Raw genomic sequence first — 71,107 nt, forward strand, 5'->3', positions numbered from 1 at the left:
AACTTTTATTCAGATTTAGAAAATGAGTAAAATAAAAACAAATCAATGGCAATTGTTTTAGTGTTCATGTAGCATAACCATATGCAAAGCACAAAATATCAGGCTTGGTAAAGGATTTAAAACAGTCTCATTCCTGTCAAGCATGCAGGTTTTAAGTTTAGACAATCTCATAACTGCATATTGTTGTTTTAATAATCAGCTGTTAGTTTGGTGACACCAGCATACCAAGTAATGGGAAGTCTAATGATTTGAATCCCTGTAACTAATGAAAAGCACTAACTGGATTGATATAATAGCACAATTCAACCGTGTTTATTTTAACAACTGTCCTTAAAGTTATTTAAGACTTCTGAACAGAAAAATATACCACAAACATATTTGTACTTAAATTAATTGTTGGAATGTCCTTGTTTATACATACAACTAAAGGCATTTAAACTATATTTATGGTTAGAAAGCATTTTAGTATTTTCAGTATTTTGAAAATACTGAAATACAGTATTGAAATGTCAAATTAAATCAAATAAATGAGGGAATAGCATAAATGTGTAAATGTGTAAAATATGAGCGATATGATTACAGATATATATTGATTTCATGTAATACTTTAAAATATCATTGATAACATTCAATTATTTGATTTTCATTGGGGGTTATTTTTTTTCTTACAATATCTACTATGACCATTATCTTTAAACTATAAATAAATAAAAGAATGATAAATGTAAATACAGGATAATTGCGTTTCCTTTAACAGAAAACCTTCTCGCTGAGTAGTGTATGTCCTTTAGATAGATGCTTGTTTCTGCTGCATGTCAACACAGACTATAGGCATGCAGCAAGGACCAGCGACAGTCAAACTGTCAAAACCACAACTGAAGCCATGGAAAAGTGCACTGTGCTCGACTCCAAACCATCACAAGGAGCCGACACGGAGACACAGGCAAACCTTTTAAACCCAAGGCGTGTCGTTTTGTGTCAAAAGACAACACTGCGTTGTCAGCTGCAGACAAAAGCTTGTGGGTGGTGAACCCAGTAAGAAAAGATTCAAGGTAGTTTCCCACAGTTCTGGATGACCCAGCTGGTGGCGTTGACATCCAGCTTGAGCAGGTTCATGACCCATTCATCCTTCTGAGCGCCCTCCATGAACTCAGTCAGGGATATCTGGCCTGTGGGGCACAACACACACATTTAAATAAGAGAAAACACATGCCACTTTCAAATTAGATCTATTTCTCAAGTGACTCTACATTGATGACTTTGCATGTGACAAAAAGGGAGAGGAAAATGATAATCACAACTGTAAAATGAGCTTGTTCTTCAAAATAAACAGAGTGATTTCTAGAACTTAGATAATAATTACTCAAAATTTCATTATATTTCTGTGGGCAAGTCAATTTTTGTCAAGTCAATATGAGATGATATAAAATTGCTTGTCACCTGAAATCTCCCTGCCAACCTATGAAAATGTTTTTTTTTTTTAACCCTTCTGCTCATGACAAATAAAAAAATAGTGATGGTGATTTTTGATTTATAACTTATGATCAGTGGAAGGATGATGAGCGCTGTCAGCTAGTAAACACTAAACAACTGTTAAAGATGATAATCTAGGACCTTATGTAAGACTCCAGTGACCTACAGCTGAGTTTTGACCTACAGTGTTCCCCAGTGGACCAACACAGTCTAATAAAATTTTGTGAAAAGAGCATGAATTCTTCATAATATGTGGGCACAAATTATGTGAAGATTACGTTCCTCCACCTTGACTTGGATTATATGACAATAGCACAAACTGGACACGCCATTTTCACCTGTTCATCATGTGAAAAGGTTAGCTAACAGTTAAATTAGTCAAGTAAAACAACTTTGGTTAAGGTTTGGGTTAAGTTTTAGGCATCTAACACTTTGGTTAAGGGTTAGGGTTAGTTTTAGGCTTATCCATTAACAGTGGATCATTTGTTTTCTGATGGTTGAGTAGATATTACAAAAAAAACAAAAACAAATAACTAATTAAATATTACTTCCAAAACACACAGAAATTACCATTGCAAAAATACCAATGCAACATAACATTAACGTTCCCATACCTATCAAATTAGACAAAACTTTACTTTCTAGCAATTTTCTGTCGTTGGAAACATCATCACAAAAGGACAAAGCATTTTATATTCCATTATATTTTGTGTAACTTCTGTGGTTTGCCAACAGACTTACCATCGCTATTCCGGTCAACCAGCTCAAAGATTCTGTCACAGGCTTCATTAGGTGTCATAGTAATGTCACTCCGCTGGAGCTTGATTTTGTAAATTATCTGTTGGGGAATACATGAAATTTATCTGTATTGCATAAATGTAGACAGTTGTAGGAAAATAAGTCTGAACTTCTTCAATAAGACATTAGCAGGATTAAATTTTGTTTTAAACTTTTTAGATGACAAAGACGTCACAGTAAATCAGCATCGGTTCAATTTACCCTTACACTACATACTTGAAACCGTCTTTGACTGTTGGGCACAATTACACAATACCATGGGATATTGATATTAAAATGTTTTAATTATAGTATGGAGGAAAGACTCCAAGCTTATATGAAAGACAGTAATGGGTTACCAAAATTATGGAGACTCTGGAACAAAGTTTTAAGCGGAGTAGGTATTAGTGAAAACAACTGCATAATGATAGTAACCCACTGAACTATTTTATGTTGATGTCTAAATGGTTATAGACGTCTAGGTTAAAATTTGGCTACATATAAGACCAAAATAAAGCATTATGTTGTACATAAGGACTTCTCTTTTTGATGTTTACAGCTGTTTATGCATTGTCAATGCATGGCAATAATGTATTTACTGCTTGGTCTAAAACTGGGCTATACATAGCGAAAAAAAGATCCTGGGCTATATAAAGCATACTGTAGATGCAATGTTGAAATGGCGTCTAGTGCTCAGGGTTTGGGTTAGTTGAGTGAGTGGGCTAATTTTAGGTTTCTAAAGTTAGAGGCTTAGGGTGAAGATGTTCTTATTTCAAGAATAACACACAGACCATTGACTCTTCATCCAATAACGTGCAAGCCTCCTATACGTGACCCCTGCCCTTAAGCCAGTCGCTGGGACAGTAATAGCTACCCTCATATAATCTGGCTTGAGAGCATCTGTGTTATGAAACCTAGTGCCCTTAAAAAGTTCACATGTAACTTGATTATATTCTGCCCAGTTCAAATGGGTCCTATTTCCTACAAAACTGCTGCTTTCTACTCCATGAGTGATAAATTACAAAAGGAATTCACAAAAAAATAAATGTCTCCAAATAAATGAAACCTGAAACAAAAATCTGAACCAGGTCCTTCTTACCCTTATGAGATTTTTCACCTCCTGCCTGTCCAACTTGCCGTTTCCGTCCTTGTCATATATCTTGAAGGACCATTTCAGTCTATCTTCAAGATTCCCCCGCAGCACCAAATGAAGTGCAGCCACATACTCCAGGAAATCCAGTGTATTATCCTACAAACAATGACCCATCTCGTTATTCAATTAATTTCCAATTTTAACAATTAATAACAATTTAATTCTATTCTGAGATATTGCAATAGTGGCTTCATTTACCTGATTTGTGTCAAAGGAGCGGAATATTTTTTCAATGTAGAGGGTCTCCTCCTCCGAGCTGCTTGGTACTCCGAAGATCCTCTTGAACTCGTGTAAGTGCAGAGCACCGCTCGGACACTCCTTCATGAAAATGATGCACAGATCCTGAATTTGTGCTAAATCCATCTCCTCGCTGTGGCTTTCTTCCTGCCCCATGGCCTCTGACAAAAAATCCTTTGAAGATGTATTAAATTGGTGAATCAGAAAGTTTGGCTACTGTGTGCGGGCTACCGAAGCATCCGCTCACACAGTCCCATCAAACTGAACTAAACAGCTTTGCACTTCTGTCCAGTGTGGCTGACTTAGTGGGCAGAGTGAACACGGCACCTTATTAAGAAGTCAATCTTATTAACTTGTTAATCACTTGATCTTTCTCAAGTCCAGGCAGGTCTGATAATCTGGCATCGCTGCCCTCAGATCAGTGCCAAAACAGTAGAAATACCTAGCACCTGTTTGTAGGAGGCTATTTTAACAGAAAATTACAGATTACAGATTAAATTACAGAAATCATTCAATATTAATATTTGTAAATTATGACAGTTAAAATAGCCAGCATCAATATTATGTGGTTAATCAATCCATTTTCATTTGAAGATACATTATTCTATAAATACAAAACAAGTCTAAATTTGGGGTGCGTTTACCTTAGAAGACCTGACCTGCCTAAATTGAGGCAAGTGGAAGTAAATAGCTCATTTCTATTATTATCCCCCTCCCCCCTCCCCCTCCCCCTCACACACACACACACACCATGGTAATGCGGGGAATTATGTCACCATGGTGGTGTCTGTCTGTCTGTGTGTCTGTGTGTCTGTCTGTATGTCTGTCTGTGTGTCTGTCTGTCTGTGTGTCTGTGTGTCTGTATGTCTGTCTATGTGTCGACCCATTCTTGTGGACACAATAACTCAAGAGCACCTTGTTGCATAGATTTGCATATTAATGAGGGAAACCTGCTTTTCTTGAAACAACTATAACTCTTTAATGCTTAAAGACACAGACTTCACATTCATACCGCCCATGTGTTATGTGAAGACAAGGATGTTGACATAGAAATATTTGCTAATTAACACATTCATTAACTTAATTAATGAACTCATTAGCATAACTGGTCATGTGTAATTTATCATGGTGATTATAGTAGGACATTAGGCAGCTCAGATTCCTCTTGTTTAAAGAATGTGGCCTAGCTACAAGGCTAGGTGCTGATGGCTTGCTCCTCAGTGCAATATAGCATCCGTTGTAATTCTTTCATCTGAAGAGGGGAGTTTTTACTGCACACGCTGGATAAGAGGAGACATGTCTTTTATGGAGGATTTTTATGGAGAGAGAGGCTGAAAATCACCTCTACCCTTTAGCTAAATGCTTACTGTTCACAGATGGAAGATCAAGGAGAGGTAACTAGCTGATGGGTCTGCTGTGCACTATGCTATTGCTGTATTGCAACCTGCCAATTTACAGCTAATGCTCAATCTATAATTCATATTACACATATTTCTTTATGTAGATTTCATTACATTGGGTGCCGGTGACTTTGGAAATATTTTTCATAATTTTACATGAGTAATTTTGTATATAATGTAATGATTTGTTGATCTTCATCATGGAGAGCAGTTTTTCACACAAATGTTACCCTAAACGGCCTCAAGATGTTGTTATTAATTTATATTTACTTGCATCTTGAGTCTGAACGGAGACAATGTAAAACCTTGGGGAGATTCTTAAATACTGTGCAGCACAAAGCAGCTGCTCAAAAACAGGCTCTTATGCAAGACCTTCCTCCTCCATTGGTATCGTTATTGAAACATGGACGAACCTGAGACAGGCCAAAGGAATGAGAACTGAAAACCTAGACAGGTAAGTGCAATTTATGTTATCTAACATTTGTTAACTAGATCTAACACCTCATTTCCATTACTCAGAGCCAAGCCGAGCGGAGCTCTGCAGGGACGAGCCTGATAAAGCTCAGTTGGTTCATACTGTGGCATTTCTCCTGACTAATTGTCCCCCACAATTAATTGCTCAATATCTTGTACTCCATTGATCGGATTTTCATGAAACTCAGGGGAATAATGTGCCTCATTGCAACATTCTGGCATTTTTATAATTGCACTGTTTGGATTAAGTGTTTGTTTACATGTTGGATTTTGCTGAAACTTGGGGAAATGATGCAGCTCACATTCCAACATTCAAAATTACACTGATTGGCCCAAGGGGAAACCACAGTTACAGCTCAAAACAAGGTGACACATTTGTTACTGAGTGGACCAGACAGGGACTTCATCATTCATGGGGAATGACATGTTTCGTGTGTGTGTATGTGTGTGTGTGTGTGTGTGTGTGTATGTGTGTGTGTGTGTGTGTATGTATGTTCTTAAATAGTGGGAGGTGATTTTACATTATTTTTTATCACACCAACATTTGCAAAAAGTCAAGGGGTACATATCTTTGAAAAGGACTGTAACCTACTGACAAGTGAAAAATCACAAGAAACCAAATGGGGCAAGGAAAATAACTTTAATACAAATGAGCACATAAATACTGAAATTTATTCTAATATTATTATTAATTATATGTTGACTAAACAAAACATATATATGGGGTTCAATTTTGTAAGTATTTTTTTAATTTAGTTTATACCAGTTTATGGATAATCAATCACTCCATCGTCACACATGAATGACAGACCAAGAATAGGAAAAGCGGGAGTCGGGTACATTTTTCCTCATCAATGTTTCCAGTAAATATGACATAATCAAGAGGAAAATGTAGGTATCATAGATTTAACCACAGACTAGAAAATACAGAAAATACTTAAAGTATAAAGAGGTAGTGAATTTCAGATTTGCATAGCGGACAGAGGCAGGATTTTTCTCTACTGGGATGAGAAGGGTTTGGGTGTGTCCCTAACCATGGGACTGTAGAGATCTGTTGCACGGTGCTTTCTGTGTTGCACCATAACTTGATGAAATCAATCCTCCAGCGTAGAGCACGCTCCTGTCTTCGACACCGGTCAGAGCAGAGAAACACTGTGACATCACAACCCTGCAGCACCAGGGTGGGAGACCCCGTCTAACAGGTCTAGACAATGCCAAACTGGGCCAGGTCACTCAGCTCCATGTCACCAAACGCCTCCCAGGGGCAGACGACCGCAGAGTCTGGAGGGGAGAAAGATAGAGGAATGAGTTAGGACTGAACATCTATCTGACATGAAAGCTGCTTACTGTGACAATTCACCCTCACCTCCAAGACCCTCCATCCCTGGGACGTCATTGTCAAACCTATGAAAAAAAGAAGAAACTGAAGTGAAATTGTATATTCTGTTCAGTATGGTTTGGGAATATGGCGATGGGTGTACAGTTGTTGGACGAATAGCATGATGTGTGTGTGAGAGAGAGAGATGTTTGCCAGGCTCACCCCTTCTGTCCAGCTTTGGGAGCCTTGCTCTTGAACTGCCTGGCCTCCTTCTGCTTGAACTTGGGAGGAGCGGGCTTGACGCCTTCTGCTGCTGCTGCGTTCATCTTTGAGACTTTTTGTTACAAAGAAAGAAACATGTTTTTGTCACTCATTATGAACGTCTCAACCTGGATAATCTATTGAAACTGGAGATGGACAACACAACCCCCCCACCCCCACCTCCACCCAGCCCTCTTTGAGCTCCTGTCACTCACACTTTATCCTCTTAGGGGTTTGCAGACTTCTTTCTTTATGCAATTGCAATTTTTAACCAGGTCAGTCACCTATCCTGATCTAACCAGTCTTCTCATCTTCTCACTTATCATAAACAGTCACCATGGTAATCCTGTTTGTGTTAATCCTGAAATCATTGGTCGGCCCTAGGAGTCACAAGGTGAGTCTTAGGTGAGTCAAGGATCAGTGTGCATCACTTGAGGATCAAAATCTACACCAAAACAAGGTCTCAGTGATCCATCTCATGTTCTGGGATGAGGCCGGATTATAACAAGGATTATGTTCTATTTTTCAGTGTTAATATTATGCAAATTTAGCTGCTGAACATCCCTGTTGGGTCAGAAATAAACTGAACTAGGTCCTTCTGTGTGGACAGGTCACAGGGTGAAAATTCAAAGATGATTTTTACAGCATTTCTTCTCCATTGCACAGGAGACATAGAAAACAAAGGGGGGGAAAGGAGATGACATCTGACAAAGACCAAAAGCTGGAATGGATAACCTAACTTTAAATTGATTCTGAATCACATACTCATCAGTAACAGTTTGTTCTAAAATGTTATTTGTTGTAAATATTGCAAAATATATTATGTACAGTCATTAAAAGTATTACATCTTCAACTTTTGACTTCACATTTGATGTATACGAAAGCCATACCTGCAGCAAATTAAGCATTACAATAACATGGAGGCAAAATTGTTTGTTGACACTTAGCTAGCAGGAAATACAATATGTGGTTGGTAGAGATGCTCCAGTTAGAGACACCAGATACTGTTTTGGTTTCTCGAACATTTCTCTTACAAAGTGATGAGAATGAGCCATCCCACCAACTGCTCTCATGTGTCGTGTGAGTTTAAATAGATCAGACAGAAGATGCAAGCAAAGTATAAACCATGGAAACCAGGTACTTCAGAGTGCCATAGATATAGATTTTCTAGAAACAGGTGATTATTGACCAAAAAGAGTATGGTAATATTTAAAGCTCCATCGAGGACTTTTATGGCTACAAACTAATCTAGATTAAAAGACACCAAAGGTGCTATTTCTTTGCTATTATATTATTATCTGGACCTTTTAACTGCAGACTGGTGTTGAGACTCACATTCACAAATTGTATTTAAATACAATGAAGCTATGCAAATAACTTCAATGAGACAAAGTGAATTGGCAAATGTACAGATACAAAAGAAATAATATTAACAAAAGCTTTCTTCCCTGTCCTTACACTTGCTGTAGGACAATTCCAAAAAGTAACTAAGTGCAAAATTGAGCTCACCTATCTCTATCAGAAAAATGTACTCACTTGTTTTCTCGAAGTGCTGGATGTCAAAGAAAATAAAATTTTGAAGAAAGAGATGCAAAACAAAGATGGAGTCCTCCTCTTTCTTTTTGCAGTCTCTCTATTCTCTGTCTCACTCGTCCCATCACCCCTCCTTTATAGCCTTGGCTTAACCACCTCCCACTCACTGCCTGTTCATAACAAAGTGGTCAGGGAACCACGAGGCCCGAGGGCTATTTTGAGTGTAGGCCAATTAGTAAGCCTCATAAGTCAAAGATAATTACAGCTATTTGTTTTAGGCGAGGGGCTTAATTTACCACCCAGTTATGAGACATGTGCATCTAATTTTACACAATTATGTAAATAAACACAAGCAGTGGCTAAACATGTCCTACAGTAATGACTTCAGCACTGCTTCAACTGATGATATACATGTATGTTGATTTGAGGTGATACCTGGAGCTGCTCCAGAATGTGTTCTCCGTCTGCGTCAACTGTTAACGGCCAGAGGGTCAAACTGCGACTGAAATTCAAATACTGAGATAATTCAAGTCTCAAGCATTCTTCCCTATAGCAACACTTCCTTCAAACATCTTAGAAAAACAACTGACAAAAGAGTGAATCAAAGCAACAATTTCATTAAAAACAAGCAAACACATCACAAAAATAAATGTTTAGCAAAGTTACATCCTACTACTGGGGATTTGTTTTCTCCTGATTTTAACACAAATATATAGATGTCCAAAAGGATTCTTGGCTTAAGTAATGTGAGTTTCTGACATGTGAAACAGTAGTAGTAGTAGTAGCAGAGATGCAACCTTAAAAGTTCAGAGATCCATCAGAGAAGGCAGGTGAAGCACTCTCTCTATTAATTGGAATTGAATGTTAATTGTTTATCTCCTTCCATCGTTCATACCAATATCACAGAATCCATAGTAGCCCAATTCCTGTTGAATGGAACATCCTAAGGGCCCAGTTCAGATCTTGACTTAAGGGCCATGCAGTGATGCTGATGCAGTTGTTTTGTGGCCTCTGGCAAATACACACTTGAAGTGATGAATATATAAATCAAGGAGTGTTCATCTTCACATCATGATATTGTTATGACCCTGGGTCATAATTTGTATTTGAGTGTGTGTTTTTGTTGTTTATCCCTCCCTGCCTGAGGGTGGTGGTGTTCACCCCGTTTGTGTGTTCTCCAGTTTGTTGAGTTGCAGGTGCCGGCTGGTGATTGGACGGGAGACTGATGGCGCCTATTTTAAAAAGGGCGTCTGTCCGATGCCGGCTCACTCCTTCTCCTTCCTGGCTCCCAACCGGACCGTGCTGTGCTTTGCCACATGAATACTGTGTTGACCTAGTGGTGTAGATTGACTTTGTTATTAAGAATGTAAATAACTTTTGGAAGAGCAGTCCCGGTAGCCATAGGGGTGAGAAGCCTTTTTTCTTTGTTTTCTTTTCTCTTGTTTCTGATAGGGAGGCAGGGAAGCTGATTGTACTTTTGTTTTCGTTTGCTTAAGTTAGGTAAGTTAGTTACCTTTTTTTTCATAGATCGTTTTGTTTGTTATTTTGGCTGTGCTCCCCCGACGTTTTGCTACCGTATTGAAGAGTGATTAAATAAATCAATTTTGTTTGGACTGCACCTGCTGTGGCACTGGTCATCTTTGGGAGCTGGGAAAGAGGGGAGTCACTTTTATGCTATGCTCGGTTTTCCCCTAGGCCGGGCGTAACAATATGCAAATTCTGTACATTCTTTCCAAATTATACACTCCTTTCTTTACACATTTGAACATCTACAAAATGTCCAGCATTACCATTAGTTCCCTGATGCACAACAAGAAATCTGCATCTGAAGATACGTCAAATACATCAAATACGACATTGAACATTCAGCAGTTGAAATTGATGATCAAATGACAAAAGAAAGTCAAACCAAAATGAGAAATGTGATCATGAATTTGATGAAAAAACAACTTGGGGTTCATACAAGGAGACCACAGTGAGTTAATGAGGGATTACAGGTAATAATCTCACACATTGCGCCTGCTGTGAAGTCAAGGGATCATGAGACCAAGGTAACAAGATAACAAGGAACTGTGTTGTGATCTGCTGCCAAGAAGTATTTTCAGAACATCAATATCAAAGATTATATCAAATTGCAGGCTTCACTATATTCAGTGTTACACAATCCAATGGTAATTGATACACAATTGTATTCCATTTTAATTAAATTAAATCAAATTAAATTAAGTCAAATTTAATTTAATGTCCTCTTCAGTTACTGAATTGTCCCAGTAGAAAAATCATTGTCTTCCCTTGGACAAACAAATAATAAATTCATTATCCATTGACTAGATTAGAATCAATCTAGAAATCTGCATTGTTCACAGGAAGACGCTATTTGACCACATAATGAATGGTTGTTTCATGACACATTTAACCTGTTTCAGTGTTAACCTGTCATGGTGCAAAACTTCAACTGTTCATTATGTGATAACATAGTAACACAGTATCTGCCTGGCTACCAATAGCATCCATTCTTGACAACATTACACACCTTTAATGTTTTGTTCTGTACAGTATGTGAAAACTGAACAGACGTAAACCAAACAATACAAAGTTAGCGTTAGTTAATAATGATGATTATGTGTTTAGATGGGTGGATGGGGTCATGCCACAGACCATGTTATATTTTTACTGACCGCACTCAGACGTAAACCTACTTACGTGCTTGAGAATACGCATGTACACAGTCTGAAAACTAAGACCATCTTTGGGTGGGACTGTCAAAACAAACACACATTTGCATTCACCTGATGAGGCTTACTCATAAGACTGTCCCAAAATACTCTTCTCCCCTCCCCAGACCAGGCCAGGAATTATGAATGATTGGATTATAAACAAGATTTAGGAGTATATAAAGAAGGGATGGTGGGAGAGGAAACTTTTAGAAACTATACATTCTTCACTGGACGAGTCAACAGACTGACATTTACGGTAAGAGAAACACTTTTATTTTAATCATGTTGTGATGTAACACTGACTGTATGGATGACAGTATACTTTTGGACAACTGATTATCAACATGACTTGGGTACATTTATACATTAAGGAAAGACAATATTGAGGTACGTTTCCCTCTCCATGAAGTGTGTTTCTGGATGAAACTGCTCTTGCAGCACAAACGTTTCTAAAAGGTAACGTAAGATTAGACGACTTCTAACTCAGCACGGACAGTGACGGACACTTCTGAAATGGGTACTGCAGTCAAGTTCCACCTATTTAATGGAACCAAGCCACTTTCTGACACTTCAACAGTGTGTCACATCTTTTCTGATTATAAAAAATAAGGAATCTTACCTAAGGAAGAGTCTAAACATGTCTTTTTTACTATTTTACTTAATGAATAACTGATTGACTTACCAACAATCAAATGTCACGGTAAAAGATTAACTAAATTGTTAACAAGAGAAGAGGCTGGGGACACGATTATACTGGAATTGTGTTAAAACTAGAGCGTCTATGCTTTTTGCTGTCTGTCTGTACTTATGAGTTTATTTGCCTTCCAGTTCGTTAATGGCGGGTAGGCATGTGCAGTGGGCCACACCTCTGGGTAAGCAGCAGACAAAAAAAGAGCAAAATTAGAGGCAAGGTAGAATCGTGGGTAAGACCCATAACAAGAAGCAGTGCTATACCCACAGTCACACACTTCAGTGAACCGATTTAAGACTCATTCTTTAATGGCTCGACATTTGACTCGAGAAAAGTTTCAGAAACTAGATTAGACACTTCAACTAGTTCAGTAACTGTTCAGTTGGACACAAAATGGTGTATTTTGTGTCCAATTGAACAGTTATTGGGAATTGTAACACTGCTTACCCTGTCTGCCCCGCTGCATGTGCCTTGGTAGGAGAGACAAGGAGAAAGAAAGAAAGACCAGAAGGAGTTGGGCTAAAAAGAACAGTCTTTAAAACTCTCTCTAAAAAAATAATTTGTGCAAACTACTGCAGATTTTATGTAACTATCCTTCATGGGAAGAGGTCCAGAAAGTCTCACAAAATTCTGTGAAATGAGCACGAAGTTATGTGAACATTACGATTCTCCACCACAAATTGGATTGGATTAAATGACAATAGCACAAATAGGATGCACCATTTTCACCTGTTTGTCACATGAAAAGGTTAGCTAACTGTGATGTTTAGGCTGCTGAAACAGTTTATGGTAAGGTATTGGTCATGGATAAATAAGAATAAATTGCTAAAAATTCAAACCTCACTCACAGTAGAAAACAAGTATTTGCATTTTAACACATCATGCTCATTTCGCAAAATTTGGGGAGACCAGGCTCGAAAGCATGATATCCACCTTCTCAAGGACCTATCACACTGAAATCATGACTCTTTCTCCCTGCATCTTCTGCCTTCGTGTTGTGTATTGGGGCATGTGGTATTGTATAATGTGGTCTCACTTTATACTTACAGTTTCCAAAAGTATAGGAGTGTTTGCTACTTGTGACCCACTCATCAAATTACATGACAGACAATTTAAACCCGCTATGTGTTTCCTACCTTGTAGAAATGAATGCAGCAGCAGAAGGCACCAAGGCCGCTCCTCCTAAATTCAAGCAGAAGGAGACCAGGCAGTTCAAGAGCAAGGCTCCCAAAGCTGGGCAGAAGGGGTGAGCCTCCCACATTCATTTGGAAAACAACATAAAGATATAGCACATACAGTTATTATCCAAACATTCAAAAGGCTGAAGGTAATTAATTCAAAAATGTATGTATTTGTGTATTTAATACAACAGGTTTGACAATGACGTACCGGGGATGGAGGGTCTTGGAGGTATGAATGGTTTTCCAGTTGAATTTGTAGATCGAGGGCTTGGAGCCAGAAGGATGTAACTGGCATTTTGGGGTGAAAATAAGATCAAGTCAATCAATATATCAAGTAAAAGCTCTTGAGAAGATTTGTTTAGTAGTGTAAGAATCTCTATATAAGATTATCATTATCAAAATGTACAACAGAAGAAAGTCTCTGGCCAGTTTACCCAAAGAAGGCAATGGAGCACATAGTTAAAACTGTATTTATTTGGTGCAAGGACTAACATTTTGATGCAACTGCAAACAGTTAAACAGTACTGGTGCCAGCAGAGAAAGTTTGAATAGCCTCCCTATCCCATGCAGCAAGCACTTCATAGGCTCTAGAGGGTGGGAGGGGAACTTTTCCTAGACCAACACCATGACAGCACTCCATGGTTACAATTTGCAAGAAGAAAAAAAAATGTAACACATGTTGATATTTACAGCAGTTGATCAATAGGTCCACTTTTTGGTTTTGCTCTCCTGTAAAGTTTGCCAAGACCTACTTACACCCCTCTGGCTCCAAACCCTTGAGATGTGTTTGAATAACCACATTATTTCTGTCTCTTACTTAGTTAATCTCACATTAATCCCTTTCTCTGGCTCACTACACTGTTTTTCTCTCCTCCAGACTCTGCGGTCATCTGCCCCTGGGAGGCGTTTGGTGACATGGAGCTGAGTGACCTGGCTCAGTTTGGCATTGTCTAGATCTGTTAGATCTTCCACTCGCAACACGTCTTCTTTTTCTAATCTATGACCCAGATTTACTAAAACCTTCAGTGGGTACAAAAACCTTTTTGGAGTGTTCAAAGTCAGCACTAAGACTTGTGATAGGGGCAAAACAATTTGCTTGACTACTATCAGGAGTTATGTCATTGGTTTTGCACAAGCTAAAAGTTTTTGCACCTATAAAAGGCTTCAGTAAATCAGGGTTTATGTATGTATGCAGTATGAAGTGTGAAAAATCTTTGTGTCTTAGATTAGCTTCATGTTGTCAAAGTAAATTGTAAGAGTTTTCTCATCCTTCCCTTTCATATCTTTGTAGAGTTCTGAGACACTGGATGTTTGCATTTATTTATTGAGATCTTTATTTTCCTAAAATAAAAGTCATTTATTGAATTAAACATACACTCTATGATTTTCACATCATTTCCTCAGCTTCTTCATTAAATATGGCAAGATGTGGATGGCAAGCAAATTCTTGTTTTTCTGAGTTAGAGATTTCAAACCAGACCAGTTTACAGAATGAGCCAGAAACAGATTTTAGAAACAAACACTGAACATTCACACTGAATACTCTCAAAGGAGAGCTGAGAGACCAAATATGCATCATAGAACACTGAAAATAATTGGTTGAAATTTTAAGATATTAATTCAGAAAATACAGAAACCAGGGTTCAACCGAATAGCATGAGTATGATATAGTGTCATTGTTCTTTATAAGGTCTTATGAAGGTAAGTGTAGTACTGTATCCTCATAAGACCTCAGACAGTCCATAGGTACTAGTACCTATGGACTGTCTCAAAGAGATGAGCTCAGCACAGTGAGAGGTAATAATAGCTAAACCCATTAGCTCCTCTGCAGTGTTGATGCTCTGCATGTGAATGGTACAGTTATATCATCTGATAGAGCGTTGCTAACATGCAACATGGGCTTAAAGGAGCCAGCACATGTGCAATGTAATGAACTGATGAGTGGTGAAAAAATACATGGCCCATATCCCTTCAAGAAAACAAACATCAATCTTTGGTCTGGCTCTACTAAGGCCCTGTTCACACGTATATGGATATTTCGGAAAATACATTTTTTCCTCCTCCGTTTTCAAAAAACTTCCTGTCCACACCAACGGTGTTTTAGAAAATCTCCCTGTCCACGCGAGAACGCAAAAATGATTTAAAGCTCCTCTGCAGCACTCACGTTGCGGAGCGGTTTCCGCTCAAATGCCATTATTTTCTATGGAAGGGCGCGGATTCCGCACTCACCGACGTCTGGGGGGCGGATTGCGGATTTTTCTGCCGCGGTTGGTCACGCAAAGAGTGGAAAATAGTTCAACTTGAGTGGATAAGATCCGCGCTCACTTCTCACAAGGACAACTCAGTGCTACTTTGGTTGCCTGGCAGCAAACTAAGCGCTACGCTACTTGAAGAGTAAAGTAAGAGAAGTACAGCAAGGTTGACTTGTAAACACATAATCAAACCTAACAGTACTGACACGTAAACAAACTTGTGGTCCGCCATTGCTCGTAGGTTCCTGACGCATGCTCAATACAAATAAAACAACAATTGCCATGCGCAAATTGAGGTTATGATGTCAGCGTTTTCCAAAAGCTCCATTTCACCACACGAATACACGAAAACTGAGTTTTGAAAAATCTCCACCCTGGAAGGCGTTTTCCAAAAGCTCCATTTTCAGTGACCTAAAATGTCGTTTTTGTGTGAACAGGAGGCCAAAACTCAAAGAAAATATTATGTTTTCAAAAATATCCGTATGGACAAGGCCTAAGATAAGTGCAAATCATCCCCACATGAGACAGACGAACAAACAAAAAACAAATAATAGCAGTTGTTGTTACATCTAACACTGTTCTCAGTTTTGCCATGCAAATGAATTCAGTTGTAGCCTACTTTTGCAATTTGTAATACCTGACACATCCCCTAATAGCTACCATTCCAGTGCAGTCACACACATGAATCCTGAAAGGCATACTGAGTAGAATTTTGCTGGTTGTGGCTTGTAAACACAACTTTCATCAGTTGGCCAAGGATGGGGATGAAGAGTGATGCGGAGTTGGCCTGTCTTGTGTTGGACAGGTAGCTGCTGGTTAGTTTAGCTAGCTAGCTAGGTATCAGCTTTTCTACTACAAGCTTCTCTAATGGTAGCTAGCTGCCAGCTCACGACACACACTCGCTCTGACCAGAACTCCAGTTCCTCTGTATTAGAGTTTGGACCGCTACCGCAGCCAGCGTGGCTTTTAGATATAAAACGATTCAGCAGTGGTTTTGGTTGCAGGCGGACACAGCCACTGCCAAAAGGTTGACGCCCAGATCATTTTTGAATTAGTTTATCTATTTCAACAGGGAAAATCCTGCTCAGTAAGCCTTTAAGATGGCCAAAAATTTCAAAGGCCAATCAGAATCTTTCTTAGCATAGCTGATGTAACACCAGCTCAAAAGCATCACTGCATTTGTTTAGCAAGTTTCATGACTTCGGTTATAACATTCTGCAAAATAATAATGGAGACGGGATGTGCTTTGAGTTTTTTTGAGTGTGAACTCTTACTATTCCTAAAAATCACTTTTCTGTATAACTATGTGGCTCCACATAGCTATCGCCAATATGTAGATATCTCCAGTGCACTACCTTGTGTTCCAGTGTAGAGAATAATGAAACGGTGAAACGTTGGGAAATACGTTGCAGATGTGCAATGGTGTAGTCATTGGTTATTTGGGTGATCCCTAGGGGAATGTTATTTTTAGAAGCTAGGACTGCAGACAACAATAGGACACACTACACTGTACCATAGATAATATAAACGGTGGGTCTTTTACACCACTTATTAAATGGTCGTGAATAAAAAAAAAAAGTGCTTGACTCAGGTTTGTGAGAATGATGCTCAGAATTAAGAGAGAGATCAGAATTAAGATAATGAAATATGGTTTATTACTAGAGGTACAACATCACCCACAAGAAAGATTACAATATAGAAATACATTGTATCACTTTCTACTGGTATCTGTTAGATAGATAGATAGATAGATAGATAGATAGATAGATAGATTCTGATTCATTAATTTTAGTGATTTGGCCAAAATGTGAGATAACCTACGTATCCATCTATCTTTTTATAATACTTAAAAACGTGTTTATTCCCCTTTCATCCTAATTTTTTAACCCAAGTAACTGGTACAATGTGTTACACTTTTACACAGGTTCTGGGCTATATAGGAGAACAGGACCACAACAGAGATATACTGACATCTCATTCAGATCTATTTAAAGAGGAATACTAAAGCTTCCAGTTGGTGATGTCTGGATGCCCAGGACAGGAGAAGAGTGGTCCTTGGGGGCTGCCGTCCAAGAGCTTCTTCCTCAGAAACCCAATCCCTCATGCTCCTTCAGTCTTCAGCCTCAAATGGAACCAAGTGAAGCTCATCTCCATGCCCAAAGAGGGGGAGAGAACTCAAGAGCAGAGCAAAAAAGCTGCTGGATCGCAGCCACCAAGAATAAAATATGTCCACTTGGCATAAGGTCTAGACAATGCCAAACTGGGCCAGGTCACTCAGCTCCATGTCACCAAAAGCCTCCCAGGGGCAGACGACCGCAGAGTCTGGAGAGAAACCATGGCTTATTGGAATTTGTACTTACATGTTATGTTTTAATCATTTGGAGTTATAGCTTGAATTGATAGTTACCTCCAAGGCCCTCCATCCCTGGAACGTCATTGCCAAATCTAAGGAAAGAACAGAGAGTGATAATGAGGCATGACATCTCATTTAACCTTGCAATTTGATTGGGATCAAATGATTGGGATTGTTTTTTTTTTTTCTGCTCACCCCTTCTGTCCAGCTTTGGGAGCCTTGCTCTTGAACTGCCTGGACTCCTTCTGCTTGAACTTGGGAGGAGCGGGCTTGACGCCTTCTGCTGCTGCTGCGTTCATCTCTAAGAAAACAAAAAGGGTAGAGAAATCCATCTAATGAGACGTATCAAGGAAACCATTTAGTCAAACAATTAAAAGAACAATACTACACCATGATGTCAATTCAGAAACTTGCTCATCTTTCACTTTGCCCATGTCATCCTATTTTACCGATTCCAGGCTGCAGTCCCCGTCCTCAGCTAATCCTCTGCACCTGACTGTCTTATCTCAGAGCCCCACTCCCAGCCTCATAATCAGGTGATTATATTTTATTTTAAGCTGTCACTTTGTATTATGTGACCAGCTCAAGACGTTCTTATAATAAATGACCAGTTGTCCTGAGGACATGAGAAAGTTTGTTTTGGTGTCATCAGTTGTGACAGTAGGTTATTTTTGTGTGTATCCGTGGTTTACTGCAGCTATACTGCAAAGAGAAACTCACTCTCACACTTTCCTCTCCTCTCCCCACATATTATGCTCTCATCAAAATGTTTTCTTGCCATTGTAAGCATTAAGCAAAAATTGTGAGTATAAAAAAAAAAAAAACTTAGGGTGAATATACAGCCATACGCTTTGTTCGAGTTGAATAAATATTCAATTGGAGAACAATAATCAAGTTAAAAGATGGAATCTGTGTAAAAATGAATACAACAGCATACGAAACAAGCGCCCTGACCATATCTACACCAATGCTTCAGCAGGATGCAACAAATTTAGTGTTGAAATGGTCTATCTGAAAGTAAATAGATGCTGAAAATGACTATCATCACTCCTGTGACTTTCCTTCTATCAGCCTGTTTCATTACTGTCTTTCCCCTCCTTCCCTGTTGCTTTGATGTGTGTCCTACCAGAGTACCGATGGGGTTTCTGATGTTCTGTAATGAGTAGAGATTGAATACTTCCAATTTGGACCAAATTAAAGTACAAAGCAGCTGAAATGAGCTACTTCTTAACAACTATAATGGCAGCTTTTTACTTTCGCATCAAATATTTGGCATTAAATATAAAAAAAAGACAGAAAATGCATAAAATCTTGCTAGATTTTATGTCAAATCGTTGACGCTCAGTATATAGAGTTGCAGTCCACCCACATCAAACTTTATAATTCCAATCCAAGCTCACAGTGTGTCATCATGTCTAATTTCACAGCATCATATTAACAAGAAAGTCCAACATGTAGCATTGTTACCTTCTTTGTAGCTTTTCTTTCTCAATTGACTCAATAGTTTTTAAAGTGTAATTGTGTAAAACAACATTTACACACAGAAAATTACTTCACAGACGCTGCATGAAATTCTGAAATATCCCTTCATAAAAGAATCCAATTTTGTAAGAGCTGCCATATGAAAACTCATTTCAGTGAAGAGCTAAAATAGTAGATATTAAAGTCATGCCATTTTCTTTTTGAGTCTCACCTGCGCTGTGGTCGGTTGGGTGTTTGGATCTGCGGAGAGAAGCTCTCTGGGAGGTTTCAGCGAAGAAGGAGGTGCAAAACAAAGAGACGGTCCTCTTTCTTTTTGCACTCTCTCTGTCCTGTACTGTTCTCCCTCAGTCACTCCTTTATATACCTGCTCATTATAATCTCCTCCAGTCAAACACACAGCTGTGAAGGGAGTTGAGCTCAATGCTCATGGCGTATTTTGAGGATAATCTTATGACACTGAGAACAGCTCGTACCTGAGGTGCAACACATAAGCCTCTATTTGCCCCAAGTCTGTCGGTGTCTGTCAGACATTAAGACCTCTGGGTCTTGCTGAGCTAATTGCTCATCAGATGTGTTGAATAATAACTTAAGCTCATTGTCACACTTTCCCACAGTAACGTCTCTGTGTTGCTGCTGAGCATCTCAGCTAGCTTCTTTGAAAACAGGTGTTAGCAGCATCATAGAAAACTAAATTTGTGAGACTTCAGCCACTTATTCTCCTTTAATATTTTGTCAAACTTTTAGATTAGATTATATTAGATTAGATTAGATTAGATCTTTATTTGTTCTCAAGGAGGAAATTCATTTTAACAGCCAGTCAGACACCCATGCAAAACCATTGTTACTCAGGCACATGACTTGACATACAGTAAGGTAAGGTAAACTTTATTATCCCAATAGGGAAATTTGGGCAGTCAAGGTGCAATACATAGAAAAACAACAGATTAAGACACAAACAAGTTAAAACACAAGCAGCAACACACCATGACAGAGGGGATGGAGACATAACAAAAAGACATTTCACATAATTATAGAAGAAAATCAATGAATTAATTAATAAATAGATATAAAAAAACAATTGGTCCATATACTGGAAAAATCCTTTTCACTGTCTTGAGATTTATTTTTCTACGAAATATGCTGGCTCTATAAAAGTCCCTTGCTAAATCTAAATAAATAAATAAATAAATAAATAAATAAATAAAAGAGTACTATTGTGGTGTGTTTGGTTTTTGGTGTCTTCAGGTCAGTGGAGTGGACACTCTAACAGACAGGTCAGCAGGGTCGATGCAGGACAGCAGGGTCGACTGACAGCGCTGTGTTCTGAAGAGTGGTAAGAGTCTAGATTGGATTACACCTGAAGACCTGAATAATTAGGTTGTCGTGTTCCTTCACCCCACACATACACTAAGCCCACTCTGTGACCCAACACGACACGGGTGTAACTGGACCTGGCAGAAGCCTCCAGCAGGTTTCCATGGCCACCGGCTCCCTCTGGTGTCCACAGCTCTTTTTACTACTGTGAAATATCTTCAGACTTCTGTTACAGTCTAATGTTATAGCCGTTACTGAAAGATGTTGAGATGGTGGATTTGTCACTGACAATGTTACAACTGTTAATGTAATAACTTCCCATCGACGTAATAAACCATTAATATAATAAGAATTTGCAGTTAATAGTGTAAAAATTCTGTTAACATATGTTCCTGTACTAGGCCTACTTATACTTATAGAGTACTTTCTTTTATATACTGCTCCTAAATGATCCTATTTTTTTTTATTTTTTTTTATTTGTGTTGTTTTATGTTTAATGTGACCTATGGGAGCAGCCCACTGAGTCAAATTACTTGCCAATAAAACTGATTCTGATTTGTAATTTTCAGATGACTATATTTTTTTATATAGTTTTTCATGTATTTCTTTGTTTTTATTGGATTGTTGTCTACTGTTTGGTTATTTTTTCTGCTCAGTTTGTGTGCTTTTTGTTGTCATTTATTTTTTGTTGCATTTTTCTAAATTATGTTAGCTTATTTTTTTTATTTTTTCCCCCCTTTTTTGTTACTGTTTGTTTGTTGTTATTATATATATATATCTCTATATATATAGAGAGATATATATATATTCCAATATCAGCATGCACATATGACAAGAACAGCAGAGGGGAGGAGCTAACTGAGTGGATTATGTGCTCTGTACCACTCAGCATGTTTGGCATCTTCAAGATGCAGATGCAGTGTAGTAAGGCCGGTGTTTATTGTGCTTGCATTATTGGAAACAGGAATATGAGTAAGAAGCTTCATTGGAGCTTAGATTTCAAGTAGAAGATGATCCTTTCTGACTGGTGAGAATGAGAGTCGTGATTTTTTTTTAAATTCCTGTTATGATGGTCAGAGACAGTATGCAAATCATAATACTTAGCAGTAGTACTAGTAGTAGTATTTGTGACCAATATGTCTTTTTCAACTGAAAGTATTTTGTAATGTTTTGTTGTGCTGCTGAGGTGTTGAACTTTAGAAAATATTGACCGATATCAGAGCCTTTGCCAGGCAGATTTTTATTTCATATTATACCTGTTTGTATGTTTCTCTTCAACTTTGTGTGAATTCAAGACAGAGTCTTAGTAGGGTAATAGACGGATCGGTTGCAAACCTCTGCCTGCTGCTGTTGTCTACTGTTAACCTTCATGTCAATTATTGTTAACACAAAGCAAACCTTTTATTGTCTGTTCTTCAGGAGTAATCCATGTAATAGTGATGGAAAAATTGGATTCAGGTGAGGTGGTTGAATGTCATCTGGGATACGGTTTGTTTACATGAGGCAAAACGCTGCATTCAGATGTTCCCTGATGCTCTGCATAGCTGAAGATACAGCCATTTAAAGGCTCTTATAGATTTAGCTTAGTGGGATTAAAGAGTGATGCAACAGGAATGTAACTGCCTGTTTCTGCCCTGAACATTTTGTAAAATGCAAAACAGTGAAGGGAGATGAGGTGGAGGTGAGAAGAAGGTGGGTGAGTGTGTGTTGTGGTGCAGAACCAACCCTCTCTGCCTCTGAGATGGTCCTGGCTCCAGGAAGCCTCCTGTCCTCAAAGCTGATCTTTTCTCTTCAGTTTATGCTTCACAATAAAGTGTAATATTCTTCTTTATTTACCTGTAGCACTGCAAACATATTTATGCAAAGTAATAATATAATTGTATAGCCCAACATTCATTTAATCTTTGCTGTACATCCAATGCTATTCACTGCTGAGCACAGCAGCATTCTGCACACAAACACCGGCCATTTTCTAACACAGCAAGCCACACACACAAATGGCAACACAATGCTTCTTCATCTTAGCCTAATGTGCTAGCTGTCACTTCTCAGCCAGTCCTTGTTGATAAATTAGACTGCCACCACCCTGTGTCTATCCTCACCTCGCCTCGGTCAGTTTCATGTCTTATATATAACATATATTATAATGACAGGGCAGTCTACCTTTAGACTCTAGAGCACTTCTCTTCATGACAACCAGGAGATCAAACCATATTGGAAATGTAATGCAATGTGATGCTGTGGCACAACCGAACACTGTAACAGCATTGCAAATAATGATGAAGCCTGAATAACATGTCAAAGTAGAAAGGTTCATTTCCTGCAGAAAACGTGTGGGCAGCTGAAAGCAGCTGTACTGTAAGTGTTCTTGCTTCAGCTTGAAAGGTTAAAATGTTGAATTCATTGGAGAGGTCATCTTTTAAAATTGTTTACAATTTGGCCACCAGATGTCACTATTTACTCTCCATCATTTGTTTCTATGGGAAAATATCAACAAGTTGAATACATCCAAACATCTCAGTACATGAGCATTTTAAAGTTGGAATGGAGTCCGAAGTTTTAAGAAATAGTAAGAACAGCTTGAGTCTGTTAGCTTGGCTTTCATCATCAACTTCAGCCTTTTTTTTTCTTCCATGAGGATGAAAAAAGGATTATTCGAGGTGGATTATTATTATTTGAATTAAATTCCAAGCAAGTCTATATTCACTGTACTAAGCACTGGCCCTATTTAACTTTAACATGCATGAATTGTTATTTCAGTGAACTATATCAACACAAAGATTTGGTGTCCTCCACTGACATCACCGACAAATTAAAAGTCAGTGACTGTGACATTGAGATGGTATAATATATAAAATAAAAATGAGATTGTTTTTTTTTTTTTGTTGAAGTTATCCTAATAGCAAATTGTTGGCTTATCCACTAAAGCAAAAAAACACACAAAGACAACATTTGAGTCAAATCTCTTTAATGAGACGTTTTTTGACAGAAAAGGCTAGAGAGCAGCCGATAATGAAAAGGAAAGTTACAAGTCACTCGTTCAGTAACTTTTAGATGTAAAGCTCCACACTGTAATCATTAAAATGTCTGAGTGATTAACAAGCATGCAACAACAAATGAATGAATAAATGAACAAGTGAATAAATAACTAAATAGACAAATAACTAACGTAACTAACGTAACTAAATAAATTATGTTGCTGTGGTTAACTTTTTATTCATATTCCGATGAGTATAAGGTAAAGCCCACAGTATCTAGAGGACATGACATTTTATTTTAAAATTGTAAATAAGATTCAAACTTTATTGTATATTACATGTAAATGGTTACAGAACAACTAATCGGTTTCTTTAAAAAACAATAAGGCACTGTAAAATCCACCATTAGTGTCTGCATCTGATATAATAATAATATTCAACAGTTTTGACATCATTTGATTAAGAAAATGAAACTTATCATTAAACATGCTGATTATGATAAGGTCTTGACATTTTATTCTGTCTGTCTGTAATCAACAGATGTGATTGCTGGGTCAAACGTTTCACAACTCGTGAGCCCTTATCACAAATGTTAAACCATTGTTGTAATGCATAATTATTGATATATAGAACTGTACTTATCTTACAAGGTGTATATACAGTATATCGTTATGCCCATCTATTGCACATAGTCTGGTATTGCCATAATTGATTTTGTTCAGTTCATACATGTTGACATCACTTTTTCACCTGTAGGATTTCAAAGTTACTTCTGTCTTTATTGGTTTTGTGAACTTCTTTTTGTTTGTAATGCTGCCATGTGAGACAAAATAAAGAAACACAATATAGTTCAGCTGCATAGAGAATTAATTCAAAAAGTTCAATAATGGCTGAACGGATTGTGAGTGTGCGTTTATGTATTGTGTGTCTTTTTATGCATCTGGCTGCCACAAGAATTTCCCCTCGGGGATAATAAAGTTGAATTGAACACTTAAATATGAGGCCTTAAATTGAGTGACATTCCCCTCACATTCATCCTTTAAATTCAGCTCAATCCACAGTGCCAATCCAAAAAGAAACACTTTCTGCCATGATATCAAGTCCTTGTTTTGCTCAGCATATCAAAATTCAGTGGGTGTCCAGTTACTGTGTCATAGATGGGTTAAAATCTCCATAGGCCTTATTGGGTATCACAGAGAAAACCTTCCAAGGCAAGAGGACTCTCATCGCACACTGCTGGAGGAAGTATTAATGTTCCTCCCACTACCTCAGTAAAGTTCCTTCCCGTTTGGCATGCCGGTCCGTTATGAGTCCGTGGGAGAATCTTTGGGACTCATGAGTTTTCTGTCGCACAAGTACCTCTGGACCCAACCACAGGGATTGACGTCAAGACGCAGGAAGTTCTGCAGCCACGGGTCCCGCTGAGCGCCCTGGACGAACTCATCCAGCGTGATCTGACCTGCAGGACGAGGAGAACAGATCTGAGTGTCAGTAGACTTATTTACCATCAAATAATGAGGAAACCTGCCTGAGGATTTCGTTGGTTTTTGAACACGCCATCAACGCTCGTCACGCGTCAACTTACCATCACCGTTGGCGTCGACCCCTTGAAAGATGCGGTCACACACCTGCTCGGGTGTGAGGCTCTCTGTGCCTGTCTCATCAGACACACAGCCCTTCTTTATCCTGTAGATTATCTGAGAGAATAAAAAAAAATAGATAAAAGGTTAATCATGTTGATACGTTTTGTGGTTTCCAGTATGTGATTCTGATTTTGACCTCCATCACTGAAGTTCACAAATACTGTATCAACGTAAGTGTTGCACCAATTATTTCATACAATATCATGTATTAAGTAATCTATGGGATAATGTATCCATTCATAATCATTATGATTAGAAAAAGTCAAAAGATTGTCAAGCGCAACAGTTTGCTGATACATGAGTATTTTTATGAGTGCTTTTTTAATACTTATAATAATAATAAACTTTATTTGTATAGCACCTTTCATACAGGAAATGCAGCTCAAAGTGCTTTACAACAAAGAAATTACATGCACCAAGTGCTTCACATAAAATTTGATAATGATAGTGAGAATAAGATAAAGAGGAGAATAGAATACATAAAATGCATCTTCACATGACAATAGACATAGAATGAGCATAACATAAGATGGAAAATAAAACCCACTGAATAATAATAGTAAAAATATGAGGAATGCATAACATAAGATGGAAAATAAAACCCACTGAAAAAGTGCAGCAGTGCATCTATAGGTAGTGTGTTCCATAACTTTGGGGCGTAATTGACAAAGGCTGCATCCCCGATTTTCTTTCGGCTGTTGCTGGGAACCTCCAATAAACCAGCAGCAGATGATCGCAGTGTTCTTGAAGGCAGGTAGTGAACAAGGGAGTTAGCAGTGTAGCTTGGTCCTAGCCCATTAAAGGCTTTGTATATAAGGAGGAGGACCTTAAAATCAATTCTAAATGTTACAGGAAGCCAGTGTAGAGCAGCTAAAACTGGACTAATGTGCTCTTTCTTTAAGAAAGGAGTTTATTTGCACTGAAACTACCTTTTCAAGTATCTTACTAATGAATGGAAGGTTGGATATCGACCTATAGCTTGTCAGCGCATTACCATCTAGGTTGGGTTTCTTCAGGACATGACTTGAAACACTATCGAACACCCACATAAAAAAATGCTGTAGGTACAGGGTCAATACATGAGGTGGAGGAGTTACACTCGGTGACAGTCTTGCAAAGCTCAGTTAATGTAATACAAGTTAATTTTCCCATGGTTACATCTTTTTTACAGGGTTTGCTGAGGTCATCTGTGTTGACATCAGCAGCAATGCTGGCTCTAACTGAAGTTATTTTGTTATTGAAGAACAATGCAAGTTCTTCACAATTTGATGCAGAGGACTGCGGACGGGTGGGGGCAGTGTTGAGCTGGTCAATAGTGGAGAATAATATTCTAGAGTTTCCAGCATTCTCTGTAATAATCTTGGTAAGTAATCCTTTCTTGCTAGACGTATTGCTTTGTTATAGACAGTCATGGCTTCTTTGTATATATTACAGTGAACTGTGAGCCTGGTTTTCCTCCATTTTCTTTCAGCTGCTCGACAGATTCTCTTAATCTCATTAACACTGTTATTGTTTAACCATGGGGAGATTCTGTCAGCTGACCTCTTTTTAACCTTTAGTGGAGCAACAGTATTTAAAGCAGATGACAAGGTATTGTTGAAATTTTCAACCATGTCATTTAAAGAGCAGTCAATGCTGTATGACTCAAATGATTTCATAATATTAGAGAACTTTGCTTCAGCCTTGCTATCTAGGAATCTCTTTTGAACCAAATATTCCCTTTTTTAGTCTTTGTTAAGATTAGGCTGGCATCTTGAACCAAACATACATCACTTCAAATTATTATATTACAATTGGAAACAACAACATGATTTTAATATAAATATTTTGGGCCATGATCCACCAGCTGAAAAAAGTTAACACAGCTAATATGTTAAAAGTGGCCACAAAAAAATTGGCTTCTGAAAATGTATATTTACATATAAATTAGAAGAAAAAACAGTAAAGTATAGTGTATAACTAATGGTGGTAATATATTTCCTACAAACATTTCAGTTGTACAGCCTGCTGACCCTAGCTTCTTATGCCACTAATTGCATTATGAGAGGTCCCAGATTGTAACACTGCATCAGTTAAATATTTACACTAAGCTGGGCTTGCATGGCTTAAACTAATTGATTAGGCTTACACAGTGTTATACAACAAGAAGCAGTCATACTGTGTGCAGTAAAGTCATGGCCAGGTCAATAAAGGCCCAAATTAACATTGTTAGCTACTGTATATTTATGAAGGAACTGATAGCAACAGCAAAAAGTAGCTCACTGACACCTAATGCGCAAAATGAACAAGCTTATCGCAAGCTTATCATTTCCATTTCAATCATCAGTTTTAGTGGTCATGCTTATAAAGATGGCAGTTTAACATCATTCCCACAGTGCAATGTGCACTTACACTTAATTTCACTATGAGGAAACCTCTATAAAACATGTTTGAATATGTTTTTTGTTTAAATCATATTTTACCAATACACAGGACATGATTTAACTATCTCCTCTGCTGCTTGAATCTATATAAAAGATTCAGATGATGAAATCACTTTGATTTACTGTCAGTCGTGAGTCAATCTTTTGAAAAACCCACTGAAATTGAAGGTGTACCTCAAGGCAAACTCTTTGTTTTACTCATCCTGGCTAACAGCTTTCTTTAAATCAAGGCTCTTACATTTACAATCTTCCTGAGTTCACCTCTGTCCAGACGGCCGTTGTCATCACTGTCAAACACCTTGAAGGACCACCGCAGTTTATCTTCAAGCCTTCCTCGAAGTACAAGATTCAGTGCAGCCACATACTCTATGAAGTCCATTGTATTGTCCTGAAACCAGGAAAACGTTATTTGTGAAATCCTCCCATACAATCAGAAACACTTGGTAATTCTTTAGAATACTTTTCAATGATAATGACTATTCAGGAGGATGTATTATTTTTATAACTCAATTAGCTTGTGTTAAAGCTTTAGATTGGATTACTAATGAGTATCTTATCATACATTGTAAATCAAACTTTAAAAATACAGAAGTTGTTTCAGTTAAACTTTGTGTGTTAAACTCGATGTGCTTTACATTTAAAAAATAGAAACATATGTACAGAGATATACATAAAAAAACACATTGATAATACAAGACCTAATCATAGGCTATAGTAAAAAGAAATGCTTTCAGTTTGCTTTTAAAAGAAATTAGCATTGGGGCACAGTGTGTGAGTGTGAGTGTGAGTGTGATAGGCCAGATGTTAACTAATGAGTAATCTCCATGTTAGATTGCTCACATTCATAAGTGATTAAGTAGGCAATAAACTGTAATTCTTCTTCAAACCTTATCAGAATCATTGTCCACTTGTTTACTACAAACCGACGATACAATTTGAAAATACAAATAAACACCTTTGGGAAAACAATATTTTGAAAGTGTAAACGAAGATATATGTGCAAATGATTGTAAAAAAAAAAGATATTGTAAACTATCAAAAAAAGTCCAAATGAAATTGTTGCTCATATTGCCTGGGACTTTAATTTGAAGATTCAAATATTTTCCCTCATGGTGGAATTGATACCTACCTGATTCATATCAAATGCCCGGAAGATGCTGTCCATGTACTCCGATTCCGGCGTTCCACTTTGCACTCCAAACATCCTCTTGAACTCGTGCAAATACAAAGATCCACTGGGACACTCCGTGATAAACGATTTGTAAAGGTCCTGGATGCTGTTCAACTCCAGTTCCTCATCCTGCATCGGAAGTTGCTGATTTTGACCCATGTTGAATCCAGATTACATCGGTGCAAAATCCGGGGACAAAAAGTCTTGTGTGCAATATGTGAAAAAATAATGGTAAAGATACTCTAGTACAGCAATATCCCGAAGGTAAATTGCATTCAGAAGCTTGTTTTTAGTCTTTTCGTCCGTCTCATTGCTGCTGTTGAAGGTCCCATCAGCTCAGAGGTCAAGAGTTGTGAGTCCTGATTCGAGTGCAGCACCTGACTCATGCCTGACCCTAACCAACACACTTATTTTTAGCCAAAGGCCTCTGCAATCTGAGTTTAAGGCTGTAATCCACATACATGATCCCATCTTGAACTTTTAGTGACCCAGGGTCAGTAGTGCCTTTCATATCCAAGTGGCAAATCATGTCGTTTCATTTTCACATTTTTCCAACCTGTTTTCTTACTGAAATGACAACATTAACTTGTAACAGTGACAAGACAGAGAGACTATAGATAAAAGCAATCCTATCCTTAGAGGTATAGAGGTACATGTATAATAAAACATAAATAAAATCTCACCAGGTAAATTAATCAGTAGATGTTTGGGAAGTCAGTGGGTATAGATTTAATTCACTTTAATCCCTGAACAAATCATTCATTGGCTCTTCTCTAACTTGGCAGATGTTCACTAAGCCATTGTAGGTCAATTCTTACTATACTCTTGGCAAGTTAAATTATATGCTTAGCCAACTGGACTGTGTTTAATCAACCTGGCAGACAACAGTGCAATTTAATCTGTTTTAACTGAAAATTACACTATTTGGTGTGTTTTGGGATGTGATTTGTGTGAATTCAGGAGTTATATTTTGGATGGGAAAGCACAGCGAGCGCTAGAACAGAGCCACTCAATACTTTGAGTACCACTCTGATTTCCTTAAAACTGTGTCTTTCTATGTTAAAGAAAACATGGCATGTAGAGCTGCATTGGTCTGAAGCCTGCAACACACAAGCTTAGACCCATATATTGGTTTGCCAGTTTATTGTGCTGATATTGGCCTTTTATTAAATATTGGATATAGGCCAGTCAGTGTCTTTAATTTCTAGTATAGTGGAAGTAATGCAGTTTGTTTGATTACTGTTGTGTTTTGGGAGAGACTGTGAACTATCTAAAGATTTCCTTTAAAGGAAATAATTGTAAAATGTCTGGGTTTAATGCTGAATACTCAACCCAGCTACTGAAAGTTGCTGGCCTAAAAAAAACACAACTCCAAATTATTGCTCTTGATGATATTGGCAGCAAATGTGGAGCCCCAAGCAGTATCACAATGGATCAATCAAACGATAATAGAGTGTTAAAAAGATGTCTAAGATGTGTAAGCGTGACGGCCCCGGGCCATCTGCCCTCCCATAGTTGTCTCTCCTTGCACTTCCTGCCCAGTTTTCCCTCCCTCAGGTGCATGGCCATCACCTGGGTGGAGCTTACAGAGGGTGGACTTCTCACCCATTCTCACTCTCCCTCTCCTGCTCCCTTTGGTTGTTTGGGCTTTTTCTTTTCCTGCACGCAACAACACCCCTTCACCATGTTGTTCACCTTGTTTTGCTTTGTATTCTAATAAAAATTTGGTTAATCATACCTTTTACCGTGTGGACTCCCTCCTTTGCTTATGATCTTAACGAGCGATCATAACACGAAGAAACCGAGCCAATTATTTTGCTAATGACTTTGTCATTTTATTGCAAACTAGGTGAAAATGTTTTTCTTTCAGCTCAAAGTATAATCATCACTTGATGCCATATGTATATTCAATGATAGTTTGTTCAGTTGGAACCATTTGGAATGAAGTGAAGTGAAGATACATTTTACTGCAACAATATTAAGTTGTATAAAAATAACAGGAAGCGTTAATGAGAATTTAAAAGATGAAAGGAGAACAAACAATGAAATATTTTTAGGAGACACTATTTTTAAATTTTAATCTTGATGAAAGTTGGCATCAGACACTGTTAAATACTTAATGGAAGGACAGTAGTTCACCTTTAGGTGGAGACAAAGCCCACAGGCTTAAAATAAGCCTCACTGCAGAACCTCCAGTCAGCCTGTTTCATGTTTCCTGACTGACATGGTGTAAATCCCACAAACCCCACAATTTGGGATGGGAGCAGGCATCACAGGCCCTCTAGATACACAACGGGCCCCCTACTGGTCAGATGTGAATTACTTATAAGTGTGGTTTGTAAAGTATGTTGCACTAACATGCTGCATTCTTTTTTAAGGGGAAGTGTCTTTATATATGTCAAACTCAAGCAATGTATCACGGTATCATGTTTTTTTTTTTTTTTTTTATGTCATTGCATTAACATACACTTTTGATCATTCAACTTTATTACAAAATTACACTGAATGAAATGACACTGATGTATATCGATTCTCTACTGACATTGTACAATTAAATGTTGTACAATTTCAGTAGAGAATCGATATGCATCAGTCAGTAGTCAGTGAAATAGACTTAGTACACATGGGTCAAACCTCGTCGTCTGTTTTTTATTTGTTATTATTTTCTTGATGATTGTATTCATAATAGTTTAAACCTGCCGTGAATGATGCTCACATACATTACAGATATTTCTATTTCTAGTGGTCAGGTAAAAAATAAAGGGATTATTTTAAGGCATGTGCTTTAATTCAAGATAGTCTATTCAATATGCATTATAACAATATAGTTCTGTGTCGTCCCAGAAATATCAAGATTTAACCATATATATTTTATGATTAATTACTTGAAAATAAAACAAAACAAAAATGAAAATCACTACAAAAAAAATCTGAAAATCAGATATTCGATACATCCACTATTTACATATTGACACTTTATGATAAGAAGGCTGTGATGTGAGCAAACAGCAGTGGAATATATCTGTAGTTGCTTAAAATTAGAGTAAATTATAGTAAAAAATATAGTAAATGCATTAAGCAAACACTTTTCATTCTTTTTTTCAATCTAAAAAGAGAAAAGGAGAAAGGAGCTTTATATTTTCTGTCCATTCGTCTGTTCTTTTGATGCAGTAAGAGCTCCTCAGAACTAAGCTGCCTTTACCAAAAGCCAAAGGAATAGCCCATCCTGACTGAACTGGCTCTATTCAGTCTGAATGTGAAACTGCATGTGCAAAATGAAGCCAGTTTTTAGGATGATGTACACATAAACATCTTGGAGATACAATCTTTTTGCCCTTGACTGTTTTCTCTTTGTCCACAAGGAAAGGCTTTCGATGGCAAATGTTGTTTCAGAAGTGTGCACTCTTCCTCCTCTGCTCCAGCACCCATCCATAGGGGTTCATGTCCAGTTTTAACATGTTCAGCACCCAGGGGTCTTGCTGTGCCCCTTTAATGAACTCATTCATGTTAATATGACCTGTGGAACAAAAACAGTGAGGAACAGGATTAAAACTATCTGCAGATATAGCAATCTGAGATTCCTTGTGTCCACACTGGGTCCCAAAGTGCTTTCATTGCGTTGAATACAGGACAAGTGAAAAGATTAAACGCTTACCGTCTCCATCTGTGTCTACGGCTTGTAATATTCGATCAACAACCTCATCTACTGTAAGCTGTGTTTCATCCGTGTCTTTCTTTGTGCCTTTCTTTATTCGGTAGATGCTCTAGGAGAAACAAAATGCAGACATGTATAGCATTTCATGTTAGAAATTGTTTCAGCATGCATGTTAGTGTACTGTTAGTCGGAGGAGAAAGTACTGTACCTATTTCTTTTTATTTGTAAGTACACATACAGTACTAAACTACAGCATACATTACCTCTTTACTTTCTGCACTTTTGGATCACTTTTACTTCGGTTAGAATACAAATATTGTAATCTGTTCATAGAAATCATGTGGTTGTTGATGTCTGATCAACCACTTTAAAAATGAAAAAAATCAGAGCATATAACTGAACAACTGACCATTTTACTGTAGCTAACTGTAGCTACTGTAGTAAGTTCTAGAAGTTAAAATGATGTGTTTTCTAGCACTATAATTTAACAACATTATGTTTACCATGTATTTTAACTGTTGCTACCTTTGATACATAAATACATTTAATATCACATAACTCAGGGCTTTTATGTTTAATTTTGAATGGATGATTTACTTAACAGAGTACTAATCTATGAGTTCATTTTGCAGGTTTGTTTTAATCCAGTGTTTTCATAGATTACAAATGTAAACAATGCCTCAAAATGCTTGTAAAATCATGATAAAAATTGTACTTTGTATATTATGTTGTGTGTGTGTTGTTATTTAGCTTACGTTATGCTAACCTTACTTGGAATAGCTAGTCACAGAACCGCTAGCTGTGACATATATAACATGCATAGCAGTATTAGCTTGCTGTTAGCAAAATATTTGCTTTAACTCGAAAGTGGCATCTGAATTCAGCGGATCCAGTGCCATTTGAGAGAGAAATGTGTGTAGATAAAAATGTACAAGTTTAAAATGCTATCTTAAATCTCAGTCTGTGACAGGGACCATCATATGAAACACCATTCATTTTCTCCATAGGGAAATTTCCTTTGATCCGGAAGTCTATATTTGGGCAAAGGTTGGTGCTCTGTGTTACGTCAGACTTCCAAGGCAACTACATGCTACAGTTATCTATTAAACCTTTAAAGACAGTCAGTTCATGACAAGTGGCTCTGAACAAAAGGATATGTGGGCTAGAGTTAAGTGAGTTGACCAGTGCGAGTGTGCATCATGTTGGGACAAAGCTCAACAACTAACTGCTCAATGGCAGCAAGTGTTAACAAAGAATTTAAGAAGAGGACAATATAAAAAAAAGAAGACAGTGATGAAAGATGATTGTAGTGGAGCAGATTTTATCACCATGCTTGCTTTAACTTAAAGAGATCCTTGTGGTTCCTCTGAAGAAGCACACATGCTAAAAATAATTGGTTTTGGGTTGTTTTCATTTTAAATTGGCCAAATGTATTTTTGTGAGGTGCCTTATTGGTAATTTTTCACCTCAAGGGGTCTTTACAACTGAAGTATCAAGTCATTTTTAATTCCAGGCAGTCTTCAAGTACAAGATTTGTCCGCTCCTTTGGGCTGATCCATTATAGATGCATTACCAAGTATGCACTTGCCCTTGGTTTTTGCACATTTTGTTGTGCTACTAAATTATTTTCCAAAGGATTTTCTTTGGCCTGAGAGCTCCAAAAATGTATGTGAGGGCATTAAATAAAAAAAAAAAGAAAGAAAATGACCCCCCTTGTTTCAACTGGGGATAATTGACTCAACATTTCATGTTAGTCTGACTTCTTCCTTAGGCTGGGTTCAGGAGTTCTGAACAATCTTATGCCTTCAAAGTTGTCCTGTGTTCTTTGCTAGTATAGCAAGGTCATTCGCATGACATTTCTGACTTGATTATTAGCTAAATATTTGTTAAAAATATACTGCTTATACTAAGAATTATACAGAAGATGCAGCTGGTCTTTCATTCCCTTTAAGAAATGTTAACTCCTAACAGTTTTCCCTAAGGGATTCCCCTTTAACAAGATAAGCATTACATTCTCCATCCAATGCTCACAAGATCTTGCTTTGCATTTGTCTTCTGTATGGACTTACATCAATTATTGACCGCAGTTCACTCCTGTCCACATAGCCATTGCTGTCTTTGTCATACACCTTAAACGACCAGCGCAGTTTATGCTCCAAGTCTCCCCGGAAAACAAGATTCAGCGCTGCTACAAACTCAAGGAAATCGATCGTATTATCCTGCAGGATAGGATGAACGAGAACAATTAGATCACATTTTCAAATATCTTGGTAAAGATGTATGCAAAGGCTGTAAAGGCAATTACTTTCTCACCCCATTTTTGTCAAAAGCTCGAAACATGCATTCTGCATAATCAGATACTTCCCCTGTTGGGTCTACACCAAAAAAACGCTTGAACTCATGAAGAAAAAGTACTCCACTTGGACACTCCAAGACAAACTTTTTGTACATATCCTGAAGCGCTTTGACATCAATCTCATCGCTCTTCTCTGTTTGCTGCGTCTGTCCCATGGTTGGCTTGGAATTTAAAAAGTGCTTTCCATAGTTCTGTAGCCTTTGCGTGTTTGTTGAGAGATCGAGGGGCTGGAGTTGAACTGGTATCTCATTCTGTTAGGTGCTGTTTATAACTCTGAAGTGTCACTAGGCTGCACTTTGCATATGAGGCAGGTGATTAGTGCGGCCTCAGGATTACTATGGAATTACGTTGGTGGGGTTTCCTCTCTCTCAGTTAATTAGGTTCACAGCTAAATGTGAGTCTAACTTAAGGAGTGGCAGACATTATGTGACATACAATCTCAAACTATGTGCATTCCAGCAGTGTAGCATGCCCTATGACTGCTGTTGTATAGGGAAGCAGGGAAGCATTGCAAACCAATGCACCAATAGTGCATTGGTCCAACAAACTATGAGGAAGTTAGACTAAATAAAAAGAGATTTGAGCAATTATGAGCATGAGGCCAAAATATCGAGGCTGAAAACTGCAGTCCCACCTACAGATTTTCTTTGGTCCAAACCTTAGTGGAAAAATGTACTTTCATGTAACCTGTTTATTGGACAGAGTTTTGGTATGTCATCCTGTGAGGTCAGGGATTTCCGTGTGCGTGCCGGTGGGGAATGAGGCGGCTGCTCAAAACAAATCCAATTCCAGTCCTTGTAACTTTAGCTAAGCAGGACGAACTTGACTGCGCTCTTTGCTGTAATTTACCTCTCTGATCTTAATGACAGACATGAAGAACACATGAAGAAACTAGAAGGGCACTCGGAGAGCGCAGACCTCCGCCAAGGTTCCTGCTATTATTGCTTGTTCGTGAGTCGGATCTGGATCCGCTCCAAAATTTAATGGGTTCGTCCTTGGCCCATGCTACACCCTTCCACGAAGTTTCATGAAAATCGGGCCAGTAGTTTTTCCATAATCCTGCTAACAGACAAACAAACAGACAAACAAACAAACAAACGGCACCGAAAACATAACCTCCTTGGCGGAGGTAATAACTGAATAGGAGCATCAGTCGAGGCTTCCGTTTGCCCTCGGTTCATTTTGTGAGGCCAGGCTTTCCAAATATGAGTAACTGCTGGTTATCAGATGTCAACATCCGTCCCCTTATACCTGTAAACCCTTGAGTTTTTGGTTTGATTGAGACTCGCATTTTCAGGTGTTTTCAGTGTGGCAGAGGTCTAAGTCTGTCTGTCTAATCAGTTTCAATGTTGTTTCTGTGCCTTGGAAAAACAAGCTCAGAAGCTAAGAAGCTCTGGGTCGTGCTAATTTGGAATCTGTGTATCAGTCTCTTTTAATTAGATTGCATTTGCTCCCTGGACAACGAATTAGAGACTAGGGAGACAAATCCTATAAAAAGCAGGGATTGTGAGGATTCCCCAGTGTGCCTGAAATTAACCATGGCAAAGGCCGACGACCTCCTTCTGGAAATACTTGATTTATTTGTTGATAACTACATAATTTAACTGCTGGATTGTTACCTTTATCAAATTGTCCAGCATCCAAACATATTTACACTCTGTGTAAAAAACTAATCTAAACGTGTTAAATGAACTCTGATGGTGTGGAATTACATAAACCCTGGCATAACGTTGATTTTTACACTCTCAGAATTTAATTAACACTAATGATTTTGCTGTGTACCTGTAGCTAGACTATACTGCTCTGTGTTTTGGCCACAGACAAGTCAAACCACAAACCTGGGGCCAAAATCTGGAATGTTGCTGAATCCTCAGAACGGCTGGGAAAATCTGAGCAAAGGAAGTAAACAAGAAGTGCTTTCTCCAAATCCTGTCAAAGTGCCCTTGAGCAAGGCATTTAACCCCCAACTGGTCCGCTAGAGCTGCTCAATGGGCAATAGTCTCAAATTCTATGGCAGTCTATGCAACAGTGGCGAAACTACCATATATGCAGCTGCATTGGGGCCCGCAACAGTTTAGGGCCCACATGCACAGGCCCCTGTTTATCTCACCACTATAGTATCATAAGATCTCAAGCACTGACTCTACAGTATACAAACAGCCACTAAACTTTAATGGTAAGCGGTAAGTATTTATAGTACTCAAAGTCATCTACTCCATGGTGTCACATACTTGATGTCATTCATTCACCAAATAAATAACAATACAATAACATAAAACAGTTTTACATATAGTTTATTGACTCCTCTATGTTACATTTCTAAATTAAGTTTAAATAAGGATTAATGGGCGATGGCGTTATGGTGATTATGGACACATGCGTACTACTGCGTTAGAAGAGTTAGAAGTTAGAAGAGTTAAGACAGCAAGTAAGTGTCACCGATTATGTTTTCATCTGTGTCAAGGTGCGCTGTCACCGATTATGTTTTCATGTCATGGTGCTCCGACACCAGATTTTGTCAAGTATAGCACAGCGGTCTGTTTTCCTAGTAATTATTTCATTTAGGCGTCAACTGTGCAGTGCATTTCGCTGTTGCTGGTCGTTTTAAAGCTGCGTGCTTTCACTTCTTTCATTCGCTACTGACATTACGTTATGTTACCATAACATAACGTACTCTTGTATATAACAAATCTTATACGAGAACCTGATCACAATAAATTCTGGTGAGGTCGTAACGGAACAATCCGTACTGAAGGGAGAGGGGAGGAGGAGAGGCAGGAGGAAGGCAGGCCGCAGACTGAATATCAAGCGGAACATTATGATGCGTTGTGATAGGCAGGGCCCGCTTTGACCATCTTGCATCGGGGCCCGGCGCTGACTCGTTATGCTACTGCTATGCAATGATCCGAGATGTAAATTTCAGGATTCCCTCCATGCTGACGTCTGATTGGTCAGTAGACATGAGATAATTCTGCACTCTGTGTGTGTGTGTGTGTGTGTGTATTAGCAGTGTGACCCTCGGTGAAAGCCCTGAGAGGTGATTAGAGGTTATCAGGATTATCAAAAGACAGGAGGATCTAGTGTAGCAACAGGTCTGTATTTGTACTTTTGAATAAGAGGCATTGAATTCTGTGTATTAGTTATCATGATGATATATTCAGAGGCCCTATATGCTGATATATTCCATATTAACGATAAAAGTCTGGCTTTGGCGTAGAGGGATAAACACTTTGCCTGTGCTGCTTCTTTGGCAGCAAGCCCACAGAGAATCAGGCTGACGCTGGTAGAAACAGTGGCTATCTACCAATCTACCGGCCTTTGGCAAACAAGAAATAATGGCTCCTACTGCGGCTCCTTCTGCCAGCCTGCTGCCTGCTCTCTGCTCTCTGCTCGCTTCCTCTGCACAGTCACAGAAAGTGCTGACTGAAATGAATAATAATGATTACATTAGACAGATTTATTTGGGTATATTGTTTGACACTTAATTCCAGTCATGATAAAGTGACTGACATGTGGTCAAGGGTTATTGTATTTTATTGTATTGCATAGTGTGATGATGATTCAATACTAAATCTCTTGTTCGTGGTTGTGACACATTGATCAGCTACACCAGTGGTTCTCAACGTGGGGCCCGGGGACCACCAGGAGTCCTTCAGGGGGTTCCACGGGGTCCCCAGCAAATTTATGAATTATTTAACTTCACTATTATTTCACTTACAAGAGGTTATCACAATTATAGAATGTAGAAGAATGACTATTTTGATCATAGTTTCACTGTTATCTCTCTACCTACAATACAGATAGAGTTTAACAGCAGTGAAAACTTCTTAAATGTATTTTTTTCTGCATGAAATTTGATGACTTCTCCTGGAGAGATCTTACAATTAGAAAAAGTGAAACATTTACCTTTTTTATATTTTTATAAAAGCTGTACACCACCAGGGTACAAAGATTGTCTTCGGGTCATTTTTGACCCGACAGTTATTAAATCAATTACAGACTAATTAAAATTTTATAAAAAATTGATAAATGATTTGTAGTAACTATGAAGCACTCTTTTTCTTGCAAGAATAGAGTCAGGGGTGGGGTCATAATGTTATAAAGATGCTTCAGTACTTGTCCACTTGATGTAGATTTTACAGTAAAGCCATACAGCACTGTACAGTGTACAGTGGTGTACACTGAATAAATACAGAATACCTGGACTGTGAGGTAGGAAAACACAGTTATTCCCCAAGTTGTTGATACATGACAGGTTGTTTCTTCATGCAAAATAGATTTTTGGTTAAAAATTAAATGAAGAGGCTTGATACTAGGAGGGACAGTGAGAGCGGGTCATTTTTGACCCGAGGACAAGGGGAGCATACAGAATATGAAGATATCACAAGAGCTAGCAATAAAAATATTCTGTTTTGGGTCCGAGAGACAAAATCTCATCAAATGGGGGTCTGTGGCCCTAATGTGGACTAAATTAGATATGAAAAAGGTTGAGAATCACTGAGCTATAGACCATTCAGGATGCATGTCTTGCTTTGTAGTGTTATTAACCTGTTATACACGTTATGAATTCATAGTTCACAATATTTCCCCCCCTCTTTCACAGATGCTGAAACCTGAGAGAACTAGGTTACTTTTCCTTTTGTCGATCTCTGTGGCCGTCCACAGAACTTGATCCATGCAACGTTCTTTCTGCACTGAGATTGGTTTGCCACTTATGGCCGCTTTCCACTGTGCTCTGTGCATGAGAAGTGAGAGAAATACATTTTCCGGTTCAGGGTGCGAGGGGTTTAAGAACAAACTGCCAGGTGAGTTTGAGTGCTCTCCACCCGCCGCGCAAACGTTCTCTGGTCAATATCTTTAGAAATTTTAACAGCTGGATTGTATACAGTTCTGGAAAGGCAGAGACCACGGTGATAATGTGTTCCTCCATTTTTTTTTCCTAGCAGGCCATTGCAGAACCTACTTGGTCCATTCAACTATCTGTGACTTTATCTGCCTTGATATTTCCAAGTTTGCTCCTCACATGCTCTATCGGGATTTTAATGAATATTGCCAACAATCTTCTCCACAATCTTCACTATCAGTATACGGGATACACTTAGGTTCGACCTTAACTGCCTGTTAACCCTCTCTAACCCTCCATCTGTCCACTAATGGGTAACCTAGAGAGAAATTTCACTTTTGTACAACTTGTATGTTTCTCACTTCTTATTGTTCTCTCACTAGTTTCTGAACAGTCGGCCACCAACATGGTCATCCAGGTCATCAGAAGTGATGCCACTCACTCACTACTCACCTTTCATTGTTTTTCCATCTAGATGTCTGAAAATCTGATTGCTGACACCTTGACTGGAATCAGGTTTCTGTTTTGAAGAAGTAAGTTGCCTGTTTGGATGTATAAATAAAGATAAAATTTAAAAAATGCCTAAATATTGGTGATGAATGGAGTGATATTGAAGTTTATGGATGCCTGCAATGTCTCTGTTGAATTCTTGATTCTGAATGGCTTTTTGCATAAAGCTGCTGTTAAATGCCTGGCTTTAATCACAGATCTAAATCAATATGGTGGTCAATATTTCCAGACTTTTTCATGTTGCCTGTCTTGTCTATTTGAAAGTCCACTGGGTGGCGACAAAACACCACACTAACAGCAACAGCAGAGCTATGCTGTTGATGGTCCGTGTTTTATGTAACAGCTCTCTGTATTTGCTGGTGTTTCTCCCCACATCTGTTTCCTCCTGGCAGTGTAGCTCTTTTTTTTTTTTCTTCCTGGCGCTCACAAATAGCTGGCTGTGATTCCTTTTAAATATAACTGCAGTCTGTAATTGTTTGTATTATTTTCCTTTGACACAGAATTATATTTAACTGTTTAATTTAAAATAAGACACACACACGCACACGCACACACACACACACACACACCCCACATTGGTTCTTTACTCAATCACACCTTGTTCTCTCCTGGACCATCCCCAGTTTATTTAAGGAACTTTATACACTCAATCTGCCAAATTCCAAAGCAAATTCCCTACTTTTTTTTTCAACGGCGCATTTATAAATTCGTTTTTTTTACAAATGATTGTGCCTAAAAATATGCGATCAGTGCATAAAAGTGACTAATTTATCAATGATGTGAATATAGTGTTGCATTTGCATAGATGATGTCAGGTTGATAAAATACATTTTTATCTACACAATAGAATAGAATAGAATAGCTGAATGTGTTAAGGCCCTAGCTAAATTTTGCTTTTTGTTTTTTCAGCTGATGTTGGACATACATTTCTCCTGTATATTATGGTCTGTCTTATTAAGCTCTTGTATTACATCTCTGAATCTGAGGAGGGCCACACTCAATATGTGATATGTATTATATATATTATATATTATATGTATTATACAAAAGGACTGTATAATATGCCACATAGAATACACAGTCTGTTAAAGTTAGGGTCTTGGTAGGCAACTGCTGACTGGAGAGAAGTGTGCGATACCAAAGTAGGGATCATAGACAAATCTTTAGATTGCCAGCTTGATGTCTGATAATAATCGTGAGATATGTAACGTTATGAGCTTTGGGCCTTAAAGGATAGGAGGAGACAAAGCCACCCCTCTGGATTAATGATGCTAGACTGGTAAAACTACCCATTATCTGCAAAAATATCTAACTCAGCAGGCGTACTGTACTGTTAGAATATGCCTTTCTGCCACCTATTTTGTTCGCGTCTGAACTGGAGCATATGATTCCTATCTTGCTTTGGTCAGGAAGGATCTTGCCCTCCCTGGAGTGTGGCTATTTTTGTCTTTTCAGGGAGCATTGCAGGGAGGTTGAAAAATGCTCTGGGTCCCCTCTCTTTTGGGAGGTTTATTTGTGGATTTTGAATGGCTTTAAAAGTTTTCCTACACCTGAAAGCGTTGGGCACAGGCTCATATCTTCCATTCTATGTGAGAAAAGGGATGTGCAGAGCGCAAGCAATCTCTTCAAATGTCAGCTCGTCTGTCCAAATATATTTTGGCATCCTTAACTGCCAAATCTAAAAGAGCCATTAAGGCATAAAACATGCAAACACACAAGTGCACTCGCATACAACACACGCTATCTCTCTCTGACACACACACACACACACACACACACACAGACTCTCACACACCATTTTTTCTCACTCATTCACTATTTTTCTCAAAGGAAATAGTTTATGAGTATGTGATAGTACCTGTCAGTGTAAGAGAGAGGTGAGAGAATGAACGCGCCTTACAGTGAACATATGGGCGGGCGACTATAGAACCAAGGCAGGAGTTTCATGGTTTATTTATTTGCAGAGGAGTAGAGAGATAGATGGAAAGAAACAATCTGTATACCAAAAGGAATACAAAATATTAAGAAGCAAGACAAAATGTAACTCCAGAAAATCGATCAATTCACATTTTGACATATTTCACAGAGATATATACAGGTTAACAGAGCTGTGCACAGACAGTATGATCCTACTATATGGGTACATTAAGCATTTTCAGTTCCCAGCTGCCTAAAGGAGGCGGCGTACTTATAACTTAACATACTTTAGAAACACAGTCGAATACGGCGCCGCATACGAATTCGTGTATACTTGCTGCGGCTGCATATCATTCATTAATTTACAGTCCATGCCAGTGGGGACGCATGAATATTAAAGGGGTAACCGTAACCTAGGGAAACCAGAAATAGCGGTGACTGAAGACGTTTTATTATATCTTGCGCAGGAAAAAAAGGAAAAGAAGAAAAAGGAGATGACATGAGAGAAGTTTAGGACGAGATGTTAGCTTGGAGATGTAAACAAAGACAATGAACCGGAAGAGGAAAGGAGAAGCTTTTGAAGGCAGCACAAGCCAACACGTGATATTTTAGCCTAATTTCAGACGATCACTAGTTTGTCACACTGCGGAGTCTGAAACTAATGCGGGGTTTCGTCCATAACAATGCGCTGAAATTCATCTCCGCAGCAAGCATACGTCCCGCTTAAAGCTAATCCTGTTGCTCATGCTGGTGCCAGAGAAGCCATTGTGGAGCCAAATGGCCGTTGGCGCAAGTTCTCCCTGGCACGCATCAGTGGAATAATTTGGTGACTGAAGGTGCTCTGTTGCATTGACAGCATGTCATATCGAGGCTGGAGGCCACGGTCCATAATGGCAGATAGTTTAACCAATATCTCTCTCTCTCTCTGCACCGACAGTGAGTCCAGGTTCAGTCTAATAACAGCCTGTGTGCTTCCTCTGAGCTGATGCTTCCCCCACCAATCACATAACAGCATAAGGGGGTAAAACGGAAATCTCATCCAAATATACAGACGCTACCTACTGATCTCAAGAATTACATCTTCATATAATCAAATGAAACAGTATACTGGTCTGTCAGCTTAAATTTTGTATGCTCCATACTTTGCTCAAGTCAACAAGTGAGTCTCAAGTCTTGAGGCACAAGTCTCAAGTCAAGTCCCAAGTCTAAATGTAGAACACCAAGTCAAGTCAAGAAATGTAATATCTTGAAGAAAACTAAATATCTAGGACTTTTCAATGCAATCATGAATATCATGAGTTTGATTTCTATAATCAGTTTCACTTTCAATAAATTCAGTCATTCCATACAAATTCAGAAAAAACAGAATTTCACAGAATTTAAACAGAATTTAGAAACATTTTCAAGTCATCAAAGTACAAGTCAAAGTCAAGTCCCAAGTCACCAGAACCCAAGTCAAGTCAAGTCTCAAGTCATATTCTCTTCATGCATCAAGTCAAGTCTCAAGCAGTTAAAATTGTGACTTGAGTCTGACTCAAGTCTAAGTTCTGTGACTTGAGTCCCCACTCACAACAAATAAACAATGATTCTTCCTAAAAATTATGTAGGTACAGACAAATTTGTGTACCATAGGATGCAAGTACAGGAAGTTCTCTGTTGATATGGACTGGGACGAACAAAAACTTCCTTGTCCAGGTTGTTAATGTTAGGTAGATAGGCGAGGGTAGAATTACTATTGACATGGTGTGTTTTATACCTGACAATTATAATGCAAAAAAAACCGATTGCTTGTTTTATATACTGTATTTACATCGGACATCAACGAGAGGAAGAAATGGATTGGAGTCAGGGCTCCAGACTAACTTTTCCACTGGTAGCACTGGTGCTACCAACTTTCTCAGTTGGTCGCACCAGCACATGATTTGGTTGCACCCTTTTTTTTTCTTTTTTTTTCGTAAATCTTTGTATTTCTCATACGCCACCGTGCCAAACCTCCGGGAAGCGTCGACCGACGCGTCGAAACCTCCATGCTTCTGTCTCTCTTTCCGCCGACAGAACAGAGGGCTGTCAGGTGGACTGAGCTCGCGCATGTGCATGGAAATAAACGGCAATATGATATAAATGTATAGATGGTGTGTGTTTGTTTTGACTTACCCTCTGTCCCAAATGCATCAAGCCAGCTGGTAAAAACTCCGCTGTAGACTGTTAATATACAGAATAGCCGCGGCCACACTGATCCGTCAGAAAATGGACAGAATTACTAAGGATAGATTTCTGTCCGTTGGGTTGTTTTGGAACGTCAACGCTATTTTTAAAAAAACGCCTCTGATTTGCGGTGACGAATCCGTCCGTCCAGAAAAAGTTCAACTGGGTTGAACTTTCTGTTCGTCAAAACGGACGGAAATCTGACGGAGACGGCCGCGTCATCAATGCTGCCCGGACAACGGACAGGTCTCATTGAAAATGAATTGAAATGAACGGAGACAGACAGACACAATGGATCAGTGTGGCCGCGGATTTAATAGTCCATACATCCATACTGATCTCCGTTCCAGCGCGTCCGCGTCCCCCCCCCCCCTACACACGCACTGATGATGAAAGTGCAGGTAGGGAGAGACCGACTGAGCCAGTGAAGAAGAAAAAGTACTACTTTCAACCACAATGGCTAATGCAGTACCCGTGCCGGAGGGGCACCAAAACAGCCTAATGATCATCATGCACTCGCACGAATGCGACCACGTGAAATTTTAACTCGCACAGTCTCAAAAAATGGTCGCATATGCGACCATTTTGGTCGCAGTCTGGAGCCCTGATGGGAAATTAAGTTCTACTTGATCTCAATGTTCAAAACATCAAAACTCATGTATTTGTGGTTGAATTGCCCTCAAATTCTGTAGTAGGAAACATAGCCCAAAATCCCATGACATATTGGGAAGCCAGAATGGTACATTGCATAGTTTGCTTATATTTTGTAATTTATGCTGTATACTGCTGACTTTACCTCCCTACTGACGGGCAGAGCTGACAGAGCGAGAGGATAAAACACAGAAAATGCATAGATTGTGCTGGTAAGAGATTCAAGCGGCTTACAAAACATTTAATCTCAGAAGAAACTGTTAATAAATGAATATGACAATAATGCAACTGAAATGGATAACAGAAACTAAAGGACAACAAAACAAGGAGGAAGATGGTGTAAGAAGAGCGATACAAATAACAAAAAAATGCATAAATGGAAAGTAAACAAGTCGAAATAACAGATCTAATCAGGAAAATGAATGGAAAGGAATAATGAGTGTGGCTGTGTGTGTGTGTGTGTGTGTGTGTGTGTGTGTGTGTGTGTGTGTTCAAAGAGAGACAGAGAAGGAGGGAGACAAAGAGAGAATGTATGCATTGTGCTACTGAGGGCACTTTAAGCACTTCGGTCCATCACAGATCCTACGTTTGTGTTTGAGAGAATAGTTGAGAGAGGTGAATAAACTACTTCACAACCAAACCCTCTGTGTCTTATGGGAAAGTGCAAGTAATGAAGAGTGTCTGGTGCTGTAACTGCGATCCAGCTCGATGTATACTTCCCTGGGCAATTAAGGGGAGGGATTCTGGTATGTGCTTATGAATAAAAAATATGTGAGTTATATATACGTATGCTGAAGATGGACAGAATATTTAGTGGACACACATTAGCTGGTAGCTGTCAGGCTAAAGCCGACACACTCTGGTGACTGACTTCCAATGGCAGTAAATGTACAGCAGAGCAAAAACTCATCTGATGTCAAGACGACGAGGCAGAAAGTATTGATTGTACACCTAATCCATAGCGTTGGTTTGAGCTACACTGTTTGACAACTGTGACTTGAACGAACTTTCTTTCAGTTTGAATGACATCAGAGGTTGTGTGTTGTACTGGAAACAGAAAACGGGATGATAAGAGAAAAAAATGAAGGCAGAGAAATGAAAACCTGCTTGAGAAGAGCAAAGACGAGGCCTTGTTCTCTTCTTCGCAGCACCTCGCTGGCCAGGAGGCCTGAGTGAACTCCCCTGGTTAGCAGAGATGCTCTGCTTTCCCATTAATGCGGCAGGATTTGCAGGTAGAATCAAATCCTGTTTGGAAATCTGTCTCACAGCATGGAGCTGGTTTGGGGTTGCAGGCAAGCGCCCACAGCAAAGCAGACAAACATCCATAACAATGACAGTGTTGCTGTGTTCGGTTCAGTCGTGAAGGTTTTATTTCCCCCATGGCCGCCCATTTTAAAAATGTATGCACTCTACATTAAGGGGCTTTTAATAAAAGAATCCACTAAATGCAATATGTTAAAGTTCAGGTTTGTTTATTTAGATAGCCCTTTAGCATGTCTCAAAGGACTTTACATGAGTCTAACTAGATCCAACTGATCAACAATCAACCATGCAACAGAATGATATAGGACAAACATCAGGAAAAGCACAAGACACATAAAAGCAGATTTTATCAAGACATAACAGCCGACCTAACCTAACCTACCCAGCTACACCAGCCTTAGACCCTCAAACCACCAAAAACCTCCAAGAAAACCTTGTTAGGTAAATGTTATAGGAATATAATGTTGGGATTATTCGTCAGAATCGTTTGAGGTAGGTTCAACCCTATTCACACAGTACCTGAGGATGTGAAGTGATTTTTCATATAGATGCGCAATTTCTATCTTCCTACCGTCATGGAAAATGGAGGCAGCAGTGGAATCTATACAGGAAGGTTTTCAATACATGTTCGTCGCAAACTTAAAGTTTTGCTTTGATAAATCACAAAGTGACAACTTGTAAAATCTTTACCTTAACGATTATATTCGGTGCACCTGTGATTTCAGTGAGTTTCATCACCCTGTGTGAGTGTGTTTCACAGGTTGGGGGGTAAATTCATTATTTACATGAGGTCTCAGCATAATACTACTCCTGTGTGAATAGGGTGTTAGCGTGCATTCACACCAGGCATGTTTGGACTGGTTCAATCACACTCTGGAGCGTTTACTCCTTTAGTTCGGTGTGTGCGGCCAGGTGAGAATGAAATGAATCAAATAGATTTTTGCTTTTTCTGCTTTTACCTTTTGTTTGGTGAAGCCCTTTGAGGCATGCTGTGTGAAATTGGGCTATAAATAAATAAAAGTTGACTTGACTTGACCTTTCGATCCTCTTCAAAACAAACTGTGGTACGGTTTGTTAGGAGTGAGAATGTAATCGTACCAACTACAGAAAACAACCCCAAAACATATGGTGTATGTTGTTGTTTGTTCCATACGGTTTTATGAGCGTATCCTGCGATATCCCTTGAATTGGGCAGTGTGAACTGAAACGAACCAAATACAAAGATGCAATAAACCAAAATTTTCAACTATGGTTCAAACCAAAGAAAACAAACTGTAGATGTGATAGCACAGTTGGCTCTAAATCAGTAGCTACTCAGTTTCACCTTGAATAGTTCATGCATTCCTTTTCAAGACTGTCAGAAGGAGTTGGTTTCAACTAAAGAGCCAACATGCAAACATCTGTCCGCTCAATCTCACGGGCCATTTACTCCACCCTCTTTGAACTCATGAACAAGGCCATGCTGACTCTGTGGCCTGTGATAGTGCCTGTGTGTGTGCGTCTCTGTGGGATTGTGAATGGACTTTTATGCTGGCACCTGTCTTTATTAACCAGAAAACTGTGTATTCATGGATAAAATCAGCTCAATCTCAATTAAATGATTCATATAGTTCATTCCCTGGTCAGAGGTGAAGGAGAGAGGGAACTTCAGAACATCCAGATGTTGTGCATTTCAGTTTTATTCATCCTCTCTCAGGACAAACGGCTTATAATACAATGAGATATGTTGGTGGATATTTGTATTTCTGTTTTACATCCATAGGGCATTTTGCCATCTGGCTGCTGACAGATGTTCATGTTGAGTCCATAGCATTTCTCCATTGTATACTCAAAATATGTTCATTATCCAGCACTGGCAAATGGACAACCCACAATCCTTTGCCACATTATGTCATAGAAAAGAGTCAGAAACCTCTTTATTTGGCTTGAAATCCATAATTTACAGCTAATAAAATGTGATTGGAGCCTTGCTTTATTTCTCATCTTAAGGGTCAGTTTTATCAATTGTGCCGCGACAGATCAAGGTTGTTGAAGTAATCCTGAAGACTTCATTTTTTTTTTCTACTGACATCTCAAGATGAACAGTCTGTGCAGGTCAATGGTGACAACTGCTTCTGATGAAAGAGAAGAATAGCATGGATGGTAGGACGGCATTGATTTTTAATTCCTCTCTGCGCAACATCCTGTCAAAATGTGGCCTTAATGCTCGCTTATTCTTTTCTTTCTGCCACACACACACACACACACACACACACACACACACACGCAAATACAGATGCTCACAAAGCTGAAGCAGCCCAAGGACAGAGCAGATGGGTTCTCTAGCTGTTTTATAAACAGAGGTCCCTTGGTCTTTCCTCCTTTCTATCACACCACCATTTCTCATATGTAATGAACAGCAGTCTGAGTCAGAATGGGTGACATTGAACAATATACTGAACGAACCCTAGACATCATTGTGTTCTCTTGAGAAAGCTGTGGATTAGCATCTGAATGTGAAAATACCAAACTGTCCCTGTGGGAATATTTGAATATATAAATGATAGGCTCATACAACATTTGTGTAGGGCAGAAATAAAAGACCGTAAATAACCACCTCGCGGTTGTATGCCTCCGCCAATAAACTTTGTTTTATCATTGTTTTATCATCAGTCTTTATTTATTGAACATATATAGTTAATGTGATTATTAGGTCAACTTAAAGGATTTTGGTGTCTGCAAAAGTAAGTGACAGCACTTCCACCGTTTTTGTAGAATGACCCAAGATCGTTTTCTCAGCTACAGTGGTAAGCAAAACATTATGACGTCACAGTGAAGTTGACCTTTGAACTTATGGATATAAAATGTCATCACTTCATCATTTTATCCTATTAGACATTTGTGTGAAATTTTGTCATAGCGTATGAATTCTTGAGTTATGGCCAAAAACGTCTTTTGTGAGGTCACAGTGACCTTGACCTTGACCTTTGACCACCAAAATTGAATCAGTTCATCCTTGAGTCCAAGTGGACGTTTGTGCCAAATTTGAAGAAATTCCCTCAAGGCGTTCCTGAGATACCGTGTTCACAAGAATGGGACGGATGGACGGACGGACAACCCGAAAACATAATTAAAAAAATATAAAAGAAAACTTTACAAATGGCTCATAATAAAAAAAAAGAAAAAAAAAAAGGATTTTGCTCAAATGTTTCTTTTTTTAAAATTCATATCCTGCTAGTCGTTGTATTAAGAGCATTGTAAATCAATATGAAAAAGAAAATATTCAATGCCATTTTAGACATTTTGAGTTGGGGCCATCCTTTTGTCTCCATCAATAAAATGAAAAAAGACTTAGCATTGGAAATAAATGCAATGCAAAAAAAGAGAGTGTGTCCAGGCAACTTTATACCTGGATGTTCTCTCTTTTTTACACTGTGATTATTTCCAGCCTTTTTGAGCCTTCCTCAACACCCACTTTTTTTTGCTTTCATACAGGAGCATTGGAACATTTTGTCTGGTTCTCCATGTTGATCTCTCTGTGTGTAAGGTTTCCCAATATAGCGGCAAAAGATGCACAGAAAAAGATGCTTCAGACTTACAAGAATATAATGGTTACCGCGCATTCTGCCTTTATAGCCACTTCCATCGTAAAACAGAGTATTTTCAGTTTTAGCACAGCCTGAGAACACCTTTGATACCGCCTAAATAGTTAATGCAGTCTTTTTTGGGTTGATGCTGTGTGTTTGTGTGTGTGTGAGTGTGTATGTGTGTGTGTTTATGTGGTTATTCAGTGTGGAGGGGGTGTAGTGGGGATAAGAGGCATAGTTTGGGTTGAGAGCGATAGGAAATCCTGAATCTTTTATACAGTTTGATCCCAGCACCACTGCTGAGCTAACGCAGAAAGAAAGCCCACAGGTATGTGGAAGAACCTACAGATAAACTTTTGGGGGAGAAAATAAGACTCCTTCAGAGAAATCAAACTAGAACTCGGAGAGCACAAACCTCCACCAGCGCTGAACAATTCCCCAACTTGCTGTTACACCCAAAGACATCATTCCTATCACTTAGATTTTAAGTTACGTTGATTTCTTGATGCTGCAAACATCTTGGAATCAAGTCTCTATCTCCGTTAGTTTCATAGCCATGGCTGAAAAACAATAATTGTCTAAAGGCAGAAATCCCAGACCCACCAAACTCGAATCAATTGTTCCTTGGCCCAAGGACGATCTCTCTGCCAAATTTCCTAGAAATCTGTTCATAGGTTTTTGAAATATCCTGCAGACAGACAGACAAACAAACTAAGTAACAAGGGAAAAAACATCAGCTCTTTTGTGGAGGTAAATACTTACAGTACAGTACAGCAGTGCTCATACCTTAAATATAAATCTCTGGGAGTTTGAAAGTTTGCTCTGAAAGAAATATCTTTATCAACAAATCAAGGTCACTATGTGGAAAAGTTTGAATTATGGAATCTGTGCAGAAATGTGTCTTTTTTCCTTCGGTGTGTGTGTGTGTGTGTCTGTGTGTATCCATGTGTGCGTACATGCGGGTATAGGACAAAATATGAATATTATGTGTTCTTTTCTTTGTTTTGTTTGTGCAAGCCCCATATTTCTCCTACAAGGCTAGTGATAGGGAAGTAACTCAGAGGTGTTGCGACTGTCACTTTATTACCGCCCTTCTTCTCCTGCTTTCCTGCTTTATCTACCATGCATTTGCATTCTTCCTCTTTGTCATGCCTTTATTTTGGAGGCGATGACTTTCCCTCCCTCCCTCTCTTCTCTAAACCGTTTTTATACAGTATATTTGGTACAGACTCAGAACGAGCACAGAAATATCCTTTGTTCTACTCTTACATTTTTAGTAGAAACTGTATATCATGTTATTGCAGGAGGAAAAAGACTTACATGATTTGAAGAAGCAACAGAAATATATAAAAACCTACACAGGTTTTTGCCCTATAGGCTACCAAGAAAGGCTCTGGGATTCAATTCACAGGCTACAGGCACAGTGCCAAGAAAAAGACAACTATAGGCCCAGTGCCCAGAAAAAAAATATAGTCATGGCTTATCCATCATCATCTATAGCCTATTCAGTTCAGTCCATACTTTCTCCGCTGGAATTTTTGCATTGCTCTCCTCAGCCCTTGAAGTGTTCTTGGATGCGTCCTTGGCCATCAGCATTGAGACTTTTAATTCGTCTGCCAGTGCAAATATTCAAATCACTGTCTGCATTGATTTTTAGCTTTTCAGCTTGAGAAGAGGGTTTCTATCAGACTCTCAGTTTTGCACGACTAAAACTCTTTTAACTCTTTTAATCATCCATTAGGGATAGGCTTTCATTTTGATGAGTTCATTAGTGTGTCCAGGCCATTTTGACTGGGGTGGCACTGAACGGGCCGTTTAGGAAGGATGTAGGCAGGTCCCATTGCTGTGTGGGTGTTGTTGTGTTGAAAGGACGTGTTTTAATCGCTTTTTGGATTCAGCTGTTGGGGATTGTGTTAGCCCTGTGTGTTTATAACGGACCTATTGCACAGCAACGCTCCCGGCGATCTGGAGGTATGAAAGCTCTACAGTGAAGTAAGTGATGAAATTTTCAACACATGGCCCAGGTTGAAAATAAGCAGAATTATCCATAACGTTTTCAAGCATTACTGTCTATTGTATGCTTATAAAAAAAATGTAGGCTACTAACATTACCTCTTGCTTTTTATCTTCAGGTGTGGGCTGCGTTTATTCAGTTTGGTCAGACAGACTCTTTTTTTTGTCACATTAGAAGATCCCTGCTTTGGTCTCAGATTCATTCTGCACTCGCTTGATGGTCCCGCCTCTAACATGGCCATCAGAAAATTGTAACTCAGGATTTTGGGGTGGCCATTCAGATTTCAAGCCACCCCCTAGACACGCCCCTGGATGAGTTGTAGACTTGAAATGATTTTACTTTATTTTAGAGGGTATATAGGAATATGTAAATTATGTGGATTAGGCTTCGACTACTGGATTTGCTCATCTAGCTATGCAAACTACATTGGACTGTGAAAAGGGGAGTTTGACAGGGAGGGTAAATGTACACTTCCTTTACCCATACCAGCCCAATGATTTATACAGTATCTTGGGTGATCTGGCGCAGGGCAACAACGCCAACTCGGTCAAAATCGCCATTGTCGTCATCAAGGTCATCATCACTAATCATCAAGGTGATTAGTCGCTGCGCATCGCATGTTGGGATAGCTCGAGCCTGGCTAGTGAGGCTGTGAAAAAGTTGAGCTCTAGTCAATAAAATGCAAATGAGCACGAGATTAGCAGCATGACAAACCAATCAAATCCGGGGGGAAAGAGGCAGCGCAGCCAGGCACTTTGGAGGAGAAAATTATAATCAAAGTTTCTGTCCTGTCAAAATACCGAGCCCAGCAGACATACTGAGCAATTAACGTTATTTCACAAAGACATTTCCTTAAACAATTGTGTGCTGGGACAAATGTAAACAGTTACAGAAAAGTAGGCTGGAAGGCTACCATACAGCTGGAAAATCAATAAAACAGCGAAACTCTACGTTGCGTCAACAAACTTGATGAGTTGAACAACCTAACTTGTTGCCACAGAAACGCCCACAAGCGGCCGACTAGACAGGGCGACAGCGGTGCCATGCAGATTCATCGCTTGCAGATTAGCTTCACTGTCGGACACCATGGACGACCACCAGAGGCGGGGAGAGGAGGAAGAGTCGAGGAGCACAAAGGAAGCAGAAAGGAGAAAGGAGAAACACACGGGGAAACACAGCAGACGGACTCAGTTGCTTAACACAGACACCGACCAACATGAATGAACAGTCTCGTGATCGGAAGGTGCGTAATCGAAACACTCACACTACAACAGGCTGAGGCCAGTGTTGGGAGCACAGAGCAAACAGAGAAGATACATTTTTTGTTCTGTCAAAGATTATGCAATTTTAGTTGTTGACATTTAGTGAGGCCGTGCCACCCTGCCTATTGTGACCAGCTGTTATTCTCTCTCTTATGCTCTCTTTCTCTCTATCTCGCTAATTCACGCTGTTCATGTGTAAATTGTGCACAGCCGTGAGTCAAATGTAAGCCTTTGTTGATAGGCTGTGGAGTAGAAAAATGATTTTCTGCTGCTAGTTCCTCTTTGGTGAGAGGAGCAGGGTGCAGTTAAAGAGGATTAAAGGCATCAGGGGTTACAAGTGGAGTCTGCTTTCACTGAAGCCCTGGAGTCATTAACGTAGGAAAGAGCAATCGCCGAAAATCACCTAGATGTTTCTTTTGTACCAACCTTATAGCACTCTAACCATCCATTCACACTGCAAGCAACACGATCAAACAAGTCACCAGAAGTCCATTCATTTCCGAGCTGAGTGACCAGGGGAAGTCGGCTTTTCACTTTCACTGTCATCGGCCGTCAATAGCCAATCAGATTTCCGTGTTTCCTTGTTTCCGTACCAATATGATTTAGTTCATGGACAGTAGTTCTGCCTGGCAAGTGGAACGTGGACGAGAAACTGATTGCAGTCACTCAAAGCTTTCCATTCTCTACCACTTTAATTTGAAAGACCACAGGGACAAACGGCTCAAAAATCATAATTTGCAATTCATGTTACCTAATTAGCGCTTGCTAGCTAGCTTTGTTAACTTGTTAAAATGATGGGACATTATGAAAGGCAATACCAAAGCAGCGAAAAATGCCTGTTCAAAACTTTGTAGCTGCTCAAAACCACTACATGCAATCAGAGCCTCTGTGAACGCACGTTAACTCTCTCTGCTCCTTGACCTTTTATCCAACTTTGCTCCTACAAGTTTTCACTCTGGATTTAATAACTCATCCACTCTGCTATTCTTCTCCACACGCCTATTACGCTCTATATACGGCTATTATGCCTATTACGCTCTGTATATATCCTAATCACTCCTTCCAACAATCTCCATTATGCTCCCACATTTCTTGTATCTCTGCTGCATATTATACTAAATTCTGGATTCTATACACATTATCTTCATTTAAGCTTTTGTGTCCTAATGATGCTGTGCAAGTGCTCCTCATCTTGGCTGGAGTAGTGAAGTAGAACTTGAATCAGTACAAAGAGGACAAGTCTGCCCAGATATGCCTAATGAGAAATTATACGGTCCAAACTATATCACTGTTGGAAACACTGTTGAAAGATCTTTTTTTGGAATCCCAGCCCTGAGATACACACACATGTGCATGTACCCAGCCACATACACACATAGATCACTTCTTGTCCGTGCCCCCTTGCGATGTGTTGCCTGTATTTTTCTACAGTCAAAATGGGCAAAAACTGCATACAGGAGAGAGAGGTTTTGCCCTTTCCCCTCTCATTAACCTTTGTCTCCCTTCCCCAGACACAATGTCATGCACCAGTGGATATCGACCACAGGGCTAAGCAGACACGGAAGGCAGTGTGTGTGTGTGTGTGTGTGTGTGTGTGTGTGCGTGTGTGCTCAAGGTGGTTATCTGTAAATCATGTACATTGTCTCTAGAAGCAGTGTCTGGGTCAATAATCAAGGTCATCAGACACGGCTCTGCTTCTGTTTCCTGGAAATACTGAAATACGACCATTTGGCTCTGCAGTGAAATTCACTTTCAAGCTATTCTTGGAGGAAAACAGGGAACACCTCTATTGTACAGTGTTATTAATAGTCTGTGTGCATGAAGTACGGACACTGTTTTCACTGTCACTTTACAACTGTTCTTCAAACGTATTCCACTGTGGCAGCTGTTTTACCAGATGTGCACATATGGAAAATTGACTCCACTTAAATGGCTTTAAAATTTCAACAAATTACTAGCATGGTTTATATCATCACAAAAAGAAAAACTCCACAAATGATGCTCATTTATGATATTCGACATAATTCATGCAGCGGCAAGAACAGTCCAAGTCAACATGATCTCACAAAAAGTTGTGAAAGGAGCATGAACTCTGAAAGGCAGATTTACATGCTGTGGACACAAATTATGCGAAAATTACATTCCTCCACTACGAATTGGATTGTGACAATAACCCGATTTTGGATTCTGTGACAACAACACAAACTGGACACGGCATTTTCAGCTACAGTTTGGCTAACGGTTAAGTTTAGGCAACTAAAACAGCATTGGTTAAGGTTAGGGTTAGATAAGAAAAACTCAAAGCTAAAATTTAACATTTCACTCACAGTAGAAATTTCCTATGTAGAAGCTGGGAGTTGAACCCCAGTCAGCAGCATTGAAGGTAAAATCATCCGCCCCATCCACCACCCCAACCACAACACCCCTGTTTTTGCTTTTGTCTCTAAATTGAATTGAGCAAAAGGGCTTTCAGGCACTCTGGCAAAACTGATTTAGGCAAAAAAAAAAAAAGGCTTCCATGTTCTATGTGCCCCTCTGCTCAGAAACCATCACAAAATTACTTAAAACTAAAAGAGCTGGTGTCTGCTGGTGAGTTTAAAGTGGCTGTTAAGGATATTTAGTAGAGTGTATGCTTTGTTAAGCTAATATCTATTCAGGATTGGCCTCTCTAATGCATTTGAGTGTTTTTTGAATTTTCAGAATCACTTTATTTGCCAAGCACAATACATGTACTGGAATCTGCCTTTGGTGTCATTTGTGCTTGGAGATAAAGAGAAAGAGAGAGAAAGAGAGAAAGTTTTTGCACGTTTAATATGCAGTGACGTCTTTATGTGATCTGCCATTCTGTGGCAGTCTGGGCTGTCTGTCATAGCTTCTATTCCTGTCAACCTCTTTGCTTTATTAGAGGGAAAGTCAGGGTGTTAAGGAGGTTAATCCCAACCATTATCCAATCCAGAACCCTCTCTTATCTGCCGCTGTCCAGAAGCTTGGAGCCTCCAAAAGCATTCTGTTTTGGTAATTACTGCCATGTGAAATTGGTCCAGAAGGAGCTCGGGAAAGGAGGATAAAAAGGTAACTGGGGGTAGAGAGGCTAGAGGCCTCATGTTATCATGGCACGTGTACAAAGATGAAAATGGCTCTTTCAGTGCACCTACTCTTCCCTTTGCAAAAACATAAACCTGGAAAATAGCTGATAGAAATCGTATCTTTTGTGACTGGTGTGTGTGTGTGTCTTTGGCACTGTCTTACAGGAGGGTGTAAGGCAGATAAGTAATGTCACACACAACACAAAAACTGAAAATATTTCTGCTGTCAAAAAGAGCAAAAATGCTAATCCCTTTGACATGCCTGTGCTCATGAAAGAAAATCTTAGAGCCATAGAATTGCTACAGTATACTGTACAACATGGCTAAAGCACATATAATTATTCTTGTTTGATGGCCTTTTTCCTGCACACAGCTCATATGAACTTTGATAACTATAAAGCATGAAGAGGAGAGTGAGTATGCAAAGTGACAGGTATGAAATTCTAGATTACTCTCCAATACAATCTGGTGAGCCTGTTTGGTTTAAAGAACTTAATTAAAAATGACCCGACGTGAATCTTTGTATCAGACATTTGCTTTCATGCGAAAATTTGAATTTTGTTGCCTACCTTTTTTTCTTCACCTGATGGAATGCAAAGTATGTGACAGATAAAAAAATCATGAAGTTAGATCTCCATACTCCTGAATCAGTTACTGCACACTGCACATATTTGAACGGTTATTGGTTGTTCTGCAAACAGCAGCTAGTCATCTTGGGGTCAATACAAATCATTAAGCTCCACATTCATAATTTAGCCAGTCAGATGCCAGAAACTGTAATTATTCAAAAGAGAGTCATTAATTGCTTTTTAATTGATGCTCGCCAAATTTCAAACGTACTCAAATCATTAACTGTATGGATGGCAACAGCTCTAACCTACCAGCGGAAATCAGGAGATCAAAGACTGCATCTTCTTTTTAGTCACGTCTTAAAACAATTTTTTGTTGTTTCTATCTCCTTTTTTTCCCCGTTATGTTGTCTTAACAAAATAGATATTTCTGTTCCACTTTGTATTATTTTATCCTCCCTTGCTGTAATGTGAAGCACTTTGTAAACTTCTGTTTTAGAAAAGTGCTATATAAATAATGAATTTTCTCATACCACTGTTAAATTAATATTATTTTGAAAGGTATAGGCAAGAATAATTTCTGTCCAATTGTGATTTTCACTGTCTGACCATTTCCTGTTGATTCTATCTGAGGCTGTTGAGCTTGTTCTTGTTTTTGAGTGGGGGGGGGGAGCCGCTGTAGCAGGGCGTCCCTCAGACACTGGATGAAATATTGATCAGGTGTCCCCAGGTTTGAGTGATCTGTGTATTGAATTATTCAAAGTCTGTCCATGGACAGGACCAGAAGGGAGCAGCTGTATGATCTAGGCTACACACACCCAAACATCATCTGATGTCTCCTGAGGCCCTGTGGTGATGTCACACACACAGACACACACCCAGTGCCTTAACAGTGCACACACATAAATACACACACTCAGTCTTATAAGCAGGAATACTGACTTACCCTAACCCCACAGACAGCATCACACTTTATGTAGTAAAGAGCCATTCAGACTTGATAAACAGAGCCATGCATTCATAAAAATATTCCCTCAATATACAGGGTATTGTATTGTATGTAGTATTGTGCATGCAAATGCTGTATCCTGTTTACAATAACCTTCTATATGTGAAACCTAAATATGATATCAGGGCGATGCTGATATCATCCAAACTGCTGAGGCATGTAAATGTACCTCATCCCATTTACTGTTACTTTTGCGATCAGCACAAGCTCCGTTTCCATTGTAACAGTTCAGACTTTTGCTTGTGCATTCATACATGAATCCATGCTGTTTCTCAAAGTCGTGTAGCCTCTTTGAAGATGTCACATTACTTTCATGCCTAATCACTTCTGTCCTGAGGACAGGATAATGAAAGCCAGACTGGATTGTCACTGGCAGTTTCGCTTTTGCCTCATTACACTAGCAGAAGATCAGAGCCACAGTTGCTGTCTGGTTGAGGAGCTGGGCGTGTCAGATTGTCAGATTTGAGGGTTGAAGGCCGAATCCCCTGTAATTTCTTTGTCGAGATGAGGTATTAAATATGCATGCGCTTGTGCAAATATGTGCGTGGATCGCTGGCATGTGATCAGGTGTCTTGAGTACAAATCATAACACTTAGAGCTGAAGTCCGATGTGAACTCGCGTAGGAGGATAGCCCTTTGATAAGCAATGAAGTTAAAACCCCTATTTGTCCCCCTCACAGCACTCAGCCACCGTTCACAGAAGGGGACTCATCAAGCCCTTTTTTCTGAGGATTTTCGTTAATATTAAAACATTTAGGTACTTATGAAATATACATCTATCTTATCAAATTTACATCAAAAACACTCGCGCATCCCTGAAGGAAGCCCTGAGTTTCTTCAACAGAAGTGCAAAAATAACGAGCGCGCCGGATGTTCTCCAGAGAGCCGGTGGAGGGAGAAGGATGTCAAACTCGTCAAATTGAAACAATTTGGAGGGAGAACATCTCAGTGTCTTTGAGTCAGACCTGGCTGCTTTCATAGCCAATTAGCATCATTGTCAAAGTCCGAGAAGTAAGCAAGCAAGCAGATGCCGGACAGAATATAGAGAACTGAACAGAATTAGAGTCTGCGCACTGAAAAGTTGCTCCCAAGGTGTGTGAATGTATCAACACCTATATATACACAATATATATCATCAGACAAAAGTCACCTGAATACCAGTAATATCCACACTACTTCCCTGAGAGGCGAGGTCATTTGATTAGCCATAGGACGCCAAGCAGGTATTCACCTAGTCTGATGAAGCGCACAGAGTTTGAAACGTCACACATGTCACAGTAGGTGCAAATACATTTATACACCTTGGGAGGAACGTCTGGTGTGTGGAGTTTATTGTTTATTGTTTATTGTTTATTAAATGGATCCCCATTAGCTGACGCCTTGGCGACCACTAATCTTCCTGGGGTCCACAAAAAGGACATAAGACATAATACATACAATACATAACATAAAACATACAGTTAAAAATGGTACAATCAGATACTTAGGTGTATAGTATCAGTACAAACAATATACATTATATTTGGTCAAATACAATTGGTTCCAGTCATATGGTCAGCGGCCCCAAGTGTGCCTTTAATAGTTTTTTGAATGAAAATTTGTTTTGTGTGCGAGTTATGTGAGGAGGTAGTGAGTTCCAAGACATTATTGAACGGTAAGTAACTGTGCGTTAGTCTACTTTTGTTCTAAACTCTGATAAGCAATCTTGATGTGCTCCAATTCTGTTTTTCCTTACCATAATACAAAAGTAAAGAGAGGAAGAATAAATCATATGAATGTAAGGAAGAACGTTGTATGTGAGAATAGCTGCCTTGAAAGTCACCTCTTTCCCCACTGCTTGCATGCTGCTGTCTTAGTTAAATCAAAAAGAAGAGGTTAAAAAAAGACAACTCCCCAACAGGACCTATAGGTAAAGTCAACAAGGGGCATGACGCATCGTTCAAAATGGACTCTGTGAATATCATTTCTTTCTTCCAAGTAAATTTAGAGTACAGAACATTTGGAACCAAAGTTCATTCTCTCATTTATGCATCAGCTTACTATGACAGAAAGTGGTTGTCTTTGCACCGAGAACATCTCAGTGAAGCACGCTCCAAAGAGTATAATGAAAAGCAGAAGAGAGAGCAGAGCAACACAGAGACAAAGGTTACGGACCTGTAGATGTAAGTCAGTTTGTTTATCTGCATAACAGTATCATGCAGGATTCAGGATGCCTGGGGGACCTACTGTATACAGGAATGTAGAAATGCAGCATATTACACATTGGAGCCTTTAGCGGGTGGACCAATCAATAGGGTTCATATAGTTAATCTTGGGCCATCCATGCTCCTATAGATCTGCTGAGTAAAAGTGCCATACTTTATCACCAGGATTTTGCTGGGCTTAGTTCATGATGAGCACTGCAGAAAACCTGCTAGGGTCGCATCAGGCACAGCGACAGGGGCGGACTTAGTGATTTGGGGGCCCAAACAAAGGCACATATGGGGCCCCCTGAGTCCCAACATTCACCATTTTCAATCCATCCTTTCTATACATTTTCTTCAAGATGGGGCTCAGCTTGGAGGCAGTGGTAATATTGTTAACGGCAACAATGGTGACAGTTGTTTCTTCAATGAAAATAATGTGTCAACAAAACTTCTATTTTCCTAACTTTGATTGTTTTTTTTTATATCTCATGCAGCAACTGGTGCAGTAGCAAGAAAGTCAAGAGGCAATTGCACTAGAAGTGGAATAGCCCACTACCACTATAGCCTGTCTGAGTGTGTGTGTGTGGGTGTGTGTGTGGGTCATGACTCAAGATTGAAATAATTATTATTTTATTTCAATAAGGGAATTAATTTTAAATTGATGAAAAACACATTTATATTGGCTCTATTCGTTTGTGCTGATGAAGAAATTCTCAGCAGGGCTTTAATGTACAAAGCTGACTATTATATTGATCAGTTTTTTTTCTTGTCCTTTGCTGCTTGAGGCGAGCTTTTCATGAACAGAGCCTTGCTTTTAGATTGGATGTGTCACCATCAATTGTAAGCAGTGTAACCTGGACAAATTACCTTTATTTTATGTTAAGGTCACTTCCAATTTGGCCTGCAAGAGAAACCATAATGGAGCTCATGCCTCCCTGCTTCAGAAACACTTTGTACAAGAGTCATATTAGACTGTACAGAAATATGTGCAGACTTGGGTCAAAAGTTCTCAGTTCCAAGACATACTCCCAACCAGAAGAGCTGAGGCAGACACTAATGATAACCAACATATAAAACACTGCTATATCTCCCTGATGGAGCTAAATGAATGAAGGAGTGGTCAGTCAATTGGCTCTTTACATGTGAAAAGGAGTCTAAATTTCCTGTCTTTTGAGTATTTTTAGTATTTTTTTAAGTGGGTGTGTAAAGTGTTTTAGAACCAGCTATAATGCATTGATTAGAAACATAAATTCCATAGATATCTATATTCTCTACATTTATATCAAATGGGAAAAACGAACATTTGAACAAACAAGTTGCTTTCATTTACATTTATGTACTTTACTTGCATCCAAGTAGAGGGTTTGAGCCTATTCCGTCATTGTGCATTTCTATGGACCATCAATGCCATATTAACAGGAATCCATCCAGGAGAATTATATTATAGTGGGAACAATGGAAGCTGATGACAGCCCATCTGCGATGACACTGTCCTGGGCTCCACTAGACTATGCATGAGTCACAGTACAATTTGGATTAGCATCAAAAGTTAAAAACAGCAGCAATTAATAGAGTAATGCACAGGAACAAAACCATAAAATCACCTTCGTAAGATTTGTCAGTGATAATAAAATTACCCTCATAAAACAGTCAGTGAGGAAAGGCTTACTGGGGGAAAAAAAACAATTTCACAGTCGACAACAACATCAATGAGCATAAAATTATTGTTTATTGTTCATTATTGTTTGAAGATAACGAGATGTTTGTCTCTTATGGGACAGGAGAGCTGACGACAGGCACTGGATCCATCCCATCACTTCACTGTCCCATCACAGGCTCAATATCTCACCTCATTAACAAATAAACCAACGAAAAGACCTCAAATCAGCAGTCAGCAACTGAGCCATTCATACACTGTACCCCAGTAACTCTCAGGATAAGTTACTACTGTTACTACTTACCAGTGGTGGAAAGAGTACTACTACTTATGTAGAAGAAAAATCGACTTAAATAAAAGTAAAAAGTAACTAATTTAAAATTTGTCAATTTATGATTGTCCAGTTTCTGTTGCTTTTGAAGAGCCACAAAATGTGAACTCTGTAATGGATGTGATTTAAAATGTAGAGAAGTACAATACTTAAGTAAAAACGTACTTAAGTAAAGGTAGAATTACCGACATTAAAAAATACTAAAAAAAAAATACAAGTACTCACAAAACTACTCAATTACAGTGAACTGAGTAAAGGTAATTAGTTACTTCCACCCTTTCTATTTACATCACCACCGTTCCTACTTACTGTTACATCACTGAAGGGTCCGGCGCTGCACAGTGTGTCGAAACAGCGTGAAGCGGGAGTCCGCTGCGCTTCAGAGGAGGAAACCTTTACTCAGCAACACTGTAGATGAAGGAAGAGCACGACTCCAATCACTCCAATCTCCTGAGACTGTGTCACAGTTCACCGACCCCGAGCGTGTAGCGATAGAAGAGGTCGCTTATACCCAAAGTTAGAGCAAGTGTGGGAGCGATTGAATGTGAGGGTTTAGGTCAGGAGGTGAACACTGAAGAGTTTGAGAATAGTTCCTGAGCCAGAGGAACCTGGTGATCCGCTGATAGTTGTGCCACTAACTCACTCCCCACATTCAAAAATAAACTCAACACCCACCTTTTCAAAACAAACCATCATCTCTGTTTTCGACTTTATAGTTTTAATATGCTTGTGTCATCATTTTATCATCTTATCATTATTATTAACATTTTTTGTACCAATTGTTTTATATATTTTATATAATTGTTGTTTTTAGCTGTTGTAAAGTGTCTTTGAATATCATGTAAAGCGCTTTATAAATAAAATGTATTATTATTATCATTATTATTAGTCTGCATTTAATGCTTTTGAACCTTGTTTTTTGATACAAAAGGGAAAAAAGCTTGTATGAATGCACTTTTTTTCATTCTCTTACAACAAATGTTTACTGAAGACTCAGTAAGCACATGAGTTCACGCAAATATGTGTTTTTTCATGAATTTTTATATCAAAGAGGTGCTGCTTGTTTTGTGGTGCAGTGAATGTCCTTGCACTTTTTTTCTTTACACAAAAAATACTTCTGAATAAAAACTATGTAATTGAACGCAGTTTGCTGGAATGAAATACCACTTGTTTTGTACTTTTGTAAGAATTTCAATACTAACAGCATACACTCACCGAGCACTTTATTAGGAACACCTGTACACCTGCTTATTCATGCAATTATCCATTCAGCCAATCATGTGGCAGCAGTGCAATGCATAAGATCATGCAGATACAGGTCAGCAGCTTCAGTTCATGTTCACATCAAACATCAGAATGGGGAAAAAATGTGATCTCAGTGACTTTGACCGTGGCGTGGTTGTTGGTGCCAGACGGGCTGGTTTGAGTATTTCTGAAATTGCTGATCTCCTGGGTTTTTCACACACAACAGTCTCTAGAGTTTACACAGAGTGGTGTGAAAAACAAAAAACATCGAGTGAGCGGCGGTTCTGCAGACGGAAACGTCTTGTTGATGAGAGAGGTCAGAGGAGAATGACCAGACTGGTTGGAGCTGACAGAAAGGCTTCAGTAACTCAGATAACCTCTTTACAACTGTGGAGAGCAGAAAAGCATCTCAGAATGCAACACGTCCAACCTTGAGGCGGATGTCACTTTGGTAGCCGGTTGACACTGAGCTGAAAGCTGATGCCTACCCAGTAGTAGTAAGGTGTTCCTAATAAAGTGCTCAGTGAGTGTATGTGCCCTTCAGATATAGTTGCTGCAAATTTAAAGAAGGATAGTAAAGAGACAAAAACCTGGAGAACTTCAAACGCAGAACTTCAGATATGCTGCATGAAACCTCTGAAAAAAATCTACACACTGGTGGTGGAGGGTTCGACCCCAAAAGAGTCAATTTCTCTTCTTCAACAAGTTTGAAAGCCAATGACTGAAAACTCTTGGTATCTGTCAATCTTTTTCAACCACTGATTTTTTTTGTCTTGTGTACATAAAATACCTAATTGGTCAAACATTAATTTGTGTGAATTAGGTCTCAGCTATTCCCCCACAAAAGACTTCACAAAGATTTTGGAGTTGTGAGCTATAATGTTGTTCTCTTTTATGGACGTAATCACGAATCCCAGATCCCAAATTGTAGTGTTTAAAGATCTGCAATGTAGCTAGGGTCCAGATATACCTGAGCCTTATAAATAAACGATAAAATCTAAAAACAGACAACCAGTTTAGATAAGATAAAATAGGGGCTTCAGTATATGATCCTGTGCCGTGTGTGTGTGGTCTTCATCAGTAACCTGGCTGCACAATTCTGCTAATCATCCCAGTTGTTCAGAAGTAATCTGATCGGATTTCGGCTATCAGATTGGATCAAATCTTGAAAATGGGTTGTTCAAAAGAAAAAAAGGATTCTGAAATCAGATTAGATCACGTAATCCAGTCTTGGTTTTGATCTGGATCAAACCTTCAGTATATGTTGTTCACAACTTGTAGTAGGATTGGGATACCTGGTGGATTCAGGGTGGATTTCAGGAACAAAATGTAAAATTTAAAATTAAAATTTTTAAAATTGGTCAAATAATACAACATTTATTTATATTTTGCACTTGATTTGTTTAACTGTTACAGTGATAAAGTAGATAAAGTAGACATTAGGCTACCTATTAAGCCTTTCAGTATAGTAAAAAAAAAAAAAGGATTTTGTCCCCATAAAATAATCCCCCAAACAGCTGTCAATATCAAACAAAAATAATATATTAAATTTTAACTGTCATTTATCACTGTATATTAATTACAATGACACAATCATCAGAGATGAACCAGTCAAAAGTAGTTTCTAACAATTGTATCCCTTATTGCACGTCCAGTCAGTCCCTCATTCTGAGAGAACGCCGGAGGTTGGTCTGGGTCTTCAACAGGCTCAGGTGCATCATAACATCATCACAGAGAGGGACATTGCGCCTGATAGCGATGTTGTGCAGGACAATACAGGCAAGTATTATGTTGCACGCTCCCTGTGGTTCCACTCGCAAGTAGTTAGGCATGCAAAGCGCCTCTTCAGAACTCCATTTAAACGCTCAATTGCACATCTTGTTTTGCAGTGAGCAGTGTTGAAGCGTGCCTGCTCAGGTGTGTTTGCTGCAAGAAAAGGGGTCATCAGCCACGGTAGGAGTGGATAGGCGCTGTCTCCTAATATTATGCCATCCGGTCGGTTGGTTTGGAGCTCTCTGTATAGAGCGCTCTCCCTCAGGATACACGCATCATGGACAGACCCAGGCCACTTCACAACGCAGTTTGTGATGATGAGGTCAGCGTCGCCCACAAGTTGGATGTTGATGCTGTGCCTCCCCTTTCGGTTGATGTACTCCCACTCCCTCTCATGAGGTTCTTGTATATGCACATGAGTGCAGTCGATAACCCCAATAGTATTGGGCATGTTCCCCAAAAGAAAAAACTTGCGCTTGGTCTGGGCAATCCGGTCATCCTTTGGAAATGAGTCCCATTTAGAGCACTGGTAATCTGGATTTGGTAATCTTGAAAAGTTTGTATCTGGATCAGGGTGATCCAATCCAATGTCGCTTTGAAAAACCGGCACAAAAGTAAGATGGATTACCTGATCCTGGATAGCAAAACATGGGATTTACAAATCCTGATCATTCTGATCCAGATTGAACTTTTTTAACAACTGGGTTAAATTGTGTTTAATGCTCTTAGTGCTTTTAACAAAGGAACCCAAATTCAATTCACTTCTGATTCAATTCAAAGACTTAACTTAAAGACTCATCTTAAAAAAAGAGGTCCATATCAAATAAAAACAATACAAGACAATTACACATAAAAATAATAGAAAAGGTGAAACAGCATGCCCACTTTGGTTAAACATGTCAGTATCAGCTTTTGAGTATGTCGGTAAAAGTTTGAACATTAATTTTGGGTAACTCTTAGATACAGGCTTGATGAGATAACACTAGAAAGGCCAAGGTAAAGACCAATGTGTTGAGATTTAAAAATTCTACTTCTCTGGTTTTGTTCATATTACTTATTAGTACTGATCCTTCGTGACTAAATGCCTGTATTGTCATAATTCTAAAAACCTGGGAAAAATACAGCTTTGACAGTTTTCTCCACACAAAACACCCTCATTAGTGGCAGAGCAACAGGCTGCAGGGGGTTTGGTACCCAAGTGTGAATGCCTCCTCCTCAAACACACTAGTCAACATTAGAACGACTGCTGCATGTACCCACTGAGACAGCGTGCGCCATCAAAACTCTGTCAAAGCGGACTTCCCACATTTTATGACTCATGTGCCCTCATCTAATAATCTGATCTGAGCCTGAGCCAACACCTGTGGCTGTGACTCCTCCGCTTCTCCAACATGAATTTCTTTTGCACCTTGTACACCTTTTCTATGACCTTTCTCGTGTTAAAGGACAAACAGACGGCTGGATTTATGGAGAGATGTGATCAGGTAGAACCCTAGGAAGTAACCAAGGCGCTTCTCCAAAAAGATTATTTTTGCTCAGGTGAAGGCAGGCGGCGGGTCACATGCTTCCCACAGTCGTTCCCTCGCCTCAGGGCCTGCAGCGAACTCATATGACATTCTGATTCATCAGCAAGACACTCAGATCACAAACAACGTAGCACAGGCTGTACAGAAGCATTGGTACATTTTTCATAATACTGGCATAAAGGTGAGTAGTTTGTTTGCAAACTCCGTAATACAAGAGGAGTTTGTGAATTCTGTCATATAAACTAGGGATGGGACGATATATCTAAATTCAGTATATCGCAATACGAAAATGTGACAATACGTATCGTGGGGCAGAAAAATGAATCGCAATATTAGCTACATTTTATTCTGCTGTAGTAATCACAAATGAGACGGCTCGCCCATCACAATTTCACAAGCTCTCCATCGAAATTATTACTGCACTTTGTAATGACATTCTTAAATTGTCGTTTACATTCTAGCGAGCCAATGCCATCGCTAGAAAGATTTGTGATTCAGAAATAAACATAAATCTGCATAGTCAGACTTTGTTGTCGTTGAACTTTTATTTATTAAATCGTATCGTGGTTGTATCAAATCGTGAAGCCCATATCGCGTATCGAATCATATCTTGACATAAGAATATCATCCCATCCCTAGAATAAACACTTTTTGGGGTTTGTTAAGAATTTGTTGAAATTCCCTGAAGAGAAATAATGATAAAACAATCTAAAGCGAAGACAGAGTTCCTGTTAACCACAGCACAGCCAAGTGGAGGGGATTTTACCCCAAAGTGATGTGATGATGATGATTCTTCTGATCCCAGATTGTTACTTTAATGTTGCATAATCAGTCTATAACTGTGTTGTGTTTTTTTCTGTACGACACTGTATGTGTTCAAGTGGTTCAAAGTCATGACTAGGAGGCCAAGGCTTGTTTTTGTTTCATGTTTATCACTATCATTAATTGTTTTTACTCTCCATCAGCTATCCTTATCTGTCATATTCGTGATACCCTCATGCCTTGCCTCTCCATCCTTCTATTTTTAATGGATTTTACTCAGTTCTCGCTCCTCATTTACATAATTCATAGCGATCCCTTATTTAGATTGTTGTCTCGGTCTTCCATTTATCTCTATCTTTCTCCCATCCTTTATCTGTTTCATTTCTACAAATCAGACACAAAAGGGGTCATGGTAGAGTGTAAGTCGATACTATATCAAACTAAAGTTTATCTTGCTCAAATTGAATACATGCTGATCTGCTTTTGCTTGAGAGCATCTCAAAGCTCATAGATTCTGCATATAAAAGGTCCATCTATCTTACCTGATCTCATATTTTCCCCTTTCCACAAGTACAGCAGGGCTCCATCTCCATCCTAATCTTGCCAAACAAATGTCACATGCAATATCAAGTGCGAGTTAGTAAAGCTACTTTTATCGTCCTGTGCGTGTACATGCGTGCATACTTTGAGCCAACTCACACGCGTGACTTTCAACATGTATTCTACCTTATAGCAACAGAAATTCAGCAACAGAAAGGATCATAAATGATGTAGAATAAGGGAAATATGAACACTTTCAGAAGAGAGAGAGTATTGTGTCTCCTACCATCTTTCCCCCAGCAATCCCACTGTTTTTGCAAGGTAATTTCTCTTTCTTTTGAGGTTGTTCCACTTCCCTTCTACACTCTACTCAAGCACCGTGGCAATTTCTGTTCAATAATTAAGAATGACGTCCCTGCTCTCATAATCTCTCAATGATGGAAGATACTGCACAAGTACTGGTACAGTGGAATTAGGAGCTGATCCATCTTTGTGTTGGTGCCATGGTGTTGTAAGATTTACTAAATCCTGCCTCACTGCTTTCAAAGCCTCATCAGTGCTTGTGTAGCATCTGCAAAGCCAGGTGCAAAGTTACAGTTTCATGAGGTGTGCAGTGCAATGTGCCACAGACTGTCAACACGCAAACATTGTCTCCTATTTTCCCATCTTTTCCCATCGCACCGATCGATTCTGACCAACAACTCGACAGTTGCTTCATTATAGAGTTCCTTACGTCTTGCTTGTCTGGGCGCAGCTCTCCATTACAGTCCTAACAGGCCAATGGACTCTAAAAATCAACACCAAAAGTATCTTTTTCAACATATTGATGCTCACTGAGATGTGACAAGAGACATATTTATTTGATTTTCCAGTTTATCCATGACCTGACAACTTTGATGCGGCCTTGACAACGTACAAGAAAGTCATGACTAGATAATTTTCATTTAGATCTTTTTGCCAACATGCCTCATTATAGAGCGATCAAGTTTTGGAGTGTCCATTGGCCCTATAGCACTGATAAAAAAAGATGGGAAAATAGGCTTCAGTTCGAAAATGACCGGAGTTATACTTTAAGTCATTTAATCAAGATACATAAAGGGGAATACAGAATTTCAGTTTTTCAGTATCTTGTTGCTGCGCTTTAGGACATTTTTGTTGCCATTAATTAACATTCTCGAATTCCTCCCATTGCCAGAGACAGTAATAATACTTTATTTGTACAACAGCTTTTCAAAGCAAACAAAGTTTCCAAAGTGTTTTACAGAGAATAACAGAGAGAGAGGCACAACATAAAAACAAGTGATTACACAAAAATGAGTCAATAATAAATTACTCGGCAATAAATAAAAACAAAGAATTAAGAATGTAAGAATTGGATGTTTAAAATGGGTTTTAAGAAGTGATTTAAAAGTGATAAAGTCTTGAGTCTGCAATATGTTAAACAGGCAGGAGTCTGGCCGAGGACCAAACCATGCTGTGCTTTGAAAGTAACCAGTAAAATCGTACAATCAGTTCTAAAACTAACAGGGAACCAGTGCAGGGAGGATAAAAATGGGGCGATATGTTCTCTCTCTGTTTGGCACCAGACAGAACCACAGTGGCAGCTTTCTGGAAAAGCTGCAGGCTTGAAGGGACTCTTGAGTGAGGCAGGAGGAAAGGGAATTGCACTTGTCTAATGGCAAGAAAATACATGTATGAATGAAGTGGTTTAAGAGACAAGAAAGAGTTTGTCCTGCTGTCTAATCTGTGATGTCACACCACCAGCTGCATGGACAATGAATTGACAAATATGTAAAATATGTCTATAGCACCACAGCTGGTCATCTGGGGTCCAGGGTACATTTTCTGGTTTGTAGTCGATAGCAACACTATAATGTACAAATCAGTTGGGTTTATAAATTCAGACCAAAATTGTAAAGTAAGAATAAGAGTAAACTAGTCTCCTATTCTTTGCCAGTGGAGCTGCTCCAGGCTGACAGCACAGTTTAGAGTCTTGGCTTCCTTGTTTCCAGTTTTTAAAGAGAAATTTTCATTATTTGTTTATTTTAGAGAGAACTATAGACAAATACTGAGTGAACTGTCGTAGGCCATAAAAATGGCATCGGTGCATTCTTAAATGTAATGTCTTTAAACAGCAGAATTTGTTTTTCTTACTTATGCCGTCCTTTCCTGCCTTTACTTCACTATTTATTCTGGCTCGCTCCCTTTTCCAATTTCATCTCTTTTCTCACCCTGTTTCTAGTCTGTCTACCACCCCCCCCCCCCCCCTCCCTCCATCCCCTCCAGCCCCCCGCCCCGCCGCCTGCGCTCTCCTTCCTGCTGTCAGTGTGTGACAGATCGATGCTGTATCCTTTCGGCTTCCCTTTGCAACTGTATTCTCCTGGTAATTGAGCTCAGCTGGTCTCCCAGGGGGGCACTGATTTTCACAGGCGCTTCTTGGAGCTCACTCCCTCCCCTCCCATCTACATCATCTCTCGCTCCCTCCATCTAGCTCCTTTTCTCCCATCTTCTCCCTCTCACTGCTGCCACCTGTACAACCCCCAAAACCAATCCCCACAACCTGTAATTGGTTTTGATTTCCCCCCGCAATGTCATCTTTCTCACCTGCCAGCGCCTGCCGAGCACGGCCATGCCACACACACACACACTCGCCAGCACACACATAAAAACACACATGCACACAAAGTATTTTCCCCTTCCCAAACCCAAACTGTGTGATTTCAAACGATGAGTGAAAGTAGAGAAATGGACTGTCAGTATCTGCCAATTTGCTAAGGTACTGTGGCTTTGTGGGAAACCCCGCTGATTTGTCAACCTTATACTGGAAAGGAAATGGATAGTGACTCAGGCTGCCAAAACCATATTGAGAACCACGGCATCAAGACTGCAGGCAGCACACCGGCAATAGATGGGTACAGTATGTGCATGCTGGGGGTAAAGCTGGCTTCTCTTTTATCGAAGAGGAGACATTTTAATGTTTGCTTTGTTATTAGGCTTCGCCGGGAACTTGTCTTGCACTTTAGTGGAAAGCATGTCGAGCAATCTCGCTCTGTATTGCTTTTATTGATTGTCTTTTGATATAGGAATTGCCTGTTATTGGATACTGTGTCAAGGATCCCCACGGATCTGTCAGTGAGGAGGTGTATGGATTCGTGAAGAGCATAGAGGATCAATGTCTCTTCTAATATGCCTGGTCACTGATTGTGTCAGTGAAGTGATACATTACGTTAAAATAACTGTTATAATGTAACTTCCTATGAAAATTTAGTAAAGAAAAAAATGTGAACTGGGTGTACGCTCAGTGGCCAGTTAAGTACAAGTCAAGTTCAAGTTTGTTTATTTCTATAGC

General features: G+C 39.2%; 6 protein-coding genes across 6 annotated transcripts; 1 reads left to right on the forward strand and 5 right to left on the reverse strand.

Moving 5' to 3' along the window:
* Positions 1 to 1,047: 1,047 nt before the first annotated feature.
* On the reverse strand, positions 1,048 to 3,796 carry LOC139923271 (guanylyl cyclase-activating protein 2-like). The gene is made up of 4 exons (XM_071914007.2): positions 3,602 to 3,796; positions 3,350 to 3,499; positions 2,215 to 2,311; positions 1,048 to 1,169 (listed from the first exon to the last, which is right to left on the reverse strand). Exons 1-4 carry the CDS (start codon positions 3,794 to 3,796, stop codon positions 1,048 to 1,050), a joined length of 564 nt encoding a protein of 187 aa, XP_071770108.1.
* Positions 3,797 to 6,211: 2,415 nt separating this feature from the next.
* On the reverse strand, positions 6,212 to 8,723 carry LOC139923270 (retinal cone rhodopsin-sensitive cGMP 3',5'-cyclic phosphodiesterase subunit gamma-like). The gene is made up of 4 exons (XM_071914006.2): positions 8,631 to 8,723; positions 7,055 to 7,166; positions 6,881 to 6,918; positions 6,212 to 6,795 (listed from the first exon to the last, which is right to left on the reverse strand). The coding sequence occupies exons 2-4, from the start codon at positions 7,156 to 7,158 to the stop codon at positions 6,719 to 6,721; spliced, it is 219 nt and encodes a 72-aa protein (XP_071770107.1). The 5' UTR covers positions 7,159 to 7,166; positions 8,631 to 8,723; the 3' UTR covers positions 6,212 to 6,718.
* A 4,454-nt stretch (positions 8,724 to 13,177) lies between these two features.
* On the forward strand, positions 13,178 to 14,170 carry LOC139923275 (retinal cone rhodopsin-sensitive cGMP 3',5'-cyclic phosphodiesterase subunit gamma-like). The gene is made up of 3 exons (XM_071914010.2): positions 13,178 to 13,281; positions 13,408 to 13,445; positions 14,094 to 14,170. Exons 1-3 carry the CDS (start codon positions 13,181 to 13,183, stop codon positions 14,168 to 14,170), a joined length of 216 nt encoding a protein of 71 aa, XP_071770111.2. The 5' UTR covers positions 13,178 to 13,180.
* Positions 14,171 to 17,308: 3,138 nt separating this feature from the next.
* LOC139923268 (retinal cone rhodopsin-sensitive cGMP 3',5'-cyclic phosphodiesterase subunit gamma-like) lies at positions 17,309 to 19,621 on the reverse strand. The gene is made up of 4 exons (XM_071914004.2): positions 19,515 to 19,621; positions 18,017 to 18,122; positions 17,876 to 17,913; positions 17,309 to 17,790 (listed from the first exon to the last, which is right to left on the reverse strand). The coding sequence occupies exons 2-4, from the start codon at positions 18,118 to 18,120 to the stop codon at positions 17,714 to 17,716; spliced, it is 219 nt and encodes a 72-aa protein (XP_071770105.1). The 5' UTR covers positions 18,121 to 18,122; positions 19,515 to 19,621; the 3' UTR covers positions 17,309 to 17,713.
* A 5,278-nt stretch (positions 19,622 to 24,899) lies between these two features.
* Positions 24,900 to 28,991, reverse strand: LOC139923256 (guanylyl cyclase-activating protein 2-like). The gene is made up of 4 exons (XM_071913985.1): positions 28,791 to 28,991; positions 27,900 to 28,049; positions 25,181 to 25,292; positions 24,900 to 25,054 (listed from the first exon to the last, which is right to left on the reverse strand). The coding sequence occupies exons 1-4, from the start codon at positions 28,989 to 28,991 to the stop codon at positions 24,900 to 24,902; spliced, it is 618 nt and encodes a 205-aa protein (XP_071770086.1).
* A 3,230-nt stretch (positions 28,992 to 32,221) lies between these two features.
* LOC139923262 (guanylyl cyclase-activating protein 2-like) lies at positions 32,222 to 34,998 on the reverse strand. The gene is made up of 4 exons (XM_071913995.1): positions 34,801 to 34,998; positions 34,557 to 34,706; positions 32,488 to 32,596; positions 32,222 to 32,349 (listed from the first exon to the last, which is right to left on the reverse strand). Exons 1-4 carry the CDS (start codon positions 34,996 to 34,998, stop codon positions 32,222 to 32,224), a joined length of 585 nt encoding a protein of 194 aa, XP_071770096.1.
* Positions 34,999 to 71,107: the final 36,109 nt, after the last annotated feature.

The sequence above is a fragment of the Centroberyx gerrardi genome, chromosome 1 (assembly GCF_048128805.1).
Source record: "Centroberyx gerrardi isolate f3 chromosome 1, fCenGer3.hap1.cur.20231027, whole genome shotgun sequence".
NCBI classification, from domain to species: domain Eukaryota; kingdom Metazoa; phylum Chordata; class Actinopteri; order Beryciformes; family Berycidae; genus Centroberyx; species Centroberyx gerrardi.

Coding starts and splice junctions, on each gene's coding strand:
- LOC139923271 (XM_071914007.2), bottom strand. CDS start 3,796: ATGGGGCAGGAAGAAAGCCACAGCGAGGAGATGGATTTAGCACAAATT. Junction 2,312..3,349: donor AGGTGAAAAATCTCATAAGG/GTAAGAAGGACC, acceptor ATTCCCCAACAG/ATAATTTACAAAATCAAGCT. Junction 1,170..2,214: donor GGTTGACCGGAATAGCGATG/GTAAGTCTGTTG, acceptor TGTGCCCCACAG/GCCAGATATCCCTGACTGAG.
- LOC139923270 (XM_071914006.2), bottom strand. CDS start 7,158: ATGAACGCAGCAGCAGCAGAAGGCGTCAAGCCCGCTCCTCCCAAGTTC. Junction 6,919..7,054: donor CCCAAAGCTGGACAGAAGGG/GTGAGCCTGGCA, acceptor TTTTTTTCATAG/GTTTGACAATGACGTCCCAG. Junction 6,796..6,880: donor AGGGATGGAGGGTCTTGGAG/GTGAGGGTGAAT, acceptor TCTCCCCTCCAG/ACTCTGCGGTCGTCTGCCCC.
- LOC139923275 (XM_071914010.2), top strand. CDS start 13,181: ATGAATGCAGCAGCAGAAGGCACCAAGGCCGCTCCTCCTAAATTCAAG. Junction 13,282..13,407: donor CCCAAAGCTGGGCAGAAGGG/GTGAGCCTCCCA, acceptor TTAATACAACAG/GTTTGACAATGACGTACCGG. Junction 13,446..14,093: donor GGGGATGGAGGGTCTTGGAG/GTATGAATGGTT, acceptor TCTCTCCTCCAG/ACTCTGCGGTCATCTGCCCC.
- LOC139923268 (XM_071914004.2), bottom strand. CDS start 18,120: ATGAACGCAGCAGCAGCAGAAGGCGTCAAGCCCGCTCCTCCCAAGTTC. Junction 17,914..18,016: donor CCCAAAGCTGGACAGAAGGG/GTGAGCAGAAAA, acceptor TTCTTTCCTTAG/ATTTGGCAATGACGTTCCAG. Junction 17,791..17,875: donor AGGGATGGAGGGCCTTGGAG/GTAACTATCAAT, acceptor GTTTCTCTCCAG/ACTCTGCGGTCGTCTGCCCC.
- LOC139923256 (XM_071913985.1), bottom strand. CDS start 28,991: ATGGGTCAAAATCAGCAACTTCCGATGCAGGATGAGGAACTGGAGTTG. Junction 28,050..28,790: donor GGGCATTTGATATGAATCAG/GTAGGTATCAAT, acceptor TCCTGGTTTCAG/GACAATACAATGGACTTCAT. Junction 25,055..25,180: donor GGTCGACGCCAACGGTGATG/GTAAGTTGACGC, acceptor CTCGTCCTGCAG/GTCAGATCACGCTGGATGAG.
- LOC139923262 (XM_071913995.1), bottom strand. CDS start 34,998: ATGGGACAGACGCAGCAAACAGAGAAGAGCGATGAGATTGATGTCAAA. Junction 34,707..34,800: donor GAGCTTTTGACAAAAATGGG/GTGAGAAAGTAA, acceptor CCTATCCTGCAG/GATAATACGATCGATTTCCT. Junction 32,350..32,487: donor CGTAGACACAGATGGAGACG/GTAAGCGTTTAA, acceptor TTTGTTCCACAG/GTCATATTAACATGAATGAG.